Here is a 72,089-nt window from a genome sequence, read left to right as displayed (position 1 = left end):
CAAATTCTGAGCAGGTCATAGCCTCAATGGTTGGGGCTCCCAAAAAAACACTGAACTCCTCCCACCAATCTCTAGTTATGTCCCTCAAACACCCTGCAGCATACCGGACCTTCGACCCCTCAGGGCAAAAGCTAGTCAACTAAGTAGACTCCATTTTTGCAATCCACCTCCTAGCCACAATGGGTTCCTTCACCCCGTGGAAGTCTGGCGCACCACATCCCCTGAAATCCTTGAAGGAGAGTGTACGTGTCCCTAACTGGCCAGATTCCATGTTGCTCCTAAACGCCCTGAGGCGCTACTCTATCAGCTCGATGATCCCTTCCTTTATCGACCCGAAAATCATTGGGTCGCCTCAACCGACACGGAACCGGCACCCGAACCTGAACCTGATCCTGACCCAGACCATGAACCTCCTGCTCTGTGACGTGTCACCACCATTCTGAAACAAAACACATAATTGTCTAGGTCATGCATAACCTTGAGAGGTCTCACACATTCTACAAGTTCCCTGGTTCCTTCTCAACCCTCCTTGACTCAAGTACGGATCTTATGCTTTCAGTAGTACGGGTCCCATACTACCTTACACATCTATCTCTACTTTCCTCAAGGATTTCCTTGACTTCACCAAGTCCCTTCTACTACTACTTCTTGTTGCACTAATCTCATCATAGGCTTACCCTAGGGTAACTCTCCGACCTACTCTCCGCCATCAGCTGCATAAGAAATCCTTGCTACCTTTACCTAACTAGCTCGTGAATACCATTACATATCACTAAGACCAAATAATTATTTGAATGAGAGGTCCTACCCTACAATGGTTGGACTCAAACAAGAGCTACGAAATAGGGCGAGACCTAACCTTCTGAAATTATTTAGTCCTCGCAATATGTAACTTAACATATCCATTTACTAGTTAGTTAAAGATAACTAGAACTCCTAAAAGCACAAAGCAAGCAGCATTCGAGCATTGAGTAAGAAAACCAAGCGTATCCTATTCAGACCATCATATCACTGACTAGTCAGTACTATCATGTTGTTCAATAAGCACATAAAAAAGACACATAAAGCATCTCCCTAGATCCTTATCCCTAATCTAGCATGCAATTCTCATACAGTAGGCATATAAGGCATCCTACCTAGATCCTTTGCCAAAATCTAGCATGCGGTTCATAATCATATCATAACATAACATAACATGTATGGGTATCTTGGGGAAAGCTTACTTGAGCTCGGCTGATTGCACGCATCACACACCTTGTTCTTTCTCAAAACTCTTTATTTTAAATTTAAGGAAAACTATTTTTTTGTAAAAATCTTCCAAACCCTTGATTTGAGTCCAGACACCCTTGGAGCTGTGTCCAAATCCCTCAACCCAAGGCTCTGATACCAACTTGTAACATCCCAAAAATACGGACCAAAAATTTCATTTTTGATATAACAATTTATAGAAAACATCATCAAGTTATTTAATTTCATAAAAATCCATAGATTAGAAGTCTCAAATCATGTCATCACATAGTAACAATGTCAGAGTACAAATCCCAAGAATCTCATATGCAGAAATCGTGTGTGTGATGCGCTGCTACCATACCGACACCTTTCCCTTCGAAGAAGAAGGACCTGAAACAAAACTGAAACTATAAGAATATTACAAGAAACATACTGACAGGCATATCTTGTAGATGTAAAATTGTAAAACTCGAATATAGTGTTTTGTATAGTTTCGCATTTTATGTTATTTTACTAAGTCATCTTTGTGCGAAGTGAAATGTCTAGACTTAGTATATTTTTGGTACACTTATGTTCCCTATAAATAGGGACTGAGGTTAGAAGTAGAAGTGAGACTTTTTGTAACAAACATATCATTTCTGCTTATTTTGTAATCAGTCTTTATCAATATGAGATCTGATTAATATTTACTCTTCGTGTTCTAAATCTTCAATTACTGAAATCAAACTTTGTTTTCTCAAATCACGATAACAATTCTCTTCAATTGGTATCAGAGCTGGATTCAAACTACTTCGATCTGATTTTCGTGTTAGAATCATTTGCTTTTTGAGTTGCAACTTTACTCAAAATTTTCCGCGCATTTTGGTTTTGAAAATCACATTTGATCTTCAGATTTGAATTGATTCTGTCTTTGAATTGTTAAGTAGAGTAATCGATTAGTGATTTGTGATCAATTCAATTGATCAAATTCTCAATTTCATCAAGTTTTTCAAGTTTTCTGAAAATTTCTGTGTTCATCAATGGCGAACTTCAACATGAATACAATGACTTCCTTCTCTCACTTGCTTGGTTCTTCAACCAAAATTCCGATGTTAATTCTAGAATACTATGATTAGTGGGCTGATAGAATTGAAGATTACTTAAATGGAATTGATGAAGAACTTTGGAATTGTATCGATGGAACAGTGCAAGCTCCAGTTAATGTTCAATCAATTGGTCCATCTACTACATCTACTGAAGTTGCTGAACAACAAAAACGTTTGAAAAATAATGAAAAGAGGTGCATGAGGGAACTAAGAGGTGCTCTACCTCCTATGGTTTACAATTACATCCGTAGTTGTAAAACAACCAAGGAGATCTGGAACACTCTAAAAGAGAAGTATCAAGGTAGCGAACAGACGAAGATCAACTCTGTGAAGCAATGTCTAGTTGAACTGAAGGAATTCAGACAAAAGGATGCAGAAACTCTTGAAAAATACTATGATCATTTGAATGAGCTTATGTTTCGCTGCAATAGGTATGGAATCACTAGGTCTCTCATGGAGTTCAATTTAACCTTCATTATGGGTCTTCGCAAGGAATGGCGAAGTGTGAGCATGATGATTAAGAATCAACAGAGTTTTGATACAACTAAATTGAATGATCTCTACAATCAACTGAAAACACATGAATGTGAAGTTTCAGAAATGTATGAAGAATCAAAACAAAGTATTGGAGGTCCTTTGGCTCTTGTTTCAAAGGTATCAGAAATTGATGTTAATGAAAAAGATGGTTCAGATAAAGAAGGATTTTTGATGAACTCTGATGATGAAGCTGTGGCATTCTATTCAAACAACAGAGTTAAGAAGTTTTTCAAAAAGCCTTTTAATCCAAAAGGAAAGGCTAGTGATGTGAAAAATGCAGTCACAAGAACTAGAGGGGAGGAGAGGAAGAAATTGGAGAAAGCTGATGAGAAACAAAAAGATGCGAAAGAGTGAACATTGTCAATGAAAGTTTGACAAAGAGTGAACAAGTGAAAATCTTAAAGAAAGCAGAAACTTCAACTCTTGCCTCTCAATTCAATTATGCTGATATTGATGAAAATTCAGATAATGTGAGTGAAATCAATGAGATAGAAGAGGAAGAAGAGGTTGATTGTTCTTAATTTTCAATAGTTAATATCACATCTAAGATTAAAGGTAAAGAAATTATTATTGATTCGATAGTAGAGGATGAAATTGATAAACCTTTAACTTCACAACATTGTAAGTTTGATAATGTGGAAGTTGAAAGCTGGAAATCTGATGATAATGAAGAAAACAGAGAAGAAAAGAAAGATTCAAATGAAACACCTCAACGAGTTGTGGTTGATCAAGTGTTTGAAAATACAAAAGAATATGACAAAATTTTAAATGACAAAGCCGCACATTATTTGGAAACCAACACAGTGGTATATCTAAATTTGTATGTACTGATAAAACCATTTTTCCAAATCAAGTTTTTGTCACTACTGGAAATGCTGAGAAAGTTCATCTTGAATTCAACAAAATGATTGAAAAAGATAATCTAAAGTCAACCACAGAAGGTTTTTTCGCAAATCAAAACACAGAAGAAAACAATTTAACTCAAAATTCTTATGTGTTTCAAAAACAAAAATGGGTAGTTAAAGGTGAAAAACCAAACAAAATTTTTGAAAAAGTTGAAAAATCAAAGACTGAAGTGAAATTAAATTCTCATGAATTCAAATTGATGGTTGAAAATTATTCAACAGAAAATAATGTTTCAAAAAGAAAAGCAAGAAAAGCAGTTTTCTGGCAAGTTGTGTCAAATGATAAACCAAGAGATGGAAAAGAACAAATTTCAAAAACAAAATCATCAAAATTTCAGAGCAAAAATAAACAAACAGATTCAAGTTTTAATAAACAAACAAATTTTGTTGATAAAATCCCATCAGTTCGCAAATATGACAACAATCGAAAATTTGAGAATTCGCAAAATTTGCAAATAATCAAAAGTTTCAAAATGTTGGCAAATTCACGAAAACTTCATCAAGTTTGACAGATTCAACTCAAGAAAAAATAAAATTTTCACCCAAACAACCAAATTTTCCAAATCCTTCAGTTTCAAAACAGACCAAAGTTTCATATACAAAAGGAAAATATGATGTAAGTACAATCAATCGATGGTTTGAAGGGAAAGGAAGAAAATATCAAAGTGGGAAGTTTTCAGAGCAACAAATCAAGAATGCATTTGACAAGTTCGCAAATAACTCTTCCACTGCTAGTTCATCATCTCATCATTCGCAAGTTCCAGTTCAAAAATGGAAACCAGTTATCAAAAATGTGAATGTTGTGAAGGATAAGATTACAATCAATGGAAATCCAAAACTATTGAATGACTATATCTCAATATCTAGATCTGATGATGTTGATATAATGGATTCTGTCACAAACAAAGTGAAAACATGGTTTTTAAATTCAAAGAATTTGTTTCATTCTACTAATGATGGACCCAACAAGTCTTGGGTTCCTAAATTCTTTCAATAAATGCAGGTGATGTGTGACGAGCAATATGATACGAAATGGTATATTGATAGTAGTTGCTCTCATCATATGACTGGAAGAAAGGAAAACTTGCGAGATTATAGAAGCTTGGAAAATGCAGGAGTAGTCAAATTTGGAAATAATCACAAGTGTCAAGTGAAAGGCTATGGGAAAGTCACAAATGGAAAATTCACTGTGAACAGAGTTGCTTATGTTGAAAGACTTCAACATAATTTGATAAGCGTGTCACAACTTGTTGTTGGTACTGGAAATCAAGTTGTATTTAATGAAGAAGGAAGTATCATTTCAAATGCGAAGTCAAATGAAATACTTCTCAAATCCAAAAGATATGGTGATATGTTTACACTGGACATCAAACCAATTGTGGAAAAACCTGCTGTGTGTTTACTATCAAAAGCATCTAATGATCTCAGCTGGCTTTGGCATAGAAGATTGTCACACTTGAACTTTTGAAATATTAATAAACTTGTCACTGAAGATTTAGTTCGAGGGTTACCAGTACTAAAATTTGACAATGATTCTTTGTGTGCAGCTTGCGAACAAGGAAAACAACATAGAAAAGGTCATCCGATTGTGATAGATTAAAAAATCGTAGAACCATTGGAACTTCTTCACATTGACTTATGTGGACCGTCGACTGTTGCTACAATCAATAAAAAGCGGTATATTTTAGTTGTTGTAGATGATTTCTCTCGATTCACATGGGTGTTTTTTCTCAGGTTGAAATCTGAAGTTGCTCAGACAATGATTGATTTTATCAAAAAGATTGAACTTAGTCTAAAGAAGAATGTATGGAAAATTAAAAGTGATAATGGTTCTGAGTTTAAAAATCAAAATCTTGATATTTTTCTCACAAGCAAAGGCATTTCGCATAATTTCTCATCACCATATACTCCACAACAAAATGGTGTTGTTGAAAGAAGAAATCATTCTCTATGCGAAGCAGCCAGAACAATGTTAACATATGCGAATCTACCTCAATATCTTTGGGCAAAAGCAGTGTCCACTGCATGTTTTACTCAGAATCGATCATTCATTCATCGAAGATTCAATGTTACTCCATATGAAATAATCAATAATCGGAAACCTAATGTAAAATTCTTTCATGTTTTTGGTTGCAGGTGCTTTATAATGAATCTCAAAGATAATTTGTCCAAGTTCCAAGCTAAAGCTGATGAAGGCATATTCTTAAGATATTCACAGAATTCAGTTGCATACAGAGTGCTTAATAAAAGAACAAGAAAAGTTGAAGAAACTTTCAATTTAACGTTTGATGATTACTATCTTAAACAAATAGATAGTAAAATATTTGAAAATAAATCAATACTTGTGGATTCAAATACTCAAATTGATAATTCTGAAATCAATGATTTTGATTATGACTTAATTTTCGGAATTCCTGACAGGGCAATTGAAGCAGAGAATAATGCTCCCGATAATCAAACATCAGAATCCTCAAAACATACTGATGATTCGACAATAACTACAAAGTCAATAACTTGTGAAAGTACGCCTGATATTCGTATGGAGGAGGAGCATACGAGTATTCATGAAGATAGTCAGCCAACTTTTGAGGGGGAGAATGAAATTATGAATCATCAAGTTGAGGGGGAGCATTCGCAGAATCAACAGGAACATCATTTTGAGGGGGAGCATCAATATGAAGATCATGTTGAGGGGGAGGATGATGAAACAGAGACAATTAATCTTGATGAAAATGATGAGTTTCATGAACTAAATGATAATTTTTCTCTTGCAGGATCTGAAAATGAAGATATGTATGAAGATGCACCATTAGAATTTGATCCTAATTTTCCACCACTTGAGAAATGGACAAGAAATCATCCAAAAGAACAGGTAATTGGTAATCCACAAGATGGTGTGTTGACAAGAGCTCAAATTCATGCGAAAAATGAGGTACTGAATGCGAACCAAGAACTATGTATGTTTAATGTCTTTATTTCGAAAATAGAGCCAAAGACAGTAAAGGATGCTATGGAACACTCAGATTGGGTTGTTGCTATGCAATCTGAACTGGCTGAATTTGAACGAAACAAGGTTTGGAGATTAGTTTCTAAACCTTCTGATGTTTCAATTGTCGGATTAAAATGGATTTTTAAAAACAAAACCGACAAAGATGGCAATATTATTCGAAATAAAGCTAGACTAGTGGTTAAAGGTTATTCACAACAAGAAGGGATAGACTATGAAGAAACATTTGCACATGTTGCAAGACTTGAAGCAGTTCGCATATTTTTAGCTTATGCAGCTCACAAAGACTTTGATGTTTATCAAATGGATGTTAAATGTGCATTCTTAAATGGAGAACTAGAAGAAACAGTGTATGTTGAACAACCACCAGGATTTATAAGCAATGAACATCCTAATCATGTTTACATCCTAGACAAGGCTGTATATGGATTAAAACAAGCACCAAGAGCCTGGTACGCAACACTTACAAATTTCTTGAAACAATCTAAATTTAAACAAGGATCAGTTGACCCCACATTATTTCGCAAGAAAGTTGGGTGTCATCTAATGCTTGTTCATATTTATGTTGATGATATTATCTTTGGCTCAACTGATCCAGCATTGTCAATTGAATTTGAAAATCTAATGAAAAGTCAGTTTGAAATGAGCATGATGGAAAAAATTAATAATTTTCTTGGCTTAAATATAAGACAGAATAGGGATGGAATCTTAATCAATCAAGAAAAATATACGAAGAACTTGCTTGAAAAGTTTGGAATGAATAATAGCATGAAACTAAGAGTACCAATGGCGGTAGGAACAAGACTAATTCCTTCGTTAGACGCTCCTGCTGTTGATTTAACACTTTATCGAAGCATGATAGGGTCTTTATTGTACTTAACTGCAAGTAGACCTGATATTATGTTTTCGGTTTGCAATTGTGCTAGATATCAAGCTAATCCCAGAGAACCTCATTTGACTGCAGTGAAAAATATTTTTCGCTATCTTAAGGGAACAGTTTCTTTAGGACTTTGGTATCCTACGAAAACGGGGTTTTTCATTCAAGCTTTTTCAGATTCTGATCTAGGAGGATGTACTTTGGATAGGAAAAGTACGAGTGGTGGATGTCAACTATTGGATGGGAAGTTGGTGACTTGGCAATCAAAGAAACAAATTTGTGTGGCAATATCAACCGCTGAGGTAGAATACATTGCTGCTGCTGCTTGCACTTAGCAAATTATTTGGATTCAGAGTCAACTTCGTGACTATGCAATAAACATGAAAAAGATTCCTTTGTATTGTGATTCGCAAAGTGCAATTCGCATTTGTCATAATCCAGTACAACATTCAAAGACAAAACACATTGCTCTTCAATATCATTTTATCAAAGATCATTTGGAAGATGGGAATATTGAAATTCATTTTGTTAAAACAACTGAACAACTTGCTGATATTTTCATAAAACCTCTTGATGAAAAATCATTTGTTAGAATTTTAGCAGGTTTGGGGATGATTAATGCGAATTCAATTTCAAAAACACATGCCTAAAAGTCTTGTTCAGAAGTTATGAGTCAAATTTGTTCAGATGTTACTGTTCATTCAGAGGCTTCGCATGGCTTCGCATCCACATCTTTTCGCATCTAAGATCATAACAACTAAGGTAAGGTTTACGACTAATTTTGAATTTTTTTTAACTTTTGAAAAATCCAAAATCCAAAAAGATTTTATTTTGTTATGTTCTTAATTTTGAAAAATTAAAAATCCAAAAAGATTTTATTTTGTTATGTTTTTAATTTTGAAAAATTCAAAAATCACAAAAATATTTTTGTTTTCTTTGTTCTTTAAACTTTGTGTGCTGAGAATTTAATACAGGGCTAAAATGCGAAGAAGTCATACTTATGTGTTTCTACGGGAAGGTATTAAATTTCTTTTAAAAACTAGTTAGGATGTCCCTAGAAGCATGCTGCTGTATGTAGACCAAAAGCCTCAACAAGACTCTATGTGTGAAAAGAAAGCCTTAATGAAATTATCACATGAAAATTTCTTCCCAAAAAGGCTTATATTCGCATAAGTCAAAAGAGCTACCTTACTCTTCTCAAATGAGTTAAGAGTTTTCTGTTTTGTCCATTATAACAGATGTATACTTCGATTCTTATCCAATCTTTTTATACCAAACAATTCTTATAATCCAAATTTTTGAAGAGATTTGTCCTTGAGGTCTTTGATCAAACCAATCAAAACCTAGACAAATCACAAGTCTGTGTTTATGATCTAACATCATGAGTCCGTGATGGAAGTGAAACCCAAAAATCATAAACCTTAATGAATTGACAGGGAACTTTGTTCCAGATTTTTACGAAACCTTTGTTTCTGTATCAAAAATTTCGAAACTTCAAATCATATTCAATTCGCATGTGTGGTCTTGATCAAATATTCACAACCAACAATGTTTGTTACCCAACAAGATCCAGAACAAATTTTCTTTTGAATATGATTTCTGTGTAAGTTTTATTCGCAAACCCTAGTCATGATAAATATTTTCACAAGCCAACTTGTCACTGACTACACTGGTCAAACAAGTAATTTCATTTACAATTTCTCACCTTATGTTAAGGCTGATATGTAATGAAATTTAAAACCAATCCAAAATGTATTTCAAAAGAAGCCCTTCGATACTTCTCTACAAGTATTCGATTGTAATTCACGGGAAACTACACAAGCTGTTGATTATCTCTCTTGATGATTAACGAAGCAACCTTTGCCTGGGGTTTAACTGCATTCATGTCAAATTCAATTTTTGACATCATAAAATTCCAAATTTTTTGTTTCTCATCTTATTCTGTTGACACAATACACACACGAAATCCTTGAGGTTCTAAGTACAACCAACTCAGTCTGATGATTTCGCAAATCTGGCATATGACTTCACTTTATATCCCAAAAGTGAAAGAGCCTTGACTCCATGCGAAGGGTTTTAACGGTTCAGATTCTATAACGGGAAACTTGACAGGCTGTGTACTCAAGATGGTTGGTATTCTATCCGGTTTTCAAGGAGATGTGACAGTTACTTTTTGAAGCATGGTTATCTTTTGCAGTCATGATCCGACTTTCAAGGTGCCACATCAGATAACATTAAATGCATCCCGCTTTAATTTCAAATCAATTTGAGTAAACTATAAAAGGGGGATCAAGAACACTATATACGGTTACGCAAACAGAACTCTCACAAACCTCCAAAGTTTCAATCTTGATCAAACTTCATCTTTTTCAAACCCTAAAAATGGCAGCCACTCAATCAAACACTGATGAAGTTCTTTCTCAATCCCTGATGAAAATCCAAAGCACAAATTATCAAGTTGATCCAAATGTATCTTCTTATCCTGAAGGGTTGAAGATGCTTATCGTTGCCCTGAAACGATCACCTCTGTCCACTGCCATGTTTAGTTCCTTCTCTGTTCCGATGACATGGTTATCTTTGGCAGCTTCAACGGCATCATACAATCATACAGCGGATGTGATAACCTTCAACTTGATCAACAACAAACGGGTCAAACTTTCCAAGAAGATGTTTGTTGAATTCTTGCAGATTCCAAACAACCCTCCATTTTTCAAACCTATTAACTCTCAAATCATCCACATGTTCAATGAGATGGGCCATCAACCAGAGCTTGAGAAGATCAGTGACTTTCGAAAGTTTGGGTTGCCGTGCATATGGAATTTCTTATTTGGAATTTTTCTAAGATGCCTAACAGGAAGATCAGTTGGACTGGATAGAGGACGAATGGAAGTATATGCCATGGTTATGGGCATATACTATGATATAAACGTTGATTATGCAACCCAATTATGGAAGGAATTTTTCAAGAGTCTCGAAAACACAAATTCGGAAAAAGGGATTTCGTGTGCAAGATATTGGAGCTTGATTCTAGAGAAGGTATATGAAAAAGAAGCAATTCCAGTAATGGAGGATGTTGAAGTTGCTAAATTTTCATTGTATCAGTTTCCAAAGGCAGTAGAAGATGATGAGGCAATTTTTACTAACGTGGCTCGCATTCCAGATGCAATGCTTCGCAAGGTATCTCAAACTCACAAAGTCTTGGTGAGATATTTGCGAACAATTGATCAATCAGAGCAAACTGGAGTATTATTAGATGTTGCTGCTCCGTCAAAGAAGAAGAAGCTCATAAAGAAGGATACGAAAGGTTCATCTTCACAACAAGTTCAAGATGAAGATATTCAGATTGAAGAAACTTCATCTAAATCAAAGAAAGAAATAATATATTCTAAGTCTGGGGTATTGAAGAAAATTCGCAAGACTGAGGTGAGTAGTAAAGGCGTTACTATTCGTAGTATTCCAACTCCGGTTTCTCCAGGAAAGAAAAGGCAAAGAGCTGAAGATGTTGCCAAAAACATGCAACGTACTCTCATCAAAAGAAGAAAGATGGTGATTCGCAATGAATCATCTGATGAAGAAATAGTACCAGAAACTCCACCAGTGAAATCTACGGTAAATGTTTCATTACCTATCATCCATACTTCGCAAATCTCTACCACCTTACCATTCACCGAACCACTCGAAATAGTCACTACCAAATCAGTTTCTAAGGAGGTACCTATTTCTGATACGGTTGTCAACGTATCTGATATGGGGGCACCTATCCTGAGTGTTGCAACCACAATCCCAATCTCCTTACCTATTTCTTTACCAATTGTTTCAATTCCATTTACAACTTTATCCACCACCTCATCAATTTTTGATCATGCTCTTCAAAACCCATTTACAACACTTTTTCCATCTCAATCACCCGAAAATCCTCAACCTTCGCAACCTTTATCTGATAATGAAGCTGAAGGAGGTGCCTTTGGAGGGATAATTGAAGACATTCATTTTGATTCAGAGGAGGAGGATTTCCTGATCATATGCTTATGACAGGAAAACAATTTAAAAACCTGAATCAGAAATTGAATGCGATTATTCAGTCGCAAGCTGACTCTGGCAGGATGTCTTCTATTTCAGCTATGGAGGTTGATGTAATGATCAAAGGTACTGAGAAGCGTATTATGGAGAAGGTTGCTCAATCCGACAAGAATAATGAGCTTCACATTCAAGCATAAGGGAGCAATTTTTCTTCAGTGGTCAAGGATTTGAAAGCTGTTGCAAAAGAACGTCATGTTCTTTTTGTACAGGATGTGAAGAAAGTTCGGGAGGATGTCAACTATAAGCTTCAAGAGTTAAAATCTGAACTTGCGAAGGAGCTCCAGGATATTCATACTCAAAATGCTGAAGTTCAAAAGCAGATTGCGGAGGTTTCTTCAAAAATACAAAAGTTTGTTGATGTTCCTATTCTTGAAGCTCATAACGAAGAAACAAAGGAGAAGTTTGATCAGTTAACCAAGTTGGTGACTGAGCTTAAAATGATGGTTTCACAATCTTCACCTACACAAATTCTCACTCCTGAGTTCTTGTCTCTAAAGATTAATACTTTAGAACAAGCAATTCAGAAAGCTCTTGCTCGACTCGCTAATTTTACTTCTTTACTACCAAAGGGTGCCCCACCTGCTTTCACAGGGGCGCAAGGGGGAGAGAAAGGTTTAAGTAAAGAGGAGGATGCGAAGACAGTTGGAAAATTTATATCTACTCAACTTATAACTACTCTTCCCATACTTACGAAGCCAATTTCCTCAACTACAATAACCACAAAAACGATTGCCAAAGGAATCGTTATTGGAGAAAAAGAAGGAGGTTCAAGTTCAAAACCTCAAACAGATATGGTGGGAAAAGGAAAAGGGATATTGTATGAAAAATCAAAGGAGGAAAAGAAAGCTGAGGTTGAAGCAGAGGTGGAAAGGATGAGGCAAATACAAAGTATCATGAGGCAGAGGGCAAGTGATCCTCCCACGATGAACAAAGGAGATCCTGCGAAGCTTTACTCTTACGAAACTATAGAGTCTAAAGTTGTGGGAAGGGAAATCTATGAATTCGAGAAGAAGCCAAAGAGAAGTTATGATATTGCGAATTCAGACAATTGTCAGTTGGATTTTCTAATCAATGAAATGCTATTCATCACTACTCAGTACAAGATTAGTGAGAAGTTTGATAATCCTGATGATTATACTCACATGAAAATCAGATTTCATGCTGTTTTGGGGAAGAATCTAGATGAAGTTTGGTCTTTAATGAAGATAAAAAAGGTGCTGACAATCAAGAAAGACATATTGTTTGAAGACATGCTTCAAAATTTTCGTTATTTTGTTATCCGAGCAGACAACAAGCGGTATGACTTCACTGTAGCAGATTTTCCTCTGATGAACTGCAATGATTTAATTCAAGTGGCTCTGATTTTGAAGCATATGGAAGAAAATAAGCTCAAAGGCTTTGAGACTGAAGTGTTCAAGATAGGCTTCGCACATGTTAAGACATTCATCGACAATTACTTCGATTGTTTGGCTCTTACAGATGAAGAACTGGCTAATGTGCTGGGAAGAAAAGTGAACGTTCCTTGGGAAGAAACTTTATCTCAATCAGCATTATTGAAATATGTTGTTGGGGAAATATGCCTGAAACCTTTCGGCATGGTGTTTTCAGGAAGAGATACAAAAGGGAAACCTAAGAAGGTCTTGTTTAAAGTCTCAGAGGTGAAAAGATATAATTCTTCGCAATATACGCACTTTATTGTTCGTATGAACAATTGCAAGAAGAACAATGAAGGAGACAAGAAAGATCTCAAGAAGGTGATCTCCTGGTATGGAGAAGTGCGAAAGACAATCCACTCAGTTGTTCAAAAGCTTATGGGATGAATAGCTTCGACTGTTTACAAAGGGGGAGATTGTAGATGTAAAATTGTAAAAGTCGAATACAGTGTTTTGTATAGTTACGCATTTTATGTTATTTTACTAAGTCATCTTTGTGCGAAGTGAAATGTCTAGACTTAGTATATTTTTTGTACACTCATGTTCCCTATAAATAGGGACTGAGGTTAGAAGTAGAAGTGAGACTTTTTGTAACAAACATATCATTTCTGCTTATTCTGTAATCAGTCTTTATCAATATGAGATCTGATTAATATTTACTCTTCGTGTTCTAAATCTTCAATTACTGAAATCAAACTTTGTTTTCTCAAATCACGATAACAATTCTCTTCATATCTAGTTGCTCGGCCTACCCTGTTGAACATATTTGGGTGCTCAACCTACCCTTATCAGGCATATTGGGGTGCCCAACCTACCCCTTGTCAAGCATATATGTGTGCTCGACCTACCCTGTCAGGCATATCTGGGTGCCCGACCTACCCTCCGATTTATTTCAACCGGCTACGGGAACTATTTCACCCCTATCACTACCACATAATAACATAGCATATCATATTGTCAAACATATCTGGGTGCCCGACCTAGCCTGCCGATATATCTCAACCGGGCCCGAGGACTAGTCCCCTATCTACCCCTATCACATAATCACATAGCATACTAGCACATAAAGCATATAAGATAGTGGCATACCAGACAATTATCACAAAGACAATCATCTCAAATATAATCACCTACTAGTGGGTCGGCCTTGGTGCCTTAGACTCATTTCTACTAGAAGGTGATTCACCTTAATGTCGTGAAGTAGTTGCACTATCCTCGACTCTGGGATCAACTCTCCTCAAACTCCTACACATAACAATTCTTTTAATTACTCTTTCATACTCATAACCCCTTTAAGGGTTAACTCTGGTCAATGGTCAAGTCAAAGGCCAACACTCTGGTCAAAGTCAACCTTTGCGTCCAAGTCAACATTCTGGTTACCTCAACTCGCCGTGTTGGTCCATCAACTCGTCGAGTTCCCGGGTCCAAAACACTTTGGAGTCTTGATCCTACTCGTCGAGTTCTTCCATGAACTTGACAAGTTACCCTTCATATAATTCAGGGCATTTCACTTACAACTCGTTGAGTTCATCCTTGAACTCATCGAGTTCTTCTTCATATCAGTTGGGACATTTGCTTTCAATTCGTTGAGTTCATCCTTGAACTCATCGAGTTCTTTGATCTTCAAGTCCATAAACATGTCCAACTCACCGAGTCATCTTCTAGACTCAACGAATTTGCTCAGTAACAGAAAAGGTTGGAGGACCATTGTAACGCCCGTGTTTCTAGGCTAGGCATTAGTATTGACATAATGGTCTAGGTTAACCTTTGTAACTCATTTAAAAGAAATGAAAAGGAATTATGTGAATTTTAAGTGAATTATGTGTTTTATGCTTAATTATTAGGGTTTAATTAATTAAAAATAAAAATAAGCGTCAAAATTAAAGTATGAGATAAGCCCGATATCTTTACATAAAGTTGTAGTGGTCGAAACAAGGATTTCGGGGATATAAAGAATGCCGAAATCCAAGTTATAACGAAGAAGTTATGACATGTCGAAATTTCGTGACAAAACCGGCACGGTGCTGAATGTCGTAAAAAGTGAGTTTTTGATAAACTACTTTTTAGCCTTAGTAATCTAAACAAAAGTTGTAGTATTCGTTAAACCGAGAAGTTCGATAAAAAGAACGCCCAAATCTGACTTCGTATGAGGAAGTTATGATTTTTCGAAGTTTCAGCGTAGCAGTAGACAGCTAAAAACTCGAATTTTAGATCGAACGATTTTTAGCCGACACAACCTAAACGAGAATTGAAGGTCTCGTCATTAGGAGCACAACGGTAAAAAGTCTGACGAAAACGGACGTCGGATGAAGAAGTTATGAATTTTTAACGGATTTCCTGTCCCGGTCTGTTAAAAATAATAATATAAAATTTAAAGTCAAAATTAGCCGACGAAGTCTAAACGAAAGTTGTAGATCGTAATTTTAGCTACGCGTGCATATAAAGAACGTCAAAAACGGAGCTCGTATGCAAAAGTTATGAATTTTAGAAGTTTTGGCACGAAAACCGAGAAATTTCGCATAGTCACAATTGCCACGTCACCCTCGCTTAGAATGTGACACGTGTCCTGCTGAGTCACCTGGCTGCTGAGTCACTGAGGCTGCTGAGTCATGCGAAGCCATGTGCCCTCTTCTGATTCGACCGAGGAGGAGGCCCAATCCGAAGCAGCCAGCTCCCCAGTCGAAGCTTCGCCCAGCTGCCGCGTGTGTCCGAGCCTCGCATAGCCTAGCTCCGAGCCTTGCAGGTGCGCCAGTAAGCCGCGGTCCACTTAGAAGCCGCCAGTGAGCCCTCGCAGGTGCGAGCCTTCTCAGCCGTTGGATCAGAAGCTTCTCAGCCGTCCGATCAGAAACTTCCCCTTATAAATAGAAGGCTGCGAGCCTTCTCGGATATTTTTAAGAAATTGCCACTTTTAGCCCCTTTCTCCATATTTCTTTCATTTTAACATCCCGCAAAGCCCCGGTATCGATTGTAAAGCCCGGAATACACCACGAAGTACCCGAGAAGCCCGGAAAATTTATCTTTTCGGTTTCGAAGCCCGACTTTTACAAAGCCCGGTTTCTCAATAAAACTCCCGGTTTTATTAGAAACGATCGTTTTAGGAAACGAATTGCTGACCGATTATCATCAAATCAAGTGAGTGTATAGTCACTTTCATTTTACACATAGATATGAAGTATTTACCTTATAATACGTGCTATGTGTAAATATATTAATTATTTATTTGAGGTGATTGTTGCGTTGATGTTTTATACAAGTTTTAAACTATATAAGTATTTTTATCTACAAATATGTTGGGTAGAACATGGGTAGATTGTGATGTGTGATAAAATAAAATTGATGAGAGGCCTCGATGTGTTTTGAGATCCAGTCATCTAGTGGAGTTTGGATGACAACCACGGACTTTCTAGACAGTCCAGTGGGAAACATTAGCAGGTCCGCAACCTGTAGGTGTTAATGAACTAAGAGTGTTCATTCGCTGTACTCCATCCCCCTCATAGTTGCCTTTAGGACATGTATGGCTGAGGAAACCCCTTAGCAGTAGTGTCCATCCCAATGATATTCTTTAGGCTAGGTCCCTTGTGATAAATGTTTAGGGACATAAAGTGAGGATAACGGGAATGGGTAATCAGGGTTATTGTTGATTGATGAACTTAGTAAGTTTATTATTATTGTGGGTTGAAAACCCTATATGCTCACCAGGCTCCCAAGCCTGACCCACACAACTTTTTATGTTACAGGTAGTGGACCCCGAGCATAGTCGGAGGACAATGAGAGATTTTTGGATTATAGGCCAGTAGTTGTAAATAACTGTTGAAAGGCTTATAATGTCTTGTTTATGCTTTTGATCTGTATCGGAACATGACATCCTGAGGTTTTGATATATATATATATATATATATATATATATATATATATATATATATATATATATATATATATATATATATATATATATATATATATATATATATATATATATATATATATATATATATATATATGGAAAACATATACCTTCTTAATGAAGGGTTTTGATAAACTTTTATCATATTTTGTTTGGGGACCAATTTCGCAACATCTTTTAAAAAGAGTTCTCTGATTTTATTTTAAAAAGCATAAATTAAATCGGTCTTTTCTGACCGAGAAATTAGGGGATGTCACAACCATGACCCAACTCGCCAAGTCGTATGAACGAGTCGTCGAGTCCCCCAAAGTCCAAATCCATACAGTCGTTCTTAGTCGGGCTTAATGCATCCAAAACATAGGTCTGGCCTCCTAGGGTCGATATAACACGTAAAGTTACAAACTTTACGTTCATGCATGGGCAATCTAGCTCAAAAAGCCCTAAAAAGTGGTTCATTTGATGCATGGGACTCCCATGGCCATAAAGTTGGCAGCTTTATGCCATGAAGTCCCTCAAGGTCTCTGGATCTGAAGTTATTACCCCAAAACATGCTTGCATCCATGAATGGTTCCATAAAATGCTCCAAAAGGCCCTAAACTACCCCATGAAGAGATCTAGTAAATAAATAGTCAAGGTATAGACTTTATACCTCAAATGAGTCAGAAATGCAGCACAAACTATGGATTTACTTGCTTCCTCTACAACCCCCAAGCTTCCTCTTCCTTCTTAAGCTTCAAAATCACCAAGAACACACAACAATGGATCAAGAACACTCAAAATGAGCTAGGGTTTCGTGACTAAGGTTTGGAGGTGATGGAGGTTGAAGTTGATGCCAGTTAAAGTGTCTAAATATGGTGCAAGCCCTGAAAATTAGGGTTTCACTCTAGCAGCCCTACTCGTCGAGTAGGCTTCAATTCCCGCGTCCAATCATTTGTTCCTACTCGACGAGTCTAGGTCCTCCGACTTGTCGAGTCCCTTTGCAAAAAGGAATGTTTTAATTAAAAAAAAATACATACCAGGATCCGGGCGTTACAGTTAGCTTTTGATAGTAGGCTTTTTCCTGATTAAGGGTTTCTTTCTACGTTCATATCATAATCAATATAAACAAAACCTTTATCAGATTACTTGCATGTATTGGTGATTGATTCTTGTTTGTTCTTGATATTCCGCATTCATCATCTCAAATTTATTCACAACAAGCTCATATCTAAAATTCTCATGAGTCCTTAGTATGAGTCTGGCATGCCCTCCCTGGCACCTAGCTCATATCTGGCATACTCCAGGGTTTGTTGGCTATAGTACAGTGTAGTACGACCTCAACCCAACGCATACAATATGTCAAAATATAACAGATACTATCATATGAAAACAAATAGACATTATCATAGGTAGTCCTACAGACCTACCAGACTAGCATATCAAAACTAGCATGCATATATATACCATACTCAACATATCAACAATATCAGGTTATTAAACCAATGGGCCGGACTTTGTGCCTTCAAGCCAAAAAGTATAGCGAGGAAAACTCACCTCACAAGTAGTGCAGAACTGATAAGGTGTGACTCCAAATCTCAGCTCTCGATTCGAATGCCTACAACCACCATGTGACCAATTCCATCAATATCCCAAAATACCCAAATTTCCCTCAAAAGTCAAGCTTGGTCAATCATGGTCAAAGTCAGAGTCAACGGTCAAGGTCAATAGTCCTTGTTGACCCAACTCGTCGAGTGCACCAATGAACTAGTTGAGTTTCTATAGTACTCAGAAGGTCGAGAAAGCCCATGCCAACTCGTTGAGTTGACTATACAACTCGTCGAGTTTTCCCCAGCTTAACACACTCAGTTAATTCTTCGATTCCAAGGATTCTAACGCTCAGATCTAAACTCAAATGTTGTCTAAAAGGATAAAGTTTCCAACTTTATCCTTTGGGGATACTCCAAGTGCTCAAAAACCCCTCTACATGAATTGAAAACTCAAGGGCTTAACTATTAAGCATAAAAATCGTTGAGATCTAAAACTCAACTTCCAGAAGAGATTCTAGCTTCAAAAACGTCCCAAAGGCTGATGCTTTATAGACATGCATGTCCAATGCATGTCTTGAACCCAAAATGGGTCAAAAGGGAAAAATATGACCTAAACTCCATGCATGGTACAAAGACTTGGCTAAAGACTAGATCCAACCCACTATAAGGTCACCTTGACATGGAGATTCATAAAGTTACAACGTTTATGAAATCCATCCATAGAAACATCCAATAATAAGGAGAAAAGGGACAAAACTCAAGATTTAGCTACATAGAGGAATAAAAATCGAATCTTAGACACTTACAAAGGTCTAGTGTAACGCCTGGTTCCTGGTATGCATTTAATTATGATTTATTCACTTTAATAGAGCTACTCGACGAGTTGAGAGCCTCAACTCGGCAAGTAGGGCTTCTGGGATGAAACCCTAAATTCGGGGTTTTGCACCCTATTTAAGCATCCTAATCCCCACTTGATGGCCTCATTTCCAGCCTCCAAGTCCCAAACCCTTGTTTCAGAAACCCAAATGCATTTGTGAGCTTGTGAGCCATGTTTGAGTGAACTTAGTGTATTTTGAAGCTTGTGGAAGAAAAAGAAGCTAAAGGATTCAAGGAGAAGATAGTAGATCCAGAGACTTCCTTCCATCCTCATCATTTTCTTGTAATCAAGTCTCTAACTTGCTTAGTAGCTCTTTAGATCTCCTTATTTTCACTTTGTTGGGTTTTTGGTCCAAGGGTCTTGATCTTTCGGATATGGACGTCCCAAGTGAGTATACCTTAAGATATGGGATTATAGAGGGCTTTCATGGCATAAAGGTGCAAAATTTATGGCCATTGAAGTCCCATACAAGCCATAGGATGTCATTTTGGCCTTTTAAGCTCCAAAAGGCCATGCATGGAGTGAAATGTGGATGCTTTACGTGTCCATGTAGTGTATAGGGTCTAGATCTCTGTTGTAGGCTTTAGTTTGGAGTATGGATGGCTTGTGGACCAACATCTAGGTCCTAAGGAGTTAGGGTTTGAGCTAAACCCATTAAGGAAATATATTAATGGGTAAAGTTGGAAACTTTACCCTTAAAAGGACATATTCAAGGTGTATGAGGAGTATAAATCTTAGATTTGAAGAGTCGGGACTTAATCTATTGAGATGGCCCAAACAAACCGAGGAACTCGGCGAGTCCAGAGAAGGAAATGACGAGTTGAGTCAATTTGTCCCGATTTTATACAAGGTAGAACTTAACGAGTCTGTGAAGGGACTCGACGAGTTAGCCCGCGTTATCACGACTATGAGTAGCAAGATAACTCGGCAAGTCAGGAGGATAACTCGACGAGTTGAGTTAACTCGGATTGTTGACTTTAACTTTGACTGAGCGTTAACTTTGACTTGGACATTGACTTTGACTAAGGTTGACCCATGAAGGGGTCTTGAAGTAAGGAATGGTATCTAAGGGGTTGTTTTGTATAGGGTGTGAGTAGAGCCGGTTGCGGGAGCAGAGATGTTCAGCTACTTCACCCGACATTTGAGGTGAATTTTCCTCCAGTAGGAATGGGTCGAAGGCACCAACATCGGCCCGTTTATGTATGTTAGTACACATATGCCGGACCTCGGTCTGATGTCGGGGTTAGCCCGAGGTAGTTTATATTTTTTTCAGGTTTCGACCCGATGTCGGGGCGGTAGCCGAAGAATGTTAGTATGCTTGATATCTTTGTGATTCTTGCATGTGTTTGTATCTGTATGTTTCCTGACTATGGTCCGATGTCGGGGCGGTTCCCAAGGAATGTTTGTATGCTTTCCGGATTTCGGTCTGATGTTGGGCGGGGCCCGAGGAACATTTGTATGTTTATGATTAGGCGGTTATGCTCATGTTATGTGTATTAGTAGGTATGCTAGTATGTATGCCGTGTTTTGCTCGATGTTGGGCGGGGCCCGATGCCGGATGTGGTTTGATGTTGGGCAGGGCCCGATGCTAAACAAGGCTGATGTCGGGTAGTGCCCGATGTAGCCAGGCGGAGCCCAATGTATGTTATATGTGTTTATGTGGTAGTTTGGTGAGACTCACTAAGCTTCGTGCTTATTGTAACGCCCGGGTTTTGGGGCTAAGCATTTTTGTCAATGTAATAGTCTAGGTCAATTCTTGTAACTCTTTTTGAAGTAATAAAGATGAAATACTTGAGTATTATGTGAATTATGTGTATTTATGTGCTTATAATTTAATTATAAATGTATAATTAATAATGAATAAAAATGAGCGTCAAAATTAAAGTGTGAGATAATTTCGATATCTCTACATAAAGTTGTAGAATATGTCTCAAGGTTTCCGTACATATAAAGAACGCCGAAATCCGAGTTATAAAGAAGAAGTTATGACCCGTCGAAGTTTCATGACAGAACCGGCACGATACTGGGAAGCGTGAATAGTGAATTTACGATAGAGCGAGATTTAGCCTTAGCGATCTAAACGAAAGTCGTAGAAAACGTTAAACTAAGAACATCGATAAAAAGAACGCCCAAATCTGACTTTGTATGAAGAAGTTATGATTTTTCGAAGTTTCGGAATAGCAGTGTACAGCCCGAAATTCGAATATTAGATCGAGCGGTTTTTAGCCGACACGACCTAAACGAGAATCGAAGATCTCGTTGAGAGTAGCGTAACGAGAAAAAGATGGGCGAAAACGGATGTCGGATAAAGAAGTTATGAGGATTTAACGGACCAATCGTGTCCCCGCCCGTTTATAATATAAAATTTAAAATCGAGGCAAAATTAGTCGACGAAGTCTAAATGAAAGTTGTAGAGTACGTTCCCACCTTCGCGTGGATATAAAGAACATCGAAATCGGAGGTCGTACGTGAAAGTTACGAATTTTTAAAGTTGAAGTATGAAAATGCGAAACCCGGTGCGAGACTGATGACGTGGCGCGTTGTGGGCCGTCCGATGAGGGTCTCAGATCTCGCTTCGGATCATGCCACGAAGCCTCGCCCTACGCCCCACGTACGAGATCCAAAACGCCCCGCGTAACCTCGGTCTTATCCGGTCCGAAGTGGCTAACAGTTGGAGTCGATCAGGCGCTCTTATCCGATGGCTACGCCCCGCGTAGGTCCGAGGTACGCCCAGCGTACCGAGGCCTCGCAGGTGTATAAAAGGAGGCCAATGGTTCTTCATTTTTCACACCAAAATCACTTCTCTCTCTAACTTATTTCTCTCTCTACAACCCCAAACCACCCCTAAGCCCTAGTTAAGCCCCTTATCACCCTAGGGAAGCCCCGAGGCTCCCGGAGTCCCGAGAAAAAGGAGTTTTTCGGTTTCGAAACGCTGCTCCAATTAAGTCCCGGTTCTCGATAAAATTCGCTGTAAGTATGCTACGCTTACGCAATTTTTAATATAGCTTTCAAATAATTATAGGAATGTTATTAGGTCCTTAAAATAATTATTTGGGCTATTATTATGTGTAACGCCCGTAGATCAGGGCTAGTCAATTTAGAGACGATAGGCGTCAAAAATGACTTTTTAATGGAAGATTATATAGAAGGATTAATCTTAACCAAGTTGTAGTATATGTCACAAGGTTTCCGTGCATATAAAGAACGCCAAAATCCGAGTTATAACGAAGAAGTTATGACCTGTCGAAGTTTCGCGACAAAACCGGCACGACACAGCGCAACATAAAAAGTGAATTTACGTTAGAGCGGTATTTAGCCTTAGCAATCTAAATGAAAGTCGTAGAATACGTTAAACCGTGAGCGTGCATAAAAAGAACGTCCAAATCTGACTTCGTATGAGGAAGTTATGATTTATCGAAGTTTCGGCTTAGCGGTATGCAGCCCGAAATACTCGATTTGAGATCGAGCGGTTTTTAGCCGAAGCAATCTAAACGAGAATCGAAGGTCTCGTTGTTGGTACCGAAGCGATAAAATGTTAGGCGAGAACGGACGTCAAACGAAGAAGTTATGAATTTATAACGAAGTTTTTTCTGTCGCGGCCTATTAAAAATAAATAATAAAAATAAATTCGAAATTAGACGACGGAGTCTAAACGAAAGTTGTAGAGCATAGTCTCACCTTCGCGTGGATATAAAGAACGTCGAAAACGGAGTTCGTATGAAGAAGATATGAATTTCCGAAGTTTATTAAATATTTTGTAATTAAGTTTAATTGGAAATTCGGAAGCATTATCCGAAGGAGTCACCGGTCTGATCCGAGGTACGCCCCGTGTACTCCGAAGGTGTCGACACTCGCAACACGTGGCTCGGATGACGCATGCAATGACGATTTCGGAAGCAGTACGCCCTGCGTACTCCGAGGCTCCAGCCTCCTATAAATAGGATCCGAAGGCAGCCGAGTCTTTTGTTCATTTTCTCTCTTCTCTCTCCCGTTTTGCATCGTTTTGCATGCCAGAAATACCCCGAAGCCCCGGTATCATACTCGAGCCCCGAAGCAAGTCCCAAGATCCCGAAGATCCCGAGAAGTGCGGTTCCCCGATCCGAAGCTCTGCCCGCGAGAAGTTCGATTTTTGTGAAGATCTTCCAGATCTACCGAAGAATACTACTTCTGCAAGTCGTAGTGCTGTCTGATCATCTTCTGATCAGGTGAGTGTATATTACCTTTCATAAACACGATAATAATACAAGTATGGTTTGAGTGTATTAAGTATATTGTTGTTTATATGTGTGAGTGTGTGGTTACTTTCTTCTAACACATAAGTATGAAGTATTTGCTACGAAATACGTGTTATGTGTTTATATATTGTTGTTTATTTGAGGTATTGGTGGAATGGATGAACTATATAGATTTTTAATGAGTTAAACTATATATGTATTTTATATCTACAAATATGTTGGGTAGGACATGGGTAGATGAGATCCGTGAGTATGGATCAAATCAAGAGGTTAGTTTTAGATCCGTGAGCAGGGATCAGATCAAGAGGTTAGTTTTAGATCCGTGAGTAGGGATCAGATCAAGAGGTTAATTTTAGATCCGGGAGTATGGATCAGGTAAAGAGATAAAAACTTGTTATTACTCCGGGAGTATGGATTAAGACTAAGTTAATTGTCCTTAGTCCGGGAGTATGGATTGGGCACAGTTATTGATCCGGGAGTATGGATCAGATCAGGATTAGGGTATAGATAATTGTCCTTATTCCGGGAGTATGGATTGGGTACAATTATTGATCCGGGAGTATGGATCAGATCAGGAGGTAGTTTTAGATCCGTGAGTATGGATCAGGTAGTTTTAGATCCGTGAGTATGGATCAGGTGAAGAGGATAGTTTTAGATCCATGAGTAGGGATCAGGTAAAGAGGAAAATATTAGATACGAGAGTTTAGATCGTGTCATTGTAAGGATCGATGGGGTGGGTTAAGAGTTGCCTTTATATGGTGAAATTGTGCAAGTTTGAATGTTCTATACTTATAAATATATGATATAACATTGTGGGATGAAAACCCTATATGCTCACCAGGCTCCCAAGTCTGACCCACTCAGTTTTCTTTGTATCACAGGTATTAATACGAAGACATATTTCACAGAGAGATTTAAAGGAGATATAAATCAATTGTGTAATTAAATGTAAGTTCTGTTTATGCTTATATGTCTGTATCGGAACATGACATCCCGAGGTTTTATTATTAAATAAAGAATACATTCCCTTTGAGAAATGTTTTGATAAGTCATTATCATATCTTGTTTTGGGAACAAATTCCGCAACCGTTATCTTTAAAAGATTAGTCTGATTTTATAAAACAAAGCATAAACAAAATCGGTCTTTTCTGGCCGTGAAAATGGGGATGTCACAGTTGGTATCAGAGCATTAGTTTAAGCGAACTAGGAATTTGTAGGAAATTTCTAGACTTAAACTTAGAATGCTAAGTAGTGATTGTGGGGAGTGTGTCTAAAGTATGTTAGGTAGTACACCTAAATTGACACAAGCACTGGTTTATTTTAGGAGTGATGCCTAAAATGCTTTTATGTGCTAAATGTTTTGTGTGATAGCTAAATTGATGCTATTATTTTTTCGGGTCTATGGTCTGTTGCCGACCGGATCTGGAAACCTTATGTGTTTAGGATTCCAAGCGTACAACTACGATATTAGAACTAGCATGTAAAAGTTTCGGAGGGATAAGGAGATTTATACGTTTATCGTAAATGAAGCTTTCTTATCTTAAATTCTCGTTGGTACACTGAATGTCTACTTGGATGTACAAAAGGTCATGGTGAAGACTCGTAGAGAAATTGAGTAAATGGAGGAAATGAAGAAGGCTGATGATAGTGGATGACACCTATCAGAAGATATCATAAGAGTGGTATCTTGCCTTTAGAGTATGTCTTATAAAATAAAAGTACGTTTAGAGGAGTACGCTACGTCTAAAGTACACCTTCGATTGGCAGGATGATGGAACGATTGGTGAAATTCTTGAAGTTGTCTCATCGTCTGATATTTTCATCACCAATCGAGTTGGAATAGAGTTGATGATTGAAGATTGAGCAGTGAAGAAGTCCTAGTAGAGTCTAGGGAAATTGTTTATGATTACTTGGACACATTCGTATGTGTTAAATTGTTTTGTGATTTTCTTGTATGGTGACTTGGTCGACTGCGGGACAATACTTGGGACGAGTATGAGTAGGTGTGAAAGGTAGTAGATGCATATACTACCGGAAGCACAGGACTCACACTTGGGGATGTCACAGTTGGTATCAGAGCATTAGTTTAAGCGAACTAGGAATTTGTAGGATTTCTAGACTTAAACTTAGAATGCTAAGCGATGATTGTGAGGTGTGAGCACTAGCTTATTTTAGGAATTGTGCCTAAAATGCTTTTATGTGCTAAATGCTTTGTGCATAATATACTGTTAATTGTTCGGATTTATGGTCTGTTGCCGACCGGATCTGGAAACCTTATGTGTTTAGGATTCTAAACGTACGACTACGATATTAGAACTAGCATGTAAACGTTTCGGAGTGATAAGGACGATTTAAACATCTATCCTAAATAAAGATCTAAATTCACCTTATTCGGTGTATAGATCAAGATGGCAAGGACCCGTAGTGGAAACGTGAACGCAAATGGAGATAGGAACCAACCCCCAGTGGTTCAGCAAATACCTGTTGTTGAAGAAGTTGCACCTGAGCTAGTTACCATGGCTGGAGTTCAAGCCATGATTCAGGCTATGCTAGCTGAACAAAGGGAAGAAATGAGACGGATGCTCCACGAGAATAGGGACGAACCTACCATACATGTTGAATTGACGGAGCCAGTTCCCGAGCCATCTGAGGAAGGGAACTATAGCCGCCAAGTGAGTCAAGTAGGGACTCAAGGTGAGCAAAGGGATGGCCCAGAAGAGAGAAACAACAAGGATGGGCGGATGTACAAAAATTTCTTGGGTGCGAAACCACCAAGTCTCTCAGGAAGCCCAAAGCATGTTGAGATTATGGACTGGATCTCCAAGATGGAAATGGTGTTTGAGAGCTGCGACTGCAGCGAGAAGCAGAAGACTGTCTTCGCTGTAAGACAATTGAAAACTGGAGTCTTGAGCTGGTGGAAGCTACTGGCAGATACAATGCCATGAGGAGAAGCTCTGAAAATGTCATGGGATAAGTTCTTGAAACAAATGAAGGCGCAATATTGTTCAGAGATAGACCTGATTGATCTGAACAATGAGTTCCAAAATTTGAAGAAGGGGAGAATGAGCATCGATGACTATGCTGCTGCATTTACGGAAAAGATGAAGTTGTTTCCATACCTAGTGCCAACCGAACTTTCTAAAATTGAGAAATTCGCAAACGGACTGCCGGCTGACTTTGGCCCAACAGTCGAGATGGCAACCACTTTGAAATCAGTTGTTCGAGCAGCTAAGAACGTGGAGACCCAACAAAAGGAAAGAGGTCTGGAAAGGGCTGAGGTTGGTGAGAAACGGAAGTTCGATGGATCCTCGAAGTCCAACAAGAAGAGTAGATTCTCGAAGTCTGGTTCGAGAGGAGGGGGATCAGAAGCGAAGTGGTGTGACAAGTGCAAGAAAAAGCACTCTGGGAAGTGTGATGGAGGGGTCACTTGTTACAAATGCGGAAAGCCTGGGCACTATGCCAATGAATGCACCCTCAACCAGAAGGCCTGTTATGGGTGTAATGAAGAAGGGCACATTTTGAAGGACTGCCCGAAGAAGAAGGAGGCGGGAGGACCCAACATACCACCAAAGCCGAAGGCGAGAGCCTTCCAGATGACGCTCGAGGCTGCAAAGGAGGCAGCAGAAGTCACTTCAGGTACCTTTCTTGTAAATGGTTTGCCTGCAAATATACTATTTGATTCCGGAGCCAACTACTCCTTTGTGTCGCATAAATTTGGTGGGAAATTAGCATTGCCTGTAGAAAAACTTGATAATGCCCTGATTGTAGAAGTTGCCAGTGGCAAATTCGTACCTGTTAGTAATCGTATTAGGAACATCGTCATTGACCTAAACGGAAACGAATTCCACGAAGAGCTATTACCCATAGAGTTAAACGGTTTCGACATCGTTTTGGGTATGGATTGGCTTAGCGCCAACCATGCTGAGATTCAATGCCGAAAGAAGATAGTAAGGGTGAACCCACCTGGGAAGTAATCATTTATGGTGTACGGGGACAAACGCAAAGTGAATTCTGGAATCATATCCCTGATGAAAGCCAGGAAATGTTTGTCCAAAGGATGTGCATCGTACTTGGCATTCGTAATCGATGCTAAGAAGGAGAAGAAAGAGGTGCAGAATATACCGGTTGTGTGTGATTATCCGGAAGTCTTTCCCGAAGATCTTCCAGGATTACGACCTGATAGACAAGTGGAGTTTCGTATAGACTTGTTACCAGGAACAACACCGATAGCAAAAGCACCATACTGATTAGCACCGACGGAGATGAAGGAGCTCATGACGCAACTTCAGGAGTTGTTGGACAACGGTTTCATTCGACCTAGTTCATCACCCTGGGGAGCTCCGATGTTATTCGTGAAGAAGAAGGACAGAAGTATGAGAATGTGTATAGACTACCGAGAGCTGAATAAGGCAACGGTGAAGAACAAGTATCCATTGCCGAGGATTGATGACCTATTCGATCAGCTGCAAGGTTCGAGCTACTTATCAAAGATCGATCTCAAGTCAGGATATCATCAGCTGAAGGTGAGAGAGTAGGATATTGAGAAGACCGCATTCAGAACAAGATATGGACACTATGAGTTCTTGGTTATGTCGTTCGGACTAACCAATGCTCCTGCAGCATTCATGGATTTGATGAACACGGTTTGTAAACCATCCCTCGATAAATCCGTAATAGTGTTCATCGACGACATTTTCATCTACTCGAAAAGCCAAGAGGAGCATGGCAAGCATCTACGGGAAGTATTAGAAGTGTTAAAGAAGGAGAAGCTTTACGCAAAGTTCTCCAAATGCGACTTTTGGATACGGGAAGTCCAATTCTTGGGTCATGTCGTTAACCAGGAGGAAATAATGGTTGACCCCGCAAAGATCGAGGCTGTGATGAAGTGGGAACGTCCGAAAAGTCCCACGGAGATTCGAAGCTTTCTAGGATTAGCTGGATATTATCGAAGATTTATCCAAGGCTTTTCTTCGATAGATGCTCCATTAACAGCTTTGACTCATAAAGGAGCTACGTATACGTGGAGTGAGAAGCACGATGAGGCATTCGAGAAGCTAAAGAAGAAGTTATGTGAAGCACCGATACTTTCTCTACCCGATGGAGTCGAAGATTTCGCGGTTTATATTGATGCATCTGGAGTCAGGTTGGGTTGTGTTTTGACCCAAAGAGAAAAGGTGATAGCATACGCATCTCGACAATTGAAAGAGCACGAAAAGAACTACCCCACTCATGATCTGGAGTTGGCAGCGGTAGTATTTGCCTTAAAGATATGGAGTCATTACCTCTACGGCACGAAGTGCAAGCTCTTCACTGGTCATAAGAGTCTCCAATATCTCTTTAATCAGAAGGAGTTGAACATGAGGCAACGGCGCTGGATAGAACTACTCAAGGACTACGACTGTGAGATACTTTACCACCCAGGTAAAGCAAATATTGTTGCTGATGCTCTCAGTCGGAAAGTCAACCTTGAAAGGAAAAGGCCAAGAGCGTTGAGAATTGAAGTCATCTCGACGATTGTGGAAAGTATCGGGAAAGCTCAAGAAGAAGCTTTAGAGAAGAATGACCGAAAGGAAGAACGTTTGGGCAAAATGTTAGAATTCAGAACAAACAGTCGAGGACTGAAGGTATTCCAAGATCGAATTTAGGTACCTAAGACGGGAGGAATAAGAGATCTCCTGATGGAAGAAGCACATAAGACCATGTACTCAATTCATCCCGGTAGCACTAAAATGTATAGGGACCTAAAACCCTACTACTGGTGGCCTACGATGAAGCTCGATGTTGCGAAGTATGTGGCCGAGTGCGTAACATGTGCGAAGGTTAAGGCACAACATCAGAAACCGTATGGGAGTTTAGAACCTTTACCTGTACCCATGGGTAAATGGGAAGACATCACCATGGATTTTGTGACTAAACTGCCCAGGACGAAGAACGGTCACGACATGATTTGGGTAGTCGTGGATCGTTTCACCAAGAGTGCACACTTCATAACAGCCAACAAGAAGTGGTCTATGGATAAGCTCGCAAATGCTTACGTGAAGGAAATTGTAAGACTTCACGGTGTCCCTCTAACAATTGTATCAGATCGTGATAGTCGTTTCACATCGAGGTTTTGGAGGAGTCTACAAGAGGAGTTGGGTACAAAGTTGTGTTTAAGTACTGCTTACCATCCGCAAACTGATGATCAGAGAGAAAGAACGATTCAGACGTTGGAAGATATGCTGAGAGCATGTACCCTCGAATTCCAAGGGAATTGGGACGAGCACTTACCTCTGGTAGAATTTTCCTACAACAATAGTTTTCACTCGAGCATCAAGATGGCACCTTATCAAGCCTGATGAGATTTGTAATCGAGTTTAAAGATCAAATCACGTAAGAATTAAGAAAGAAGAATCACGATGAACATGAGAGTAAATATAATCTTTGATCAGCTCATATTATGCTTTCGATTTTACAGAGTACAAAAGAATTCTCTGTAAAGAGTACATGAAAAGTTAAGTTCTCACTTAGTACATACTCCTATTTATAGGCGTACAAAAGCATAACAAAATACTAAGGACTAGACATTAAGACTTCATTAAAATGCCTTAGTAAATATAACATTACATCCGAAGACTCAACTTACGAAGACTAAAGATCCTTCGTAGCAAAACTAACACTTCGACTTATTACAACATTTATACCCTAACAATCTCCCCCTTTGGAATAAAGGTCGAAGTCTTCATGAAGTTAGAAGTTGAACAGCATACATCAGCACTCTTCGGATTTCCATGTACCAAGAGATAACTTTCTTTATCTCCTTCTTGTCTCCTTCTAAATTCTTCTTGCAATGATTCATACGAACAATTAAATTCGTATATTGTGAATTTGTATATCTTTCCACTTCAGAGGTTTGAAACAAGAATCTCTTGGCTCTTCCAGCTTTATCTTTTCCTGCGAAGACAATCCCCAATGGCTTTAAACAGATTTCTCCGTCTTCGTACTTCTTCAACTCAACCTGCTTCTTCGTAGGAGCCATTGGTGTTGTAATGTCGATGTCTTTAACAGTAGCAAGCTCGACATTAGTTTGAGCAAGGCATTCGAAATAATTCTCCAAGAAAATTTTTATATGCCTACACCCAAGACTGAATACATCTGGTTCAGTCTCTTGGAGGAAAGAAAAGGACTTGTCTTTAAGAATCAGAGCTACATTGATGAGATCGTAAGTGTTCATCAATGGAAAGTCCGCCACAGTGAACTCTTGTATCTTTCCACTTGCCCTTGTCACAACATACTTCAAGTTCTGAAACTTTCCTTTGAAAATGACATCCCTTTTTATGGATATCACTTTCTTAATCTTCTCCAAGTACCAAACTTCTTCTTGAGCCTTTGCTAACACATCATGGAATCGAATTTTCATCTTCTTTCCTTCTTCGATATCCATGGACTTTGTTTCTGCTTTAAACTGAGGCATGACGAACATCATCTCGTTGATCGGAAAGTCAAGTTGACCAAAATCAGTATTCGTCACCACAAAACTCTTCTTCGGAATCTTCTCAAATGAATACATGTGATCAAACATCACCCTTGATTCAATAGTTTCGTAGTTAAACAATTTCGAAAGGTCTCCCTTATCAACATTCGAACCTTCAAGAGCTCTCTGGCGCATAATGCTTTCAACATGCCTCATCCTTTCAACTTCCGCTGCCACCTCAGCTTTTATCTCTTTGCTAGTCTTTTCAACCAAGACTCCTCTTCCTTTGTCTTTCACATTCGAAGGAGCTGCATTCTTTGACGAAGAAACATTTGAAGAAACAACATTCCCAATTACAATACCTTTTGTACTAGGTCTTGAAATTGGTACAGTTGTAGTCACAGTCGAAATGACTGGAGCAGCTGAAACTATTGTTGGTTTGACCACAGCTTTCGAAGGATAAACTTTTCCCACCACCTTCGAATCTTCTGTTTTCTTCTCATGTTCCCCAGCCTTTGCTTGAACCACCTTTTCTCCCCCTTGCACCCCTGTGACAGCAGGTGGGGCATCTGAAACGTTCGGTAAAAGACTTGAGATTCGAAGTAATGGAGTAAGATGTTTTTGAAGAATGGCTTCGAAATGAACAAATTTCTGGGAAAGAAATTCTTGAGAGATAATCGGAGAAAATGATTTCGAAGATATCTCTTTGAGATCTTTCAGCAGCTTCACCAACTCTCAGAAATGTTGTTCTTCTGTGGCTGAAAGAGAGATCATCTGAGGATTCACTGGTTCAAACATCTTGACACATTGTACAACCGCATCACAAATGATATCGATCTTCTGATGTGATGATTCATATCCCTGTTGAATATCCTGAACTTCCTTCGTCATTTCTTCACGAAGTTCACGAATCTGCATATTAACATCTTCTCGAACCTTCTTCACTTCCTGTACGAAGAGCACATGACGCTCCTTCGTAACCATTTTTAAATCTTTCACCTCCTTCATAACCTTCTGATCAGTCTTCTCAATAATGCGGCTTTCAGACTCACGCATTAACCCTGAAGCCTTCGATATCACCCTGCTTTCCATTTCCTTCATAAGAGAATCAACTTCCAAGATATTGATTCCAGCACTTCCTACATCCGCTTGAGATTGCAAGATAGAATTCAATTTTGAATTCAATATCTTGAACTTCTTCATCGTCATCAGCATATGGTCTGGAAAATCCTCTTTGGCTTTGTCAAAGGAAAGAGATTCGAATGTTCCTCCAAACCCTTCGTTGTCAGTTTCCTCATCAATCGCCATTGTTTCAGTAATAGGTGATGATGGATTTGGTGGATCAGTTGATTGTGTAGAGAAGATGGTGGTGAAGGGTTGATCCATAATGGATTGGAATGTAGGAGAATCAGTTGTTGAAGTAACCTGTGGTAAAGACATTGGTTCAAGAATCTTTATGTCAGCAGGCTTCGAAATCTCAATAGACTGAAAGATTTCTACTTCTTTTGGAATATCATCTTCAGGAGTCTCAGGCACATGTTCCACTTCTTCGACACGTTTGGTTTTCTTCAAAAATTTGGCCATATCTTCAGCCCTTCGCTTTTTCGAAGATGGAGATACCGAAGCTGGAACTTCTCGAACGGTAACCCCTTGATGAGTAACCTGAGTTTTCTTCACCAACTGAGATTTTCTTTTCATCCTGATTCTTCGAAAAACTCCCGTCTTCGAAGGAATCGTTTCCTTAGATGGAGAAGCTTCGATAACCGGTGTATCAGCCACTGAGGTTAAGACCGGAGAGACCTCTTCGATAGTTTGAGAAGGAACAATTAGCTGCTGATTCTTTTGTTCTTCTTTTACCCGTTTTTCCGAAGAGTCACCATCTGTCTTCTTTGACTTCTTCGACTTCTTCTTTTGTTCTTGTTGTAACATCCCAATCACAACAGTTGTGTCAATGGATTGTAAGTATGACACCAACACGTTATTCGTGGGATCCACCTTCTTTAGCATAGCATCCGGAATGCGAGCAACTATAGTAAAAATAGCCGGATCATCATGTACTTCCTTCGGACTCCCGTACATGTGGAAAATAGCTTTCTCTTCGTAATCAAGAACTTCTATCTTCTCCTTCTGATAGACATATTGGACTATCAGACTCCAATATCTTGCACAAGAAATTCCCTGCTTGGCACTGGTCTTCGAAATGCTTATGATGAACTCTGTCCATAACTGCTCAGAATAATCCACCTGCAAATCGTAGTATAGCCCAGCAACCATTGCATAAACCTCCATCCTTCCTTTATCCAACCCTACCGTTCTTCCAGTAAGACATCTAAGAAAGATGCCAAACAAAAAATTCCAAATCGTTGGTAACCCCGACTTCTTGAAGTCACTAATACGTATCAATGGAGGTTGGTGACCCATCTCATTGAACATGTACACTACTTGCGAAGAAGTAAGTTCATCATACGGGACAGAATTTGGAATTCCCAAAATCTTGCAGAACAACCGCTTTGAGACCCTAATTCTTGTATCGTTGACCATTGTGAATTCAACACACCCAGTCTCTTTGTTGTATGATGCCGTAGAACCTGCCTTTGATAACCAGGACATGGGAGCAGCAAATGAGTTGAACATGGCTTTAGACAGAACAGAATTTTGTAAAGCAACCACCAGCATGTGTAGTTCTTCCGGATATTTGGACAAATCCGATTCGACTTGATAGTTGGAACCTTGGATCTTTAGAACCGGAACACTGATGATCTCGTCTATTGTTGGTGATGAAGTAGTCGCCATTGCAGATGATGTTGAGAAAAGAACTTGTGAAGAAGATGAATTGCACAGAGAGTTTTTGTGTTTCTAAAAGTTTGATCGCGTAAAGTGTTATGGAGTTCTGATTTGCCCTTTTATATGTAACCCTAGAATTTTGAATTTGAAGCGGGATACATTAAATGGTTGCTGACATGGCACCTTGAAAATCGGAATGTACTCATCAAAAAGTAAAAAGCGTAACTGTCAATATGCCTTACACGCTTATCATACACCATGCGACATCAAGAGATAGGACTGTTTGGTATTCCCCAAAAGAATTGGAACCGTCGGATGCCTTCGGAATAGAGGTTAGGCTCTTTCACTTTGGGGTTTAAAAAGCGAAGTCATTTGCCAGAATTTCAAAATCGTCAGTTTAAGTTGGTCTTACTCAAACCTCAAGGATTTCGTGTGTGTTGTGTTCCAAAAGAAATTAGATGAGAAATAAAATAAAAAAAATTTGGAAAACATGTGATGTCAACAATTTCTTTTAACACAAAAACAATATTATCCCTGGCAAAGATATCTTCGAAAATTATCAAGAGAGATAATTAACAGCTTGGGTGGTTTCCCGTGAATTATAATCGATAACTTGTAAAGAAGTTTCGAAGGGTTTCTTTTATAGGACACATGGGATGGCTTCGAAAATTTCGTTACATATCAACCTTAAAATAAGGTGAGGAATTGTAAACAAAATTAGTTGTATGACCAGTGTAGTTAGTGACAACTTGGTTGCGAATGATATTCAAAGTAACTAGGATTTTGAAAATATACTCACACGGAAATCATATTCATAAAAAAAAACATTTATGCTGGATCTTTTTGGGAACAAACATCGTAGTTTTCGAATGTTTGATTAAGATCACTCAAAAGAAATGAATATGATTTGGAGTATAAAAGGTACAGAAGCAAAAGCTTCGTAAGATCTGGAACATGGTTCCCCGTCAATTCCTTAAGGTTTATTGGATTTTGGGTTTCACTTCTATCACGGACTCATGATATTAGATCATAAACATAGAGTTGTGATTTGTCTAGGTTTTGATTGGTTTGATCAAAGACCTCAAGGACAAATTGCTTCGAATGTTTGGAATGTAAGAATTGTTTGGTTTAAAAAGATTGGATAAGAATCGAAGGGTACCTCTGTTATAATGGACAAAACAGAAAACTCTTAACTCATTTGAGAAGAGTAAGGTAGCACTTGTTGATTTATGCAAATACAAGCCTTGTTGGGAAGAAATTTTCATGAGATAATTTCATCAAGGCTTTCATTTCCCATACATAGAATCATACGAGGCTTGAGACAACATGCAGCAGCATGCTTCTAGGGACATCCTAACTAATCCAAAATGTCTAGAGATCATACCTTTCCTTCAAATCCAAACGCATGAATCCTTCGTATTTGAAACTTGACAAAACTCACAACACACATGTTAAAACCGAAAAAATAAAAAAATATTTTTGGTGTTTTTGAAATTTTTCAGAAAAATTAAAGACAAACTGAAACAAAATATTTTTGGATTTTTGATTTTTCAATAAAAGAAAATATTTTTGATTTTTCAGGTTTTTTTTTTTTTAAATTAAACAAACTAAAAATCTAACCTTAGTTGAAATGTGTTAAAAACTTCCGAATGCGAAGCGTTCGAAGCGTTGACCATGAACAGTAACCTCTGATTATTAAAAAACTTCTGAATGCGAAGCGTTCGAAGTGTTGACCATGAACAGTAACCTCTGAACACTGAATCATTCTTTCCGTTCATTCACCAAATGATTCAGACCCATCACTCTTCGTTTTTATCAGTTTGAAGAGAATTTCAATCAATCATTCCCAATCCATCTAAGATTCGAAGAAACGATTTTTCATCCAAAGCCTTTGTAAAAATATCTGCCAATTGATCCGTTGTTTTTACAAAATGAACTTCAATATTTCCTTCTTCAACATGATCTTTGATGAAATGATATCGAAGAGCAATGTGCTTGGTCTTCGAATGCTGCACATGATTATGACAAATTCTTATTGCACTTTGTGAATCACAATATAAAGGAATCTTTTTCATATTAATTGCATAATCTCTTAATTGACTTTGAATCCAAATTATTTGTGATGTACACACAGCTGCAGCAACATATTCAGCTTCAGCGGTTGATATTGAAACACATGTTTGCTTCTTCGATTGCCAGCTGACCAGTTTTCCATCTAACAATTGACACCCACCAGTTGTGCTTTTATGATCAAGACTGCATCCTCCAAGATCTGCATCCGAATAAGCTTGTACAAAGAACCCTGTTTTCAAAGGATACCACAATCCTAACGAAGTAGTACCTTTCAAATATCGGAAAATATTCTTTACTGTTGTGAGATGTGGTTCTCGTGGATTTGATTGATACCTTGCACAATTACAAACATAATACATAATATCAGGTCTACTTGCAGTTAAATACAATAAAGACCCAATCATGCTTCGATATAAAGTAATATCAACAGCTGATTTATCTAACGAAGCAGTTAGCTTTATGCCCGTTGCCATTGGTATACGTAACCTTGTGCTATTTGTCATTCCAAACTTTTCCAACAAATTCTTCGTATATTTCTCTTGATTAATGAATATGCCTTCCCTGTTTTGTCTAATATTCAAACCCAAAAAGTTATTAATTGTGCCCATCATACTCATTTCAAATTTGCTTTTCATCAATTCTTCGAATTCTTTAGATAAAGCAGGGTTAGTTGAGCCAAAAATTATATCATCAACGTAAATTTGAACAAGCATCAGATGATTTCCAATTTTCTTTCGAAATAAAGTAGGATCAACTGAACCTTGTTTAAATGTAGATTGTTTAAAAAATGATGTTAGAGTTGCATACCATGCTCTTGGTGCTTGTTTTAACCCATATACAGCTTTATCTAAAATATAAACATGATCAGGATGCTCTGAGTTTATAAAACCTGGAGGTTGTTCAACATATACCGTTTCTTCGAGTTCTCCATTTAAGAATGCACATTTGACATCCATTTGATAGACATCAAAATCTTTATGAGCTGCAAAAGCCAGAAAAATACGAACAGCCTCGAGTCTTGCGATAGGGGCAAATGTTTCTTCGTAATCAATTCCTTCTTGTTGAGAGTATCCTTTAACAACAAGTCTGGCCTTATTTCGAATAATGTTTCCATCTTTGTCAGTTTTGTTTTTATAAACCCATTTAAGTCCAACAACTGACACATCATCAGGTTTTGGAATTAATCTCCAAACCTTGTTTCTTTCGAATTCAGACAATTCAGCTTGCATAGCAACAACCCAATCAGAGTGTTCCATTGCAATCTTAACTGTATTTGGTTCAATTTTGGAAATAAAAACATGAAACATACAGAACTCTTGATGATTGTTCAGTACCTCATTTCGTGCATGAAGTTGTGCTCTTGTCATGATTCCTGCTTGTGGATCACCAAGAATTTGATCTTTTGGATGATTTCTTGTCCATTTATCCAATGGTGGATAATTAGGATCAAATTCCAAAAGTGCATCTTTGAACATTACATCTGTTTCTGATCCATTTATAGAAATAGAATCATCAGCATCATCAAAATGTTCTTCTTCAAGAATTGGATCATTCTCTAATATAAGCTCCCCCTCGATGATTGACTCCATTTCGATATTTTGCTCTGGTTCATTGATCGGTTCTTCTTCAAGAATTTGCTCCTCTTCGACACTAACATTTGTTTACATGTTATCTCGTTCACTATAATGCTCCCCCTCAACAAAAGTATTTGAATCCAAGTGCTCCCCCTCCACTGGATCATCAGCTTATTTATTTGGGTTTAAATTCAAATTCGAAGTTGAATCATTGTTATACTTCGAATTTTCTGATGTTTGATTATCCGTTGCATTTCTTTCTGCATCAATTGCTTGATTTGAAATACCAAAATTCGAATCATAATCAACATCATTCATTTCAATTGAATCATCTATATTTGAAGAATTTTGCAAAATAGGATAATTCACAAATTTATGATTTGACTTTTTAATGTAATGATCATCAAATGTCAAATTAAAAGCTTCTTCCACTTTGCGAGTTCGCTTATTTAATACTCTATAAGCAACTGAATTGTGTGAATATCCCAAGAAAATTCCTTCATCTGCTTTTGTTTGAAACTTCGAAAGATTATCCTTGAGATTCATTATGAAACACCTGCATCCAAAAACATGGAAAAATTTGACATTAGGTTTTTGATTATTGATGATTTCATAAGGAGTAACATTAAACCGTCTATGAATAAATGATCGATTTTGAGTAAAACACGCAGTTGAAACAGCTTCAGCCCAAAGATATTGAGGTAAATTCGAAAATGCCAACATTGTTCTTGCAGCTTCACATAATGATCGATTTCTTCTCTCAACTATATCATTTTGTTGTGGTGTATAAGGAGATGAAAAATTATGCGAAATTCCTTTTTCCACCAGAAATGTATCGAAGACATGATTTTTGAATTCAGTTCCATGATCACTTTTAATTTTTCGAACTGTCTTCTTCAATGAAACTTCCATCTTTTTGATAAAATCAATCATCATTTGTGGAACTTCGGATTTTAACCTGAGAAAATAAACCCACGTGAATCTTGAAAAATCATCTACTATTACCAAAATGTACCTTTTCTTGTTAAGAGTAGCAACTGTTGAAGGACCACATAAATCTATATGCAGGAGTTCAAGGGGTTCAACAATCTTCGAATCTATTGTAATTGGATGGCCTTGTTTGTGTTGTTTCCCTACTTCGCAAGCTGCACACAAACTGTCATTATCATATTTAAGAATGGGTAAACCTCTTACCAGATCTTGTATGACAAGTTTGTTGATGTTTCGAAAATTGAGATGTGATAATCTCCTGTGCCATAACCAGCTAACATCAGCAGCAGCCTTCGAAAGTAGACACACAGCAGGTTTGCCTACAATAGGAACAATATCCAATGTAAACATATCACCTTTTCTTTTTGACTTAAGTAAAACATCCTTGGTCTTGACATTCGAAATGACACTTCCTTCTTCATTAAAAAGAACTTGATTGCCAGTGCCCACAACAAGTTGTGAAACACTTATCAAGTTGTGTTGTAAACCTTCAACAAATGCAACTCTGTTGATAGTGAAATTTCCATTCGTTATTTTCCCATAACCCTTGACTTTGCATTTGTGATTATTACCAAACTTAACCACTCCTCTATTTTCTAGGCTTCGAAAATCACGCAAGTTTTCCTTCTTCCCAATCATGTGACGTGAGCAACCACTATCAATATACCACTTGTTATCATATTGCTCGTCACAAAGTACCTGCAATCATTGGAAAAATTTAGGTACCCAAGCTTTGTTGGGTCCATTCAAATTAGGTTTATGATTCAATTGTAAGGTACAAACATTAACCCAATCATATACTTTGGTTTTGAGACTGTCTATAAATCTAACATTTTCATTCAAAGGGTCAGATATATGAGTTTTTATTTTATTCAAATTTTCACTAATTTCACCCTTCGCATCTTGAGTTTGTGATTTTTCCCTTTTTACTCTTGTGACTGGCTGCTAAACTTTAACTGATATATGTGACTCTTTTGATGATAAACTACCATTCGTTGAAGGATTAGCATATTTCTCATACGCCTCATGTATCTGTTCTTTCGAAAACTTACTTGATTGGTATATCTTTCCTTTTCCTTCCAACCAATGATCAATATTTCTCTTTGTTGTTATTTCCTTTGCATATGAGACTTTGTCAGCTTGTTTCTTCAAAGGATTATAACATTTTGCTGTATATGGAACATAATCAACTTTTGGTTTTGAAAGATATGATTCATGATAAGATGTCTTGTTTTGAAACTTTCAAGTTTGATTTTCAACCTTTTTCTGAAAAATATTTCATTTGAAACTTTTGAATTTTTATTTGAAAACAAAGTACTTTTCTCTTCAAAAATTTGAGATTTTGATTTTTCTTTAAAAACTTTTCTTCCTTTTGAAAAATTTGTTGATCCCATTTTTGATGGTTCAACAGTTTGCCAAAAAATTGTTTTCCTTGCTTGACGTTTCGAAATATTATTTTCCTTTGAACAATTTTCAACTTGAGCTTTAAATTCTTTTGAATTTAATTTTATCACTTTGTTATTTGTTTTAACATCAGTTTTAACATCTTCGTGCTTTGAAAACATATTTGCAGTTGGGACAACTTCCTTCTTTTCAACTTTTGACTTTTCAATCCATATTCTTTTTGGTTTATGATGTTGAAATTTATATGAATTCTTTGTAAGAGTATTTTCAACTGTACTTTGATTTGAAAAGAATCCTTCATTTGATGTTTTCATATTGTCTTCCATAACCATCTTTTTGAATTCAGGTTTTATGTTCTCAACATTATCTGTTGTTACGAAGACTTGATTTGGGAACACAATATCATCAGTGCATTTGAAGATTGGATAAACAACAGTATTCGATTCAAGATAATGAGCACCTTTTTCACTAAGAATTTTCTCAAATTCTTGTGTATCCATATAGACTTGATCAACAACCACTCGAGGAATTTCAATTTCTTCCAACTTTTGACTTTGCTTTGAACTTGTATTTTCTTCTTCATTGTCACTATCATCCGTTTGACTCTCATGTATTTCCACATATTCCATATCACAAACTTTCGAAGTTGAGGGTTTATTAGTGTCAATTTTCATTAATAAATCTTCACATTTTTCTTTCCCTTTAAATGAATTTGCAACATTTATGACAGACAACTGTGAACAATCTACATCTTCTAAATCACTAATTTCACTAATATTATCAGAATTTTCTTCAATATTAGCAATATTAGTTTCACTATTAGATGTAGAATTCTCAGTCTTTTTCAAAATTCGAAGTTGTTCTGATTTAGTTAAGGTTTCATTTACAATTTTTACTAAATCATTAGCATCAAGATAATCTTCGACTTTTGCAATTCCATATCTAAACCTATCATCTGGAACTTTGTTGAAATCAGAAATTTCTTTTTCACAATCATATGAAATACTATCAACCTTAGCTCTATCATAAGCTAAAAATGGTAGTAATTTTCTATGTTGTTTCTTACTTATTTCACACGAATGATGTAACTCGGTTAATTTTCCATACAATCGTTTTGCTGAATTACAAAAAACATTTCTTTGAGCTAATAACAAGTTTACTTCTTTTCCTAATTTTTCTCTATCCTCCATGATATTTGAAACTTGCAATTCTAAGTAATCAATCCTAGTGACTTTTGAATCCAACATTTTTCTAGTCTCTAGTAATTGATCACTTAACTTTTTCACTTCATTGCTAGCAGACACAATGATAGAATCAAAGTAAGTAACAGTTTCATCAAAAGATACTAACTTAGAATTATAAGCAGAAACTGGAATGTTAAAAGATTCAAGAATGTTACGTACCTTGGTAGCCATAGGCGACTTGTCAGTAGACTTCGAAACGAAGCATCGCCCATACACTTCGTCAGTCTGTTCATCATCTGAATCCTCTTCCATTTTTGCATACATAGCTCCATGAGTTGGATTTTTCATCTCTTCATCATCTGAACCCGAAGACCATATTTGATATGTGCCATCTGATTCAGTTTCTCCATGAGCTACCAATGACAGATTCTTCGCTTTCTTCTTTACTTCCTCCGGTTTCTCAGTGTAGTAAGCTTCATCCTTTGTCTTATTTTTCTTTTCTTCCTTCTTCCTCAACAGACAATCTACAGCCAAATGATTTGCTCCATAGCAATAATGACAATTGATCCCTGTATCACCTTTTAATAGCATCTTCATTTGCTCCATCTCACTCTTCGAATTTGTCTTCAATTCTATTTTCTTTTCATCCAGTTTGTTTTTGTTCTCAAAGCTACCCTTCGAATCTGATGACTTCTTTGGATTAAAAGGTTTCTTAAAAAATTTCTTTACTCTATTGTTTGAGTAAAAAGCAACAGCCTCATCATCAGAATTCATCAAAAAACCTTCTTCTTCATCAGACTTCAATTTTTCACTTTCTCTTTCTGTAACCTTCAAAACTAGAGCCAAAGGACCACCAAGACTTGTTACAGCTTCTTCAGCTATTTCATTGACTTCATTTTCATGAGATTTTAATTGATTGTACAAGTCATTCAAAGTCGAAGTATCAAAACTTTGTTGATTTTTCACCATCATGCTCACACTTCTCCACTCCTTTCGAAGTCCCATTACAAAAATCAAATTGTACTCCATTGGTGACCTTATTATACTATAACGATTACAACGATAGATTAACTCATTGAACCTATCATAGTAAGCTTCAATAGACTCATTTTCTTTCTGTCTGAAATCTTTGAGTTCTACAAGGCATTGTTTCACAGATGTGATTTTCGTCTTTTCACTCCCTTGAAATTTGTCTTTGAGATTGTTCCAGATTTCTTTAGCTGTTTTGCATGTTCTGACATAGTTGTACACAACAAGAGGCAACACACCTCTTAATTCCCTCATGCATTTCTTCTCCAGACGTTTTAAACGATCAGTTTGATTATCAACTTCTGAACTGCTTGAAGACATGCCGATTGGCTGAACTTGTGCAGGTTGATTGATTTCTCCTGAAATGCATTTCCATAATTCTTCATCCAGTCCATTCAAGTAATCTTCCATACGATCCACCCACTGATCATAATATTCTGGAATAAGCATTGGAATTTTAGTGGATGATCCAAGCAAATGAGAAAATGATGTCATCGAATTAAGATTGAATGACGCCATTGATGTACGGACAAAAGCTTCAAGATGATACTAAACTTTTGAGAATTTTGAAAATCAAATTGTATAATTCAACTCAGAATTACACACCGAACACTCGATTAACAAATATTTTTGCAGAATCAAATCCTAGATTGAGATCTAGATGAAATTTTCAAATTCAAAAAGGACGGAAACTTTTTGAATCAAACAGTAGATTCAAAAAACTTTTTGATCGAATGAAAATCAGATCACAGAAAGGATTCTTGCTCTGATACCAATTGATGAGATTTGTAATCGAGTTTAAAGATCAAATCACGTAAGAATTAAGAAAGAAGAATCACGATGAACACGAGAGTAAATATAATCTTTGATCAGCTCATATTATGCTTTCGATTTTACAGAGTACAAAAGAATTCTCTGTAAAGAGTACGTGAAAAGTTAAGTTCTCACTCAGTACAGACTCCTATTTATAGGCGTACAAAAGCATAACAAAATACTAAGGACTAGACATTAAGACTTCATTAAAATGCCTTAGTAAATATAACATTACATCCGAAGACTCAACTTACGAAGACTAAAGATCCTTCGTAACAAAACTAACACTTCGACTTATTACAACATTTATACCCTAACAAAGCCTTATATGGATAGAAGTGTCGTACACCGTCTTGTTGGCTTGAAGCCGGAGAGAAGCAGTTTATGGGCCCCGAGATAGTCCATGAGACTGTTGAAAAGTTGAAGATGATTAGGGAAAGAATGTTAGCAGCTCAGGATCGTCAGAAGAGTTATGCTGACAAGAAAAGACGACCGATAACTTTTGAAGTTGGGGATTCCATTTTGCTTAAAGTCTCACCGTGGAAGGGACTTATACGATTTGGGAAACGAGGAAAGTTGAGTCCAAGGTTTATTGGACCGTTCAAAGTTCTTCAGAAGATTGGGAACCAAGCTTACAAGCTGGAATTGCCCGAAGAACTCAATGGTATTCATAACACCTTCCATGTGTGTTATATGGGAGATGTTCCCGACATAATTCCAATCTCAGAGTTAAGGATGGATGAAAATAAAAGGCTGATCGAAGAGCCTGAGGCAATTGTTGACCGTAAGACTAAGAAGTTACGACGCAAGATGGTCGACTTAGTGCTAGTCCGATGGAAACATTCGAATGGGCCGAATCTCACTTGGGAAACAGAGGATGACATGATGAATCGCTATCCACATGTTTGCTGATGCATGATTCCGGGACGGAATCATCCTAAGGGGGAGAGAATTGTAACGCCCGGGTTTCGGGGCTAACCATTTTTGTCAATGTAATAGTCTAGGTCAACTCATGTAACTCTTTTTGAAGTAATAAAGATGAAATACTTGAGTATTATGTGAATTATGTGTATTTATGTGCTTATAATTTAATTATAAATGTATAATTAATAATGAATAAAAATGAGCGTCAAAATTAAAGTGTGAGATAATTCCGATATCTCTACATAAAGTTGTAGAATATGTCTCAAGGTTTCCGTACATATAAAGAACGCCGAAATCCGAGTTATAACGAAGAAGTTATGACCCGTCGAAGTTTCACGACAGAACCGGCACGATACCGGGAAGTGTCAATAGTGAATTTACGATAGAGCGAGATTTAGCCTTAGCGATCTAAACGAAATTCGTATAAAATGTTAAACTAAGAACATCGATAAAAAGAACGCCCAAATCTGAATTCGTATGAAGAAGTTATGATTTTTCGAAGTTTCGGAATAGAAGTGTACAGCCCGAAATTCGAATATTAGATCGAGCGGTTTTTAGCCGACACGACCTAAACGAGAATCGAAGATCTCGTTGAGAGTAGCGTAACGAGAAAAAGGTGGGCGGAAATGGATGTCGGATGAAGAAGTTATGAGGATTTAACGGACCAATCGTGTCCCGGCCCGTTTATAATATAAAATTTAAAATCGAGCCAAAATTAGCCGACAAAGTATAAACGAAAGTTGTAGAGTACGTTCCCACCTTCGCGTGGATATAAAGAACATCGAAATCGGAGGTCGTACGCAAAAGTTACGAATTTTTAAAGTTGAAGTATGAAAATGTGAAACCTGGTGCGAGACTTATGACGTGGCGCGTTGTGGGCCGTCCGATGAAGGTCTCAGATCTCGCTTCGGATCATGCCACGAAGCCTCGCCCTACGCCCCACGTACGAGATCCGGAACTCCCCACGTAACCTCGGTCTTATCCGGTCCGAAGTGGCTAACAGCTGGAGTCGATCAGGCGCTCTTATCCGATGGCTACACCCCGCGTAGGTCCGAGGTACGCCCAGCGTACCGAGGCCTCGCAGGGGTATAAAAGGAGGCCAATGGTTCTTCATTTTTCACACCAAAATCACTTCTCTCTCTAACTTCTATCTCTCTCTACAACCCCACACCAGCCCTAAGCCCTAGTTAAGCCCCTTAGCACCCTAGGGAAGCCCCGAGGCTCACGGAGTCCCGAGAAAAAGGAGTTTTTCGGTTTCGAAACGCTGCTCCAATTAAGTCCCGGTTCTCGATAAAATTCGATGTAAGTATGCTACGCTTACGCAATTTTTAATATAGCTTTCAAATAATTATAGGAATGTTATTAGGTCCTTAAAATAATTATTTGGGCTATTATTATGAGTTATATCGAGTATTATTAACGCTTAATAATACTCGGACTAATTAATTTGTCGCGGTTATCGTTAAACTAAACCCTAGTGGTATCGATACTAGGTTTTATCGAAGGAATATCGTTTTGAGAGTATCGAAGCGCTGTCCGAGTGCTGAGTCACCACCTAATCAGGTGAGTGCATAGTTACTTTCAACTTACACATAGATATGAAGTATTTTATATAAATTACGTGCTATGTGTGCATATTATCTGAATACTTGCTATCTATGCCGGATGAACATTGTTATACATGTTTTCAATGATTTAAACTGTATATGTATTTTATATCTACGAAAATGTTGGGGTAAAACATGGGTAGATGTAATAGGTGATATGTGATAAAATGATGAGAGGCCTCGATGTTGATGTTGTTGATTCTGTCATCTAGCGGAGTATGGATGACGACCACGGACTCTTCTAGACAGTCCAGTGGAACACTAGCAGACTGGCAACCTGTAGGTGTTTGTGAACGATGTGTTCACCGGTGTACTCCATCCCCCACATGGTTGCCTTTAGGACATTTATTGCTGAGGAATCCCCTTAGCAGTAGTGTCCGTCCCGACGATGATCCTTAGGCTAGGTCCCTTATGATAGGTGTTTAGGGACGTAAAGTGAGGATAACGGGAATGGGTAATCGGGTTATTGTTGATCGATGAAATTAATAAACTTATTTATTGTGGGTTGAAAACCCTATGTGCTCAACAGGCTCCCAAGCCCGACCCACTCAGTTTTATGTATTACAGGTAGTGGCGCATGAGCATAGGTGTGGCCGTGATTTTGGGGATGTCACACTTATAGTTTTCAGTTTTGGTTTCAAGTACTTGCACTAGTAAGGGGAAGAGCTCAGGACGACTGCATGGCACACACCATAACTTCTAGTCTGGGAGGATTTACTCTGATGTTTTGACATGTGATTTTGATATATTGACAGATGTTATGATGTTTTTGAGTTACATGATTTATGACTTTTATACGATGAATAATACTTATGGTTTTCATTTATGATTTAAAATGAAATTTTTGGACCGTATTTTTGGGATATTCCATCCAGAAGAGTGTCAAACTGAAGATGAGAGCTTTGCTTGCTAGATCCTTGCTTCCTTCTTCCAACTTCCTCTTCTTTTGATCCAAAAGTATCATACTAGCTCACAAAATGAGAGGGAAGGGTGATTAGGGATCACAAGGGCCGATATGGGGGTTTGGAGGCTGATAAAAGATCAGCCTTAAGGACTTAAGGATATTACATATGGTGCAAAAACCTAAAATTTAGGGTTTCCCACTCATCCATCAACACGTCGAGTTCTCCTCACCAACTCGATGAGTTGGTCCATAAAAATGTGTGGCCCAAAAGCCCTTCAACACGCTGATTTGAGGCTATCAACTCGTTGAGTTCCAAATAAACTCTTGCTTTAAAATAATAAATCTTATACATGGAAATCGGGATGTTACAACTCTCCCCCACTTGGACTAGGCTTCGTCCTCGAAGCCTGCTGTGAAGAAAAAATCTGGATAATGCTCCTGCATCTCATCCTATGGTCCCAAGTCCACTCAGTGTCCCTCCGGTGCTGCCATCGTACCTTTACCAAAGGTATTTCCTTGTTACGCAACATATTCACCTTCCTCTCCAGAATAACTACCGACCTCTCGACATACTTCAGGCGCTCATCAACCTCAATATCATCCAATGACATGATTGCATCCTCGTCCGGTACGCACTTTCGCAGCTGCGAAATATGGACAGTGCTATGAATCTGATTGAGCTCCTCCGGAAGATTCAACCTATAAGCAACCTTTCAAGCCCTGGAAAAAAATCGGAATGGTTTGATATATCAGGGGCCCGATTTCCCCCTCTTCCTAAAGCGAATCACACCTTTCCAAGGTGAGACCTTAAGCAACACCATGGCACCGACCTAAAACTCCAACTCAGATCGGCGCCGGTCGACATAGCTTTTCTGTCGATTCTAATCAGTTTGCAATCTATGCCTGATCTGCTGAATCATCTATGTAGTTTGTAGAACCACCTTGGTCTAACCCATGACCCTGTGACCAACCTCACCCCAACAGACTGGGGTGCGACATCTTCGCCCATACAAAAGCTTAAAAGGCGGAGCACCAATGTTGGAGTGAAAATTGTTGTTGTAGGTGAACTCTGCAAGAGGTAGCTATGAGTCCCAACTCCCACCAAAATCAATAACGCATGCTCGCAACATATCCTCTAGAGTCTGAATGGTCCGCTCACTCTGGTCATCGGTCTGCAGATGATAAGCTATGCTGAAGTGTAGCCTCGTGCCCAGTTCCTCATGGAACTTCTGCCAAAAACGGGAAGTGAACCAAACATCATGGTCTAAAACAATAGTGACCAGAACCCCATGGCGAGCAACGATCTTGCAAATATACACATCGGCCGACGAGCTCTCCCGAATCGCCAGAAAATGGTCATTCTTGGTCAATCGATCCATGATGACCGAAATAGCATCAAAACCTTTTGTCGTCTTCGGCAAGTTGGTGATGAAATTCATCGATATATGCTCCCATTTCCACATGGGAACCTCTAGAGGCTGCAACTTGCCATGCGGCCTATGATGCTCAGCCTTGACCATCATGCAGGTCAAGCACCTCTCAACGTACCAAGCGATCTCTCTCTTTATGCAAGGCCACCAATAGCTCAACCGCAGATCTCGATACATCTTGGTGGCCCCCAGATGGATAGAAAAATGAGACTTATGAGCCTCCTCTAACACAACCTATCTGACCCGACCATACATACGAACCCATACCCGACCGCAACGAGTCAACAAACCATGACTATCTGGAACAAACCTGGTGATCTCGCCCGTGATCCTATCACTCTACCAATTTTCTTCCTGAACAATCTCGGCTTGAGCCTCCCTAATCAATCCCACAAGCGGATAATCCACTGATATCCCCATACATGACACCCCATCAGAAATCCCAGCAGACTAGCGGCTCAAGGCATCCACCTCCACATTCGTTTTACACAGATGGCAAAGGATGCCGCAGTCATAATCCTTGACTACGTCCAGCCACCTGCACTGACTCATGTTCAGGTTCGGCTCATCCATGAAACTTCCACCAACCCTGCAACACTCGTGTATGCTAGCCATACATAACTCTAGACCCTATAGACGTTCGAATATCCGATCCTACCCTAAACCCTTCATCAAACAAGAATAGGAAATAAGGCCAAACCAAACAGTCTCAGGCTATAAGATCTTAATTATGTACAACTATGATTCATACACTAAGCAACTACAGTAATGATATCACATTCATATAAGGAAAACCATAGGCTATCAGGCATCATATAATCAGGCAATTATATCATGTTATTTCTGAAGATCCCTAGCCTATCACTATCATGTTTTTCTAATCATATCACAATATCAAATAACCGTATGGTATTTTGGGGTCTACTTACTGGCTCCGGCTGATCGTACACTCTGTATCCTCCTTTAGTATTTTGAAAACCGTTTGAAAATCATTTTGAAAATCTTTTCCTTAGTTTGAGACTGGATTCACACGAGTGTTCCTCCAATTCACTCAAACCAAGGCTCTGATACCAACTTGTAACATCTATAAAATTCATGAAAATTTAAAACTTTTTCAAGCTTCCAAAAGCCATTACTTATTACAAAATGTTTTCAAAATAGTTTCGTATCAGAGTATCCCAGAAATCAAAATCATAAAATGTGAGGAGGTGCACGATCAAGCCTTCTCCTTCCCGCAATCATCTAAAGTACCTGAAACAAAATCCAAAACTATAAGCGTAAAGTTTAGTGAGTTCCCCCAAAATACCAATGCCATACAAAACATAACCATATCATAACAAACAGCATGCATATAGAGTCTATAGTATGATTGGACCGCCCTCACCAGGCTTTCAGTCTGTCTGGCCCACTCTCAGAACCTACAGCATGTTTGGTCCGCCCTACCGGGCCTTCAACCTCTCTGGACGGTTCTCTGGGCCTTCGGCCTGATTGGTAGGCCCCATTGGGCCTTTAGTCTATCCGGTCCGCCCTAGGTATATTGGCCTATAGCATAAAGCATGACCGCCTCAACCCACCCCTAAGCATACAATCAACACATAGATAACAAATGCTAGCATGTACAAACAGTCAGACAGATCTAACAAATCACTAATCATAGCATCATCCTATATACCAGAATACCTACCTAACAGGTCACTAAACATAGCATCATCCTATATACTAGGATACAGATCTAGAAGATCACTAAACATATCATCCTGTGATAACCAGGATAACAATCTAAAAGGGTCAGCATTGGTGCCTTCAACCCTGTTAGTATAGTGAGGAAAAGTCACCTCTCAAGTAGTGTTGAATCAAGAATATCAAACCACAACTCTCGGCTCCAAACTCAACTGCCTGTAACCACCATATGACTGATTCCATTAGAATCCCAAATTACTAAAATACCCTCGGAAGTCAAACTTGGTCAACCAAGGTCAAAGTCAAATACAACAGTCAAGGTCAACAGCCCATGTTGACCCAACTCGTCAAGTTCATCTACTGACTCGTTGAGTTCCTTCATATTTCAGAAGGTCGTGAAAAACTCGAGACATCTCGCCGAGTTACCCGAGTAACTCGTCAAGTTCTTCAGTGTTCAGAAGATCGGGGAAACCCTAAACTCGTCGAGTCGTCTCACCCACTCGCCGAGTTCACTCAGTATCCAAAAGGCGGGTAAACCATATCCAAATCGTGGAGTTGGCTAAGCAACTTGTCGAGTTTTCCTATCTTAACGTGTTCATCCCTTTCCAGTCGACTCCAAGGCCCCAAACTACCGATCTAGCCTCTTAAGACTAAGATAGCACGTAAAGTTGTTAGTTTTATGTGCATGCAAGGCCTCAAAGGGATCAAAACACTACAACTAAGATTAATAAGAGGTTTAGGGCATGGAAGTTGGACAAAGCTTCACAAACCTTGAGTCTTTAGGCCTAAGGAGGGCTAAAGGGGTTTAGATCTAAAGCCATGTCCTCATGACAAGCCCAAATCAGAGAATGACTCCAGGATATACCTAAAAGGACCATTTTCTTTCATGAGAGGATATCTCAGCAATGAAAGGTCAAGGTAGCAGCTTTATACCTCAAGATGGCCACTACAATAATGCAAAAGCTGGATCTACAGCCCCAGCCTTCAGTTATGCACTCACCACTTCAAGCTTCTTCAAAAATGCACTAAACAAACTATTTAGCCTTACACACTCTCAAAATGAAAGGTTAGCTCAATTAGGGTTTCTCTGGACTATAAAGTGATAAGGGAGGCCAGAGAGAGGACTTAAGGTCCTTTAAGTAGGGTGCAAACCCTAAAAATCAGGGTTTCCATACGCAACCTCAACTCGTCGAGTTGGGGTCCTCCAAGTAGGTTCCATAAACCATGCGGCCTAATCATTGTCTACACGACGATTTGGGGCCTCCAACTCATCGATTAGGACTTAAATGATGTATAAAAATTCTTTAAATTCATACTCGAGAGTCAGGACGTTACACTCCTAAAGTACCTGAAACACAATCCAAAACTATAAGCCTAAAGCTTAGTGAGTTCCCCCAAAATACAATACATAGAAATAGTACAAACATGATAACAACATGTAATGGGTCCACAGCTTAATAGACCAGATTACCCATGAGCCCACATTATAAGTGTGGCTTGCCTTTTGCCCACAGCTTATGTCTGGCTTGCTCCCCGCACTGATCAGTCCTTGGACTAAATACCGCTAAGTCCTCAGTACAAGTCTTGTATGCCCTTCCCGACCCTCAACTCTATCACATGTTGAAGATCTAATGGATTTATTATTTTGTAACTCCATTTTAGAACTTGGATTAAAGGTTACTAAACCATACTATGGTGTCAACAAAGTGACTTTGTTTCATGTTCTTGGTGATTATACATTGAGGGATGTTACTGAGTTATATAATTTTTTTGTTAATAAGAAAATATTTGAATACTAACGTGTTAATGAACATGAATTACAAAAGGATGAGAGAATAGTAGAATAATTCCGTATTATCTATGGACATTTAGATCAAGAAAATAAACAAAAGATTTTGGAGATGAAAATAGTTGAAAAGAAAAAGGAAGATGTTCTTGGTGAAGTCATAATCTTCCTCAAGTTTCTGAAGAAAAAGTGACTTTAGATGTTCTTGTTGAGGGGGAGTCAAAAGTTTCAATTTTTTCAGAAGTATCTCCATTTGCATCTAGTTGTTATGAAGATGAATCTCAAAGAAAAACTTCTGAAAGCATGAAAGTAAAGACATTTTGTTCAATTGGAACTCAAACATATGACTCTTTATGTTCTGATGATGTTTTTGAAGGAATGATTCCTTACATGTAACAACGGAAATTTTAAAACAAAATTTTCATTTCTCAAAATATATTTTTATCCAAAACAAGGCATAAATATCCCAAGTATCATGTCATAATACAATCAAATAAATACCAAGATCATAAATCATCCATCAGTGTGTACAGATCACGCCGGCGCCTTCCCACGGTCCTCGCTAGTACCTGAAACACATACACAACAATTGTAAGCATAAATGCTTAGTGAGTTCCCCAAAATACAGCTTACGCACATACGCCTTTCCAGGCCCTGACCTTCCGGTCCACATTACAACGCCTTCCGGCCCATAACATATTCGCCTTCCGGCCCATAATATAATGCCTTCCGGCCCATAACATAATGCCTTCCGGCCCATAACATATTCGCCTTCCGGCCCATAACATATTCGCCTTCCGGCCCATAACATAATGCCTTCCGGCCCATATCAAGCATATCATACATAGCACATATAACAATTAACTTATCACATATAGCACATATGTCTCATACCATATCTGACCTTCCGGTCACACAGTCAAAACCCTTCTGGGTATAGTATAGTGGGAAGACTCACCTCGTGAATAACGATAGCTCACAAATCCTGGAATCACACGTGCTCGATCCTCCGAGCTAAAATCTCCCTATAACATCATATGTCTCTAGTTAACACTTTTAACACTAAGGTTGACTATCCCTCAAAAGTCAACACTGGTCAACTCTGGTCAACGGTCAACGGTCAACTTTGACCGGACTCGGCGAGTGCACTAGGACGACTCGGCGAGTCTAGACGTTTTCACCAATCTCCCTAGGATTCCCTTTTGACACGTCGAGTTCTCCCCCTGACTCGACGAGTTCCACCTGGAAGAATCGCGGGGCCACCCCGACTCAACTCGCCGAGTCTCAAGAACAACTCGGCGAGTCCCGGCTCAACTCAGTCCACCTGACCACCCTCTCTAACTCGTCCTGAATCACTGAGTTAACCTATGACTCGACTGGACCACTCACTGGCCGATCTAAGGGCAATCTTCAAGCTACTCGCCGAGTCTGCTCATCGGACTCGGTGAGTCCATGCCATGCAATCACTCAAACTCGCTTCTAAGGTCAGATCTGCTCCAACAATTCATAGATCTAGCCTTCCTAGACTGATTCATCACGTAAAGCCCTTATCTTGGTGTTCACAACACACCCCATGGCTCATAAATAGCATTTTGACCCAAGGCATAAGGATTCCAATCCAAAACCTCTATTGATTCACAGAAAGCTTGGGCAAAGGGACACTCTGGACCTCCAAGGGTCCAGATCTATGGTCTAAAACGCTTAAGGGGCCAAGGGGGCTCTAGATCTAGCCACAAAAGGGTTCAATAAACCCTAAATCAAATAAACATCAACATAGAAGAGGATAGCTCGAAGATATTACCACAATAGTGATGCTCTGGACTCCAAACTCTCAGAAAATGGCTCCCTTTGCTTTCCCCTTAGTTGATCCTCCCTTTCCCTTGCAAGATGACACCTCCAAGATCAATAATGGCCTCCTACTTTGCTCCAAACGCTCACACTCGATTAGGGTTTCACTCAAGGGACTGGTGAGCACAAATGACGGCCATAAGGCCCTTTAAATAGGTCCCAAACCCGAGAAATTAGGGTTTCATTAAACAGCGCAGACTCGCCAAGTCCATACCCTGGACTCGCCGAGTCCAGGCGCAAACCCGCGTCCAGAACTGCGATCCTACTCGGCGAGTCTGAGCTCCAACTCGCCTAGTCCCCTCTCAAAACACCAAAAACATAAACATAAAAGATACCTGGAAATCTGGGCTGTTACAACTCTCCCCCACTAAAACTAGACTTCGCCATCGAAGTCTCGCTCTGAAAATAGCTCCGGATGCTGCTCACGTATCTCACGCGCCAGCTCCCAGGTCATCTTTGATCCCTTCCGATGTTGCCACTGAACCAACACCAGAGGTACCTCCTTGTTCCTCAGAACCTTGATCTTCCGATCTCTGATGGCCATTGGCCTCTCGGCATAATTCAGGCTCGCATCCACCTGGATATCCTCTAATGGAACCACTGCCGACTCGTCGGCTATACACATCCACCTTGATCTTCCGATCTCTGATGGCCATTGGCCTCTCGGCATAATTCAGGCTCGCATCCACCTGGATATCCTCTAATGGAACCACTTCCGACTCGTCGGCTATACACTTCCTCAACTGCGACACATGAAAAGTGTCGTGAATCTGCCCCAACTCTGCTGGCAACTCCAAACGATAAGCTACCCGGCCTACCCTCGCAACCACACGAAATGGACCAATATACCCGGGCCCCAACTTGCCCCTCTTCCTATATCGAATCACTCCTTTCCAAGGAGAGACCTTCAGGAGGACGAAGTCGCCGACCTGAAACTCAAGCGCGGACCGGCGTCTATCTGCATAACTCTTCTGTCGGCTCTGAGCGGTCAACAACCTCTGTCTGACCTGCTGAATCTGCTCTGTCGTCTGAAGCACGATCTCTGTACTGCCCATCACTCTCTGCCCAACCTCACCCAAGCAAATGAGGGTCCGACACCTCCTCCCATACAACAGCTCAAAGGGTGGCATACCAATGCTCGAATGATGGTTGTTATTGAAAGAGAACTCTGCCAAGGGTAAATACGCATCCCAACTACCCCCGAAGTCCAACACACATGCGCGGAGCATATCCTCAAGCGTCTGAATCGTCCGCTCACTCTGACCGTCTGTCTGGGGATGATATGCGGTACTAAAATGCAGTCTAGTACCCAACTCCTCATGAAATTTCTTCCAGAATCTGGAAGTGAAACGCACATCACGGTCTGAAACAATCGAGATCGGCACCCCATGTCGAGATACCACTTCCCTCACATACACCTCCGCCAATTTCTCTACTGAAGAACTCTCATTAATGGCAAGGAAGTGAGCACTCTTCGTCAATCTGTCCACAATCACCCAAATTGCATCAACTCCTCTGGCAGTCCTCGGCAATTTGGTGATGAAATCCATAGCGATCTGTTCCCACTTCCACTCGGGAACCTCCAATGGTTGCAACTTGCCATGCGGCCTCTGGTGCTCGGCCTTAACCCTACGGCAGGTCAAGCACCTATCAACAAACCATGCGACGTCTCTCTTCATACAGGGCCACCAATACTCCTTTCTCAAATCCAAATACATCTTCGTAGCCCCGGGATGAATCGAAAATTTCGATCGATGCGCTTCCTCCATCAAAGTAGTACGCGTACAGCCCACAAATGGTACCCAAATCCGACCCTAAAAAGTCATAAGCCCTCGACCATCCGTGACAAACTCTGAAACCAACCCCACGACCCGTTCCTTTTTCTGCATCTCAGGTTGCACAGCCTCGGCCTGTGCCCCACAGATGGCATCCAGTACCAGAGCGATCATGGTCAATCTCAAACATACATTCCGCAGTGGAGTGCTCTCCACCCTGCGGCTCAACGCATCAGCTACCACATTAGCCTTGTCTGGGTAGTACAGGATCTCACAATCATAATCCTTGACCACATCCAACCACCTCCTCTGCCGCATATTTAGGTTGGGCTGATCCATCAAGTACCTCAAACTTTTATGGTCCGTGTATATCGTACACCGAACCCCATACAAGTAGTGACGCCAAATCTTGAGGGCGAACACTACTGCCCCCAGCTCTAGATCGTGAGTGGGATATCTCGTCTCATGAGGCTTCAGCTGCCTCGATGCATATGCTATCACATGCCCCCTCTGCATCAGTACCGCTCCCAGCCCCAAAATCGATGCATCACAATATACTACAAAATCCTCCATCCCTTCCGGGAGAGCTAATACCGGGGCTTTGCACAACCTTTGGCGAAGTGTCTCAAAGGAGGTCTGCTGCTCGGGACCCCATGAAAAAGCAACACCCTTCCGGGTCAATCTGGTGAGTGGCACTGCGATCTTGGAGAAATCTTTGATAAATCTCCGATAATGCCCTGCCAACCCAAGGAAACTCCTAATCTCAGAGGGTGACTTCGGCACTTCCCAATTCATCACCACCTCAACCTTGGCCGGATCGACCAGTATCCCTTCCTGGTTAACAAGATGTCCTAAGAACTGGACCTCCCATAACCAGAAATCACACTTGGAGAACTTTGCATAAAGTTTCTCCGATCTCAGGACCTCAAGGACCTCCCTCAAATGCTCCTCATGCTGCTCTCTGGATCTTGAATATACCAGAATATCATCGATAAATACAATCACCGATCGATCCAACATCGGCCTACATACTCTGTTCATGAGATCCATGAACACCGTCGGGGCATTGGTGAGCCCAAAAGGCATCACCACAAACTCATAATGTCCATAACGCGTCCTGAACGCTATCTTCTGGACGTCCTCATCCCGCACTCTCACCTGATGATATCCAGACCTCAAATCGATCTTGGAGAACCAAGATGCTCCCTGCAACTGATCGAACAAATCGTCGATCCTTGGTAACGGGTAACGATTCATGATCGTCAGCTTGTTCAACTCCTGGTAATCAATGCACATCCGGTGTGAACCATCCTTCTTCTTCACGAACAAAATAGGTGCTCCCCACGGCGAGCTACTCGGCCGAATAAATCCCTTCCCCAGCAGTTCCTGAAGCTGCGAGGATAACTCTTGCATCTCTGGAGGTGCAAGGCGATAAGGCACCTTAGCGATAGGTGCGGCCCCCGGAACCAATTCGATACTGAACTCCACTTGCCTCACAGGAGGCACACCCGGCAACTCCTCGGGAAAAACATCTGGAAACTCACGCACCACCGGAACCTCCTCAACTGAACTCGGCCTCTCGGAAGCCACCTGCGTATCCATCACATACGCCACATAATCCTTACAGCCCTGCTGTAGACACTGCCTCGCCCTAGCGGCCGAACAAAAAGCTGATCCCGAACGTGTACCCACGCCGTACACTGAAAGAACTCCCCCACTATGGTCTCGTATGGTCACCAGTTGACGCTCACAGTCAATAACTGCGCCGAATCGGCTCAACCAGTCCATGCCCACAATGACACAGACATCACCCATCGCATTAGGAACCAGATCAATCGGAAACTCAACCCCGAAAATCTCTAATACACATCCCCTGAGAACCTCCGTGGCACAAATCACTCTCTCGTCAGCTATAGAAACTCTCAGAGGCCGACTCAACGGCTCACGGCTAACACTGATATGCCGACTAAAGGCCAAAGATACAAAAGACCGACTCGCACCCGAGTCAAATAACACTAAAGCAGGTACAGAATTCACGAGGAAAGTACCTATACATATCATAACATAAGCATAATATCTCAACATCAAAATAAATACATGAAATAAAGCATACCTGCCACAACATCAGGCGTAGCGCGGACCTCCTCCGCAGTTAACTGGAAAGCTCTCCCACGAGCCCTCGGGGCCTCGGCCTTCACTGGTCGAATCTCAGTAGCCCTGGCAGCAGGTGCAGATCCCTGATGAAGCTGAGGGCACTCGGCCTTCCGATGGCCAGTCTGGTTGCAATGAAAGCAAACCATAAACCCCTTCGGGCAATCCCTAGCGACGTGCCCCTCCTTGCCACACTTGTAGCAAGCACCTGATCGACATGTCCCCTCGTGACCCTTGCCGCACTTTCTGCAAGTGCGGCCCTTCAGACCTCCCGTCCTCGAATCGGCGGACTTAGTCCGCTTGGCTGCCGGCTGAGACTGAGCCGGCCGCCGATCCACCCGTTGAGACTCGGCCTCCTCCCTGGCCTGGGTCTCCAACTCGATCTCGCGCTTCCTGGCATTCGCCTGAAGCTCAGCAAAGGTATGATACGTTGAGTTCGACACGAACTCCCGGATATCCCTCCTCAACACACCCAAATACCGGCTCATCCGAGCCTGCTCTGTGGACACCTGCTCGGGGCAGAACATTGCCCTCTCATGAAACTTCCACGTGATCACCGTAACTGAATCATTACCCTGCTTGAGGGTCAAGAACTCCTGAACCAACCGTTCCCTCTCCACCGGGGGAACGTACTCGTCTCTGAACATAGAGGTAAACCTCTCCCACGTCACAGCTGAAATCTCTGCCAAAGTGAAGTTCGCCGTCACGAACTTCCACCAATCCTTCGCTCCCAGACGGAGCTGGTTCAAGGCGAACCGTACTCTCAGATGCTCCGGACATGAACAAGTGTAGAAGCATCCCTCCATATCAGCAATCTATCTCATCGCAGCGATCGGATCCTGTGTCCCGTCAAACTCAGGTGGCTTCGTGTTGCTGAACTCCCGAAACAGCAACAAGTCACCTCCCTGTGGTCTGGAAGCAGCCACAGCTGCGGTAGCTGCAGCGGCTGCAGCCTCAGTCAATGCGGCGTACCGCTCATCAAAGACCGACTCGCAAATCCTGGAATCACACGTGCTCGATCCTCCGAGCTAAAATCTCCCTATAACATCATATGTCTCTAGTTAACACTTTTAACACTAAGGTTGACTATCCCTCAAAAGTCAACACTGGTCAACTCTGGTCAACGGTCAACGGTCAACTTTGACCGGACTCGGCGAGTGCACTAGGACGACTCGGCGAGTCTAGACGTTTTCACCAATCTCCCTAGGATTCCCTTTTGACACGTCGAGTTCTCCCCCTGACTCGACGAGTTCCACCTGGAAGAATCGCGGGGCCACCCCGACTCAACTCGCCGAGTCTCAAGAACAACTCGGCGAGTCCCGGCTCAACTCAGTCCACCTGACCACCCTCTCTAACTCGTCCTGAATCACTGAGTTAACCTATGACTCGACTGGACCACTCACTGGCCGATCTAAGGGCAATCTTCAAGCTACTCGCCGAGTCTGCTCATCGGACTCGGTGAGTCCATGCCATGCAATCACTCAAACTCGCTTCTAAGGTCAGATCTGCTCCAACAATTCATAGATCTAGCCTTCCTAGACTGATTCATCACGTAAAGCCCTTATCTTGGTGTTCACAACACACCCCATGGCTCATAAATAGCATTTTGACCCAAGGCATAAGGATTCCAATCCAAAACCTCTATTGATTCACAGAAAGCTTGGGCAAAGGGACACTCTGGACCTCCAAGGGTCCAGATCTATGGTCTAAAACGCTTAAGGGGCCAAGGGGGCTCTAGATCTAGCCACAAAAGGGTTCAATAAACCCTAAATCAAATAAACATCAACATAGAAGAGGATAGCTCGAAGATATTACCACAATAGTGATGCTCTGGACTCCAAACTCTCAGAAAATGGCTCCCTTTGCTTTCCCCTTAGTTGATCCTCCCTTTCCCTTGCAAGATGACACCTCCAAGATCAATAATGGCCTCCTACTTTGCTCCAAACGCTCACACTCGATTAGGGTTTCACTCAAGGGACTGGTGAGCACAAATGACGGCCATAAGGCCCTTTAAATAGGTCCCAAACCCGAGAAATTAGGGTTTCATTAAACAGCACAGACTCGCCAAGTCCATACCCTGGACTCGCCGAGTCCAGGCGCGAACCCGCGTCCAGAACCGCGATCCTACTCGACGAGTCTGAGTTCCAACTCGCCGAGTCCCCTCTCAAAACACCAAAAACATAAACATAAAAGATACCTGGAAATCCGGGCTGTTACATTACAGAAAACCAATACTTCAAGATGTTCAGATTTATAAAACTCCGAAACTTTGTTTACCAAAGGTTTCTGAGGTTCAGTTTCAGAAAGATGAAGAGGTTGTTCAGATCCAAAATTCATTTATGAAGCCTAGAAATCAGAAAAGAAAGAACAAGAACAAGGGTAAAATGAAGAAGATTTGGATACCCAAGGTACAAGTACCTAATGCATGTGAAAAGGTTTAGAAAGTTGATGCTGAGCATGTTGAAAGAAAATTCCATTCTCATTTTTTCAGATGAATATGTTAGAAATTGGAGGAAAGAGAAAAAGGTTTTTAGTTGGGTCAATGAGATTTATGGAAATTTTTGTTTTCCAACTAAAAAGCATGTATTATTTTCTGAATATGATCGATTTTCTTCAAATAAATGGGTATTCAAGAAACCAACCTCAATGTTGAATATTAAATGGGTACCAAAAGTCTCATAAAAGCTTTGTCTTAAAATAAATAAATAAATAATAAAAATGGACAAAATCTGGTGAAAGGTGACGAAAATTGAGTTAAAAAGGAGAAAGTTTGTTGAATAAATCATTTTTTATTGATTTTTAATGGTTAGAAATGACAAAAGCTGAAAAGGTTGGAAAGGTGAGTGAAAAATGACATTTTCTGCAAAAGGAGGGCTGCAATCTGACATTACAGCAAAAAGAGGGCTAAAACTGTCAGTGTACTGCAAACAAAGGTTCAGATTTGGAATTATTCCCAAAATGTTGTCACTTTCGGAATTTGGGTAAAAAGTGTGAATTCATTAAAACATTAAGGTTCAAATTCGGAATTACAATAAAAAATGAAGTTTGATCGATATACTGGGCTGAATTTGATTCTTCGCTGATTCTTTAGGGTCCAAAAGTGTAACTGTAAGGAAATCCTCATTTTGCATCGGGTAAGGAACGAACAAATGGTTTTGCAGAAATTGAAACTCGTAATCTACACTTGCTCTTCGGATCTTCTAACGGAAATCAATCGGAACGCGCAATTCTCAATCGGACTCGTATTTAAGTTCGGAATTTACCGTTCATCTCCGAATCGCTCTGAGCGTTCGAAGCGTTCATCGGAGTCGGAGTTCTGTCGTCCGGAGTTCTGTCATTCTGTCCTTCGGAGTTCTGTCATTCAGAGTTCTAGGCTCGGAAGGAATCGGCTTCGCACTACAACACATTCGGAGTTTATGTGTTCGGAGGTTGCAAATCAGAAATCGCAATAGGAGTTAACATGTTCAGAAATCTCCTGTCGGTTTCGGTATTGTATCTCATTATCAAATTCGAAATCGGAGGAGTTTGTATCTTATAATCTCGTTCGTAATTTAATTGGAAACCTGTGTTGGTGCAGGCCCTGTTTCACTCAGCACAAAACAGAGTAAGAGGAAGAAGATATGGGGCAATTTTCTGCGTATTTTTCTTCAACTGAAAATGATTACAAGACTCATATTTATCTAATCTAAATGCTGAAAGTAAGGAACAACTATCCACTAATCTAAAATAAAGGAACGATGGCCAACATGGCCTTGATTTAGTCAAATGCAAATAACAGGAAAAAACACGTGCACCTCTGAAGCCAAAACAAATATGTTACTTCTCGATTAACCCAACAATCTCCCTCTTAATCCAGAATCAGATGTGTTCTTCACCCCAAGCTCATTTCGCATCTCCACAAATTTCAGCTTACCCAATGACTTCGTGAAGATGTCAGCTTTCTGCTCATTGCTGCACACAAACATGACAATAACATCTCCTCTTTCAATGCATTCGCTTATGAAGTGGTACCTGGTATCGATATGTTTGCTTCTACCGTGAAACATAGGATTTTTCACAAGGTTGATGGCTGATTTGTTGTCAAGGTACAATATTATAGGACTAATCCTTTCACCCGTTATCTCACTCAGTAAGCGGTGAATCCAGATCCCTTGACATGTGGCCGAGGTGGCAGCCATAAACTCTGCCTCACAAGCAAGAGTGCAACACATCTTTGTTTTTGTGAGGCCCATGTGATCAAGTTTTCGTTCAAGTAAAATGCCATTCCACCGGTGCTTCTCCTGTCGTTCACATCTCTAGCATGGTTGCTATCCGAGTACCCTATTACATCATCTTTCCCGCTTCCTCTTTTATACACCAGACCAAAGTCGATGGTTCCTTTAATATACCTGAGGATTCTTTTTACTACTTGTAGGTGCTGAACAGTAGGTCTTTCCATGAAATGACTAGCCATGCCCACTGCATAAGATATGTCAGGACGGGTGTGAGTGAGGTATCTTAGTCCGCCAATGATTCTCCTATACTCAGTTGGATCCACCGGTGTTGCTCCCTCATCCTTTGTGAGTTCAAGTTTTGGTTCCATGGGATATTGTGAAGGGTTGCAGCCATCCATTCCTGCCTTTATGAGAATGTTTCTAGCATATGCAGACTGTTTCAGACTTATACCATCTTCATGTTGTGCTACTTCTATTCCCAAGTAGTATGAGAGAGTGCCAAGATCACTCATCTCAAACTCATTGTTCATCTGTTTCTTGAACTTTGTTACCTCCATCTCACAATTTCCAGTGACGATTAAATCGTCCACATATACTCCCACAATCAGTAGCTTCCCACATCCTCTTCTTATGTACATTGCATGCTCTTGAGGACATCTTTCAAATGACAATGCCTTCAGTCTTCTATCTAAACATGCATTCTAGGCTCTTGGGGCTTGTCTAAGGCCATAAAGAGCCTTAGACAATTTTAGTACCTTTTCTTTGTTATCTGACTTCACGAATCCTTTTGGCTACGATACATAGACCTCCTCTTGTAGCTCTCCATTAAGGAAGGCAGATTTCACATCGAGGTGATACACCGTCCACCCATGTTTTCCTACAATTGCTAAAATGATGCGGATTGTTTCAATTCTTGCTACGGGAGCAAAGACCTCATCGAAATCTAAGCCTTGTTTCTGAACGTAACCCTTTGCGACAAGCCTCGCTTTATACTTCTGCACATTTCCTTTTGGATCCCTCTTCAATTTATACACCCATTTCAGCCCGACGGGTTTTCGTCCCGGTGGCAAGTCAACAAGGCGCCATGTTATGTTTCTTTCTATTGCATCAAGCTCCGTTTTCATAGCTTTCACCCATTCACCTTTCTTCGCAGCCATTGAATAACTTGTTGGTTCTTCTGCATCTTGCATAAACAAAAGTTCTTCACACTCTTCATACAATTCAGCTAAGGTTCTGTACCGTTTGGGAGCACCTCCCCCAGTCGAACTTGAGGTTGGACTTGTCGACGAAGTTGGACTTGTCGACCCTACTGAGCTTATCGGTGTTGCTGGTGTAGGTGAGGCATGATGATCGATTGACTGAGTGGCCTGCAACTGTGAGTTTTCTTGAGAAGATATCACATCATCATTTCCAACTTCAAAGGTGACCGGTATGGTATCCGACATGGTGTTGATGTTATCCGGTTCATGTTGGGGCACATTCATTCCAAAACAGAGGGTTACACCAGGAGTAGCTTTTATCGTGGTTGCCTTTTCCCATGACCATGGTTTGTCTTCTTCGAAATACACATCTCGGCTCACTCGAATCTTACCGGAGTTGGGATCCAATAACCTGTACGCCTTGCTTCCTGTTTCTGTTCCCAAGTATACTAAAGCTTCACTCCGGCTATCAAGCTTATGCAAGTGCCCTCGTAAAACCTTAGCATGTGCAGTACACCCAAACACTCTAAGGTGCTTTAGGTTGGGTTTACGTCCAGAACATACTTCATAAGGTGTTGTATCACCTAATGTCTTAGTTGACATCCGGTTAAGAATATAGACAGCATGTCGAGCCGCCTCCCCCCACAGTGTTTTAGGCATCTCCATGCTAATCAACATACTTTTATCATTTCAATCACAGTTCGGTTTCGTCTCTCCACAACACCGTTTTGCTGTGGAGAGAAAGGTGCTGTGAAGTGATGTTGTAAACCTATTTCATCACAGTAATCTTCAAATTGTCTTGAGTTGTACTCACCACCACGATCTGAACAGAAAATTTTCATTCTTTCACCTGTTTCATTCTCAACAGCCATACGAAATTTACGAAACACCCCAAGGGTCTCATCCTTAGTTTTCAATAGGAACACCCACATAACTCGGCTGAAATCATCAACCAATAAGAAAAAATATCTATTTCCTGAGGATGTAGGGGGTGTGATTGGTCCATAAAGGTCACCATGGACCAGTTCTAGTCTTGCTTTAGCCTTAAAAGTAGATTGCAAAGGGAATGGGTTACGAGTTTGTTTACCTTCAAGGCATCCTTTACAAAGTTGAGTGGACTGTTCAATCTTTGGTAAGCCAATGACTACTTTCTTGTCTGACATACTTTTTAAAGTTGGAAGGTTCACATGTCCCAACTGGTTGTGCCACAGCCGTGTGGGTTCCTCGCAACTTCCAAGTAGGCACTGTGGTATTACTTCATTTAACATAATCTTGTACAATCGGTTTGGTGACATTTGTACCTTCATTAGGAGCTTTCTAGTACTGTCATGAATCCTTAAGAAGGATCCCAACATAACTATTTTATCACCACCTTCTGCTAATCGTCCCAAGCTTATTATGTTGTTGCATAAACTTGGGATATGGTAGACTTCTTTTAGCATCCGTTTCTGGCCTGTTTTGCATTGGAATACTATTGAACCTTTTCCTTCTATTCATACCTTCGAGCCATCTCCAAATCTCACATAACCACGAACACCCTGGTCTAGTTTTTGAAATTTTTCTTTGTCACCGGTCATATGGTTGCTTGCCCCATTGTCTAAGTACCATATTTTTGACCAGTTATCATCGTGACTCGAACTTCGAAGCTTTGGAATTACCTGTTCTTCATTCAGGTACACTTCTTCTTGGGTTTCAACGGGGTTGTACTTAGCCAACAACAATGCAGGTTCATCATCATCATCTTGTTTCTTGGCTAGGTTCACTTCTTGTTGTCTCTCTTTTCGTGGGTTTTTACACTCTGAGGCGTAGTGACCAAGATCTTGGCAATTGTAGCACTGCACCGTACTTTTGTCTCGGCTTCCCAAACTACGCCCTCCATCATGAATTGGATGAAAACCTCCACCACGGTGACCCCCACGACTTGAATTACCTCTCCCCCGGCCTCTCCCACGTCCATGAAAACTGGAATTGTATTGCCGGGTATCCCGCTGTGAAGTTTTCGAACCTTCCTCTTTCTTCTTCTTTGTTTTATCAAGCCATTCCTGGTGTGTCAGGAGCAGCTTTCCTTCATGGGATTCGCCTTGACCTCGTACCCTTTCCTCATGTGCTTTCAATCTTCCTATAACCTCTTCAACAGTCATGGTTTCTAAATCAGCAAACTGTTCGATGGTAGACGCAATTTGTACAAACTTGCTTGGTACGGCTCTAAGAAGTTTCTTAACAACGTAAGCCTCGTCTATCTTTTCACCCAAGGCACGAATATTGCTGACTATATTTGTGATTTTCACGGTGAACTCGTCCACTGTCTCGGTCTCCTTCATGCTCATCATCTCTAATTTAGTCTTCAAAGTTTGAACCCTAGCCGTCTTCACACGATCAGCCCCTAAGTACATTGTTTTTAGGGTTTCCCATGCCTCCTTCGCTGTCTGCTTCTCCGCCAACGATAAGAGCATATCTTCTGGAATACCCTGATAGATGGCCGCCATTGCCATCTTATCTTTTCGAACTTCAACAACCGTATTTGCTGTTCTTGGCTCTACAGCCTCCCAAACTCCTTGAGCTTGCATGAAGACTTTCATCTTGATTGCCCACACTGCATAATTCATTCTTGACAACATTGGATAGTGGAGTGTCATCTGGCCATCTTTTTCTGCATTTCTGTCACCCATATCTGTGAAACGAGGTTGGTACTTGGGCATATACGAGGCTCTGATACCAAATGTTGGTGCAGGCCCTGTTTCACTCAGCACAAAACAGAGTAAGAGGAAAAAGATATGGTGAAATTTTCTGCGTATTTTTCTTCAACTGAAAATGATTACAAGACTCATATTTATCTAATCTAAATGCTGAAAGTAAGGAACAACTATTCACTAATCTAAAATAAAGGAACGATGGCCAACATGGCCTTGATTTAGTCAAATGCAAATAACAGGAAAAAACACGTGCACCTCTGAAGCCAAAACAAATATGTTACTTCTGGATTAACCCAACAACCTGAACCTAAATGAAGACGCATTTCGATTTTGACTTTCAAAGTCAAACAACGAGTTTACATTCGATTAAATGACGAAGACGCTTTAGTTTATAATTTCAGTCCTTGGAGTTCTATTAGCTTGGCAGTTCCAACCCATTTTTCCAAACTGTTCATAAATTCTTGGACTTTACCATTTTAACCATTTCTTACCAAAATATTTTCACTTCTTATCCCTTTCTTTTGTCTTATTCTTTTTAATCCCTTCTAAAAAAATTGCCTCATATTCTATTCTTTTTGTCCAATATTTAAAAATCGAAAATACAAAATTAATTTTTTGTTATTTTTTCGGTTTTTTTTAGAATCATGAATATTCAAAAGGGATTTATTTCATCAAATCTGACGGGTTTTTGAATATCTATTTTGGCAAACTCGTTCATTATGTTAGAGCAGGATATACGACTTACTCTATGAGATAGCAAAAATTGTTGGTGATTCTTCTTAACTTTCAAGGGGGAGTTCGTATTTGGAGCATAATATTTGTTTCTCTCGCTTTGAAGATGTAACACCCCAAAATTCAGTACCAAAAAAAATTCATTTTTAAGTTTATCAATCATAAAATAAACCATATTGTTTTTCCTAAAACCATGAAATCATAAAATAGTTTATTTGTGCAATCCAACGATACATATAAATCATCATCAGAGTCATAATCCCAAAATCACTAATGTGGAAAATCATTGTGTGATGCGATGCAATCAAGTCGGCTCTTTCCCTTTCGAGTTGGAAGTACCTGAAACCAATACTAAAAACTATAAGCACGAAGCTTAATGAGTTTCCCCCACCATACCACATATAAATCATAAACATACTGCCAGGTATATCTGGGTACCCGACCTACCCTATTGGGCATACATGGGTGCTCAACCTACCTATGTTAGACATACCGGGGTTTGCAACCTACCCCTGTCAGGCATACCTGGGTGCCCAACCTACCCATTAGTTTTACTCTAATCGATTACGGGGTCTATTTCACCCCTACCACTACCACATAAATCATGTATATCTGTCACACCCCAAAACCAAGAACGGCGGAAACGTTCTGGGGCGGAGGACGTCATGTAAAGCATCACAACACAGTAAATGTAAATAAGCAAACAACATCATCCATTGCATTAAATATATAACTTTAATACAAGCGTGTTATGTACAGTTTTAGACACCAAAAATATAATGTAAATCAAAATAATAAGATGATTCTTGGATGCGCTCCATCTTCTCAAAAGCTGGCATCGGTACCTGTCTACTGATGACCTGAGAATACAAGTTATTTTGAAAGAGTTTATCAGCATTAAGTTGGTGAGTTCATAAGTATTTTAGTGTCGGTGTTTGTTATCCAAAAACATTTGAACATGTCTCAAGTGTAAGTTTGTAAAATGTAAGTAAATGTTTGTAAGTGTTTGTACAAGTTTGAATCTCTCAGAAAACCTATATTTTCTATTAAAGTAGCCTTCTACCAAGGCTTAACTATTTTGTATGCTCGTTTGTTGTAAAAGTGTGTAATTTCCCAAGTGTAACTATCATTTAACAAAATATAGTTTGTACATTAATGTTTAAGTGAAATAATCACTAAATGTATGTAATGGGTAAATTATTGTAGTACTGTAGTGTTGTATTATAGGAACTACTGCTATACTAACTACCTTAAACCGGATTTATATTAAGGTATCATGTGACTAATTGCACCATACTATCGACTGGTAACAACGACATACGAATGGTCGTAATAACGGAATGACGTTTGGCACCCGTAGACATGTAGGTCCGGCTGTAGCTAGCAGCAAGGTGTAGGATAGTCAATCGAGTATAGATCTATACGCAAACTCACGCTCTCCCTCCAAGAGAATTCTGGCTACAACTCGGGCCATGACATTTAAGGCATGCTCCGATACAGTGGATCACAATTGTTAACGTATTCTTGTATATGTAATGTAATGAACTGTTCTAGTATAGTTGTATATGTTCTTCCTCTAGTATAGTTGTATATGTTCTCTGTCTAGTATAGTTGTATATGTACTCGTAGTAATAAGTATTGACTCATGAATGAACTGACTCATTGATCTAGAAATTGTAGTAGTATGATCATGTGTTACCCCGTTGGTAACTTACTGATGATGTACTGATAAGTATGAATAAAGGAGTACTTTTATGTCTATATATGTACATTTGATATATAATTAATATTGAAACGACCTTCGGAGGGCTACCCAAAATCCCACCAGACCACATCTAAATCGAGAAAAAGGAAATAGGGCGAATGGCCTTCCTAAGCCCTTTAAACATTGCTTATATATCTATACCTATATGGGCATGCAATTTATAAGAAGTAAAACAAAGTTTAATAAAAGAATTTGATAAGTAAAAGAGTTTGTAAAACATTTTGATAAACAGTTTGAACAGTGATAAAATCATTGGTTTTCTAGTTATTAATCACATGTGATTGATGCAATAACTATAAGCATTTAACTTGTATCCCCCCTATAAAGTATTTAAAACATTTAAAAGTATTTCAAAGTTTAATTAAATGGGTATGAACTCACTTGTGGTGAGTGGATTGGATTGAAGTTTCGGATACCGTGCTAGGTGACAAACGGAGACTTGTTCACACGCACGAGCCTAGTTATCATATAATGAGCATATATATAACTAATTAGCCAAATAATAACTTAATGAAATAAGTTGGGACACTCAGGAACATGTAAACACTTGGTATAAGTGTTATAGGTCCTAAGGGTTGCTTCTAGGTTGTTATGGGACAAGGCTAAAGGGGTTTAATGTATCAAAGGGCCTTATATAAGAGTTTACTACCCAATAAACCCCACACAAGGAGTTTACAGTCGTAAACCCTTGAGTTTACGGCCGTGAACTCCAATCTTAGTGGTAATAGGTGTTTTAAAGTGCTAAATGATTTCTAGAATAAGCCTAGCTTGGTGGTTTAATCCTTTGGGTAGTTTAGGGCATAGATAATACTCCTTTGAGGAGTTTACGGCCAAAAGACCATATCCCATAGAGTTTACGGCCATAAACTCTCATGGGATGGGTGTTTTAATTCTTTCAAGTCCCAAACACAAGTAGAATACTTTCTAGGCATTTGTTTAAGCCTATGGAGGACCCTAGGCACACTTTGGTGCCCTTATTTGGTGTTTACGGCCTATGAATATTCTCTTGGCCGTAAACTCCCTTTAAGGGGTTTTTTGATGTGTTAATGTCCCCATATTAGCTAGAAGTAGTTGAGGGTTAAATTCTAAAGTCTTTAAGAGTGATTAGGGCACATTTAAGCCCTTGAATTTGGTGTTCACGGTCCAAGAAACTCTTGGGCCGTAAACACCTAAAGCTATGTGTTCTTTATTGTTTTCTAGTCTCAAATGATCATACATATTATCCTAAACTAGTTACCTAACAAGGAAATGGGACTAGATGGCCTTTAAGCTTCATTTTGGAGTTTACTCCCCAAGAACGTTCTTGGGCGGTAAACTCTTGAATCACATATATTTGACATGCAATCTATGTTATTAAGCATAAAACAAGCATTATAACACAACTAGAGAAGTGTACTCACGATTTGGGATGAAAACCCGAAGATCCGTGAGAGAGAAAACGACTTTTCTCTAGTTGGAAATGTGAATAATGAATGAATTTAGTTCAGAAATCTATTTATAGTCCTAAAATATTTTTGGCAGAAAATATTTTTATTCCGGAATTGGACTCTAACATTATGAAGTTTTGAAATGCTCAAGTTTCACAAACCCATGAGCATCCACTCTCCTGATATCTCCTTAAACGTAAACCCTAATGTACACAAACTTATTCGGAAAAGTCTGAAATTCATTGAAACTGGACTAGCTTCTATTGAATAGCTAATGTTCGTACAAAATGGAAATTTCGAGTTGTCACAATATCACACATAAGCATCAAACAATACATACCACCTTAATATTTATCACAAAGACAATTACTAAGTCATATCAATCTAGTGGGTCGGCATTGGTGCCTTCGACCCACGGTTTCTACGAAGGGAGAATCACCTCACTGTGTATGCCGAAACCGTACTCATCGGTTGGCTCGTAACTGCTCTCCCTAAAGCATAATACATTCCCTAGTCAGTCATTGGGTCCAAATAGGACTCCCTTATAGCCCAAACTTCTAATTCATGTCCCAAGGCAAAGTTTCCTAACCCTTGGCCTATTGGGCCTCTTTCTCCTAAGGCCCAACTCCTAATTAAATTAAGGCCCAAGTCCATCCATTTAAGTTTCAAGGCCCATTAAGGCCCAATACGATATCCTAGGACTAGGCCCAAAAGCCTTACTCCACAGTGGGTCATGAGGCCTAACTATTTTTAGGCCCAACATCCTAAGGCCCAAATACCCATTTGACCACTCTGCATGCGTACGCGCGGCGTACCTAGCATGTATGCCCAGCGTACGCTGGTCTTGACCACTTCAGCGAGATTGACCTAGTACGCGTAGCGTACCACGGGTACACCCAGCCTACTGGCCAGTTTCCTTATAACTCCTTTGTGACTTAATCCATTAAGTCCTAACGTCCATAACATAGATCCAGGTCCTTTAAGATGTCCTACACCATTAAGTTACAAACTTTAAGTCTTTCCATGCATGGATGGGAGTTAAGACATGATTTAACTCTTTAAAGACACTTTGTGACCATCTAACACTTGCATGGTTATGCCTTAACCATCAAGGCCCAATTTTTATGTCTCTAAATGCTTCCAAGAGCTCAAAAGGACAGCTCTTATCGGCTGGAACTACCAGAACACAAAAAATATCACCTATGGAGTCAAAATGTCACATAAAACACCCCAAAACTGTAACTAAGCATGCAACGGTCAATTTTAAAGTTTGATACCTCAAATAAGTCAGAAAAGATGCTAAACTCCTGAATCTACAAGCCCCTCTCACATTCTTACTCCTTCTTCTAACTTCCACTTCTTAAAAACCACCAAAAATCACCCAAAAGTGCACCAAATTAGCTCACAAAGCATGCAAGGGGTTTAGGGTTTGATTTCTACTCTTTAGGGACAGTAGAGGCTGGGGGAAGAGGTTTGGGGCAGAGTTAATGCCTATATATATATATATATATATATATATATATATATATATATATATATATATATATATATATATATATATATATATATATATATATATATATATATATATATATGGTGCAAACCCTAAAATTTAGGGTTTGCAATTAGACAGGTTATGCCCAACATGTACGCAAGGCTTCCCCCCACTTCGCGCCTCAATCATGTATGTCGTGCATACACTATGTAAGCCCAAAGTACGACCTTTCTAACAAGTGTAATATATAAAACACTTAAATAAATCAGAGGGAATACCTGGTAACTCGGATGTTACAGAAGACCCCATGTGCTGATGAGTCTCACAATTTAGGGGGAGAAATGCCAGAAGATTGAAAATCATGATCTTCATCAGTTTCAACATCTAGGGGGAGATTGTTGATTATTTGAGATATTGAAACTGATTTGGCATGTTTGGTTATTTAGGGATACCTTTTTAGGGTTAATCGCTTTGTGATTCCCTACTTTGCCTTTACAGTAGAAGTTCTTCATCGAGCTCTTCTATGGCATTGGTTTTATATTTTTGGTAAATATTTTATGTTCCATATATATATAATCATTAGGTTAGTGTAACATCCCAAAAATACGGATCAAAAGTTTCATTTTTGATATAGCAATTTATAAAACATTTTATAGAAAACGTCATCAAGTTATTTTATTTCATAAAAAGCCATAGATCATAAGTCTCAAAATCATGTCATCACATAGTAACAATGTCATAGTACAAATCCCAAGAATCTCATATGCAGAAATTGTGTGTGTGGTGCGCTGCTACCGTACCGGCTCCTTTCCCATCGAAGAAGAAGGACCTGAAATAAAACTAAAATTGTAAGCATAAAGCTTACAAGAAACATACTGACAGGCATATCTTGGTGCCCGGCCTACCCTGATGAGCATATCTGGGTGCTCAACCTACCCTTGTCAAGCATACCGGCGTGCCCGACCTAACCCTTGTCAAGCATATATGGGTGCTCGACCTACCCTGCGAGGCATATCTGGGCGCCCGACCTACCCTCCGATTTATTTCAACCGGATACGGGATATCCAACGGATGCGTCTTGTCATGAGGTATTTGGTGCTCCACCTTGACCTTCCTGCAGGTCAGGTATCTCTCGACATACCATGCTACATCCCACTTCATGCAGGACCACCAGTAATCAGGGTGAATATCTCTGTATATCTTTGTCGCCCCGAGATGGATGGAAAATCTGGACTTGTGGGCCTCATCCATCAAAATATGCCACACTTTGCCCCATTGTGGAACTCAGACCCTCCCATGCAGGGTCAGCAGCCCACGATTTTCATAGTCGGACGAGGCCACCTGGCCTATGATCCGCTCAATATTCGGCGCTCCTCCTTCATACCCTCAACCTGCGCCTCTCGGATCCGCTCCAAAAGTGGATTCACCACTGTCATCCTCAAGAAAATGTCTCTGATCG

This window comes from Lactuca serriola, chromosome 9 (assembly GCF_051521515.1).
Source record: "Lactuca serriola cultivar US96UC23 chromosome 9, Lser_US96UC23_V15, whole genome shotgun sequence".
NCBI lineage: Eukaryota > Viridiplantae > Streptophyta > Magnoliopsida > Asterales > Asteraceae > Lactuca > Lactuca serriola.
This window is presented reverse-complemented; position numbering follows the sequence as displayed.